General features: G+C 43.5%; 1 protein-coding gene across 1 annotated transcript; it reads left to right on the forward strand.

The window, feature by feature from the left end:
• Nucleotides 1-30092: 30092 nt before the first annotated feature.
• Nucleotides 30093-33776, forward strand: LOC119809482 (AF4/FMR2 family member 1-like). Its single transcript, XM_038322288.1, has 2 exons — nt 30093-31290; nt 31435-33776. The coding sequence occupies exons 1-2, from the start codon at nt 30093-30095 to the stop codon at nt 33774-33776; spliced, it is 3540 nt and encodes a 1179-aa protein (XP_038178216.1).
• Nucleotides 33777-72089: the final 38313 nt, after the last annotated feature.

Below are 72089 nucleotides of genomic sequence, written 5' to 3' on the forward strand. Positions count from 1 at the left end.
ATATGTTCACAGTCTATGCACTAGACTGGTAAGAGTGTGCTCTACAAAAATTTTTGCTCTACATTGTAACATGAAACACACATAGAAATGCATGGCACAGTGAATCCATAGCAGTTTAAAATATAAAGTAAATCTAATAGCCATTCATCCAGACAAACATAAATTAGAGTATACTCACACCATAACATTGTATTCCAGGATTCAGAAGTCTATGGCATGGAGGCCAAATCCAATCAACTGCCCATTTTATAAATAAAGTTTTATGTGAACTCAGTAACATCTACCCTTTTCTGGGGTACCCATGATGTTGCCACAGTAACATTTGTGATGAGCTTGGGACTGCAGAAAATGTCTCAGTGGTTAAGATCACGTACTGCTCTTTCAAAGTTCAGCTCCTCAGACTCCTGTGGGCCAGCTCACAACCACCTGTAGCTCCAGCTCCAGGGGATCTGATGACCTCTATGGCCTCCATGGTGCTGCACACATAAGCACATAGCCACACATAGATATACATAATTAAAATTAAAAATAAAACTTTTCAAAAGTAATATAATCACTTAATCCTAGGGGAAAGATGCACTAATGTAGTTCCAGAACATCCACAAACAAGGGTTAAAAAACAGGCAAAACTAAATACCATTCTGTTTAGAATGCATATTTTTAAAAATATAAAGGAAGCCAAGGGAGATACTAACTAAATATGGAAATAATTCAGTTAATTTAGGGGCAATGGAATGGAAGAGAAGCATGGAAGGCTAAAACAAGAACTTTGTGGGTTTAGTAATTACTTGTTTCTAAGTGAAACAGTGAGTTCAAGTGTGTCTATTTTACAATTTTTCTTCACATTATATTTATATTCACTCCGTTAATATTGTAGAGATCTCCTCCCTCTCTGACGGGGTTTGGAGCTGGAGGTGTGCATACTCTTCACCCTGCTCTGACTTTCCAGATGCAGTCTGCTCAGGCACAGCAGCTCCATCCCTGTATTTCCCCTGACCACCCCTCACTTGCCAGGCACTTAATGTAAAATAACCAGAGTCTAAATATCCAGCCCTGCCACTCACCAGCTTCGTGACTGTGGGAACATCATAGAGGCTCTGTGTCTCCCAGAAATGATTACCTAAGCCATTGATTTCTACGTAGGGACAATGTGTGTTACGTGGAAAAGTTGGAAGAGAGTCAAGCATGCAAGGGCTGCATATTTAATGATTCTATGTCACTGATATTGGGCTTCATCTTGTCAAAATCATTGATCACCCTTCTGATTCAGCCTTGCATCATCGGTTTGTACGTGGTTCCAGATTAAACACAGTATGGCATGAAGGTCAAATCCAATTCACTGTCTGCCTGGTGAATACAGTTTGGTAACGACACAACCACATCCATTCCTTTCCAGATGACCTGTGATTGTTGCCATAGCAGCAGGATTAAGGAACTGAGTCAGACTCACCACAAAGTCTATATGGCACTTTACAGAAGATGTTGCTGACTTCTGAAGAATATTACTGAGTTCTATTATAGCTCTAATCTCCCCTCTTCCCATGGCCTTCCTATTGCAGGCACAAATCTATACACCTGTAAGCCAGCCTTGGCTATAATGATTATTTTCTAGTTTCATTTTGTCCCTCTGCTCCTGAAATCCCATTTTCAGTCAGAAGTAGAGGGATCTAGTTGCACACAGGCTCACTGATTTCTTTGATTATATTCAGCTTGGCTTCTCTACTCTTCTACAGTTCAGGAAGCCCTACCTAAAGAATGGTGCTGCCCATGGTGAGCCGAGTCTTCCCAGTCCAGTAACTTTCTTAAAACAATTTCTCAGAGACATGTCCACAGGCCAACTCCATAAACACAACCCTTCACTGAGACGCTTAGGTAATCCTAAATTATGCCAGTCTGAGCATTAAAGCTAATCATCACAGTGACTGATGAAGTCAATATACTCTTATGCCCTTGAACTACAAGGAGCACAGAGTCAATGCATTGCCTGTGTTAGCACACTGAGTGTAACAGGGGGCCCATGCAGTGCTCAGACCATTACTGGCTGAAGAATGCATGTGATAGGGAAAAGATTCTGACTGTCTTGCAATCAAACTTTCTCACAGAAGACAGGAAATCGCTTCATTCTGGAATAGGTTATTAAAGCATCACGAACGTGCCAATTTATATATATATATACATACATATATATATATATATTTGTGTGTGTGTATATATATATATATATATATATATATATACACAAAATTCATGTAGAGACCAGTATTTCCAGTATCCTCTGGCCATAATATTTTTTAAGTCTTAAATATCACCTGCATCCTATCAGAAAAACAAAACAATAATTATGAAATCATGTTCTTGCAAATGAACCTTAAATGAAATATGCTGATGTGAAAAGAAAAAAAGCATGGCTTCCTGTCTAATCCCCATCCTGCTATTCATCCTCCCCACTTCACCTCCCTGAGACACCCTATCTACTTCATAGCATTGAAAAAGAGGGCCTCAAAGGAAGAGGACACACAAAGACTGGCGCTTACAAAAAGGAACTAAAAAAAAGACACAAGGCAAGGAGTTTTGGCAAAGCACCCACCCTGAGAAACGGAAGCATAAGATAGTTCTTTGTTGTGAGTTATTTTGGCTTTTGATTAATAACCTGCCACATGTGGCCAAATAGCATACAAAGTCAAGCTAGCATGGCATCTCTCTGCCCCTCTCTCTCTCTCTCTCTCTCTCTCTCTCTCTCTCTCTCTCCCCTCTCTCCCTCTCCCTCCCCCTCTCTCTCCCCTCTCTTTCCCTCTCCCTCCCCCCATCTCTCCTCCCCTCTGTCCCTATCTCTCCCCCTTCTCTCCCTCCCCCCTCTCTCCCTCTCCCTTCCCCCCCCCTCTCTCTCTGAAAGATGCCAGGGGGCATTGTATATATGTAGAGAACACATTCCTGCCACTTTTCAGCCTGAAATAATTCTGCTAAAAATCTTTTCCCTTCACACTCTCCCAAAGTGTGTGTGTGTGTGTGTGTGTGTGTGTGTATGTATGTGTGTGGTGTTCTCATTTCATTCAGCGACCTGCTAAAAAGGCTGTTATACTGCCTACGTAGCCACAGAAACAGATCTGGTAAGTGTTGAATGAGGAGGAGGTGCGATGAAAGGATAGGGCAATTAAATTGGGTAACTTAGAAAAGGATGAGATAATGAACACATCACCATGGAAACCAGGTCAGCAACTACAGTCTCATCCTGATTTGTCTCTAACATGCAATGTCCTGAGAACTGGGGGAATCTTTTCGTTTTTATTCATGAATATTATCTTCATAGAAATATTAAAAGTCTGGTCAGGGTACTTCAGTACCCCACCTAATAGAGAAGCAATATGTAAATGAGATTTTGAAGCTCCCTCTGGGGTAGAGGAACGCAAAACTCTTCATGAATTCTGAAAGGGCTCTGATTCCTTATTAAACTGACTGCCACATTTCACTTGGTTTCCCATCAACATCCTACCTTCCAAGCCACTCTTTAATAAAACACGCTCACAAGAGCACCCAGGAAATTGATGCCTACCCATAACATTTGGCTTACTAAGTGCATGAACTCAAACTGCCTGTTTCAAAGAGCCCTTCACTAGCCCTTCCCCTAAACGTCTCTGGCTGATTCCCTGGTATGGAGTTGTTTAAAGTAATTTAAAAGTGTCTATTAAAATGCTGAAATATAAAAACATTGTAGAAAGACACCAAAACCCTAAGTCTCGATGAAAGATGAGCATGAGAAAGAGAGGGCACAATACACAATGTGGTTGTCCCAAGCTGTTCTTGATGAATCAATCATTTGACTGGTGGCTTATGTAGTCAAAAAGGCGGGTACCTTAGGCACTGATTGTGTGGTTCACTGGGTCCTATTGGACATGCAATTATGGGTTCTTAAGTAATTCAGGCATGAAGTCAAGATGAACCCCAGACCAAAAAAAATGCCTCAGGCAGTGAGAAGGAAGAAGGGACAACATGGATCTACAGAGCGCTACAGTTTACCTGCTTGGTCCAAATTTGTGTTAGCTCTGGCCATCAGAACTCTCACATACTCCAACATACTGATTTCAATGCCCTGTGAAGAAAGATCTGGAAGACTTTGTGATTCCCTGACCCAGATCTATTCCAAGTGTGGTGATGGGGATGATGGTGATGGTGATGATGGTGATGGTGATGATGGTGATGGTGATGATGATGATGGTGATGGTGATGATGATTATGATGATGATGTTGATGGTGATGGTGATGATGATGATGGTGATGGTAATGATGGTGATGATGGTGATGGTGATGATGGTGATGATGGTGATGGTGATGATGGTGATGATGATGATGGTGATGATGATTATGATGATGATATTGATGGTGATGATGGTGATGGTGATGATGGTGATGATGATGATGGTGATGATGATTATGATGATGATATTGATGGTGATGATGGTGATGGTGATGATGGTGATGATGGTGATGGTGTTGATGATTATGATGATGATGATGATGGTGATGGTGGTGATGGTGATGATGAAGAAGTGGTGGTGGTAATGATTATGATGTTTGCAATGACAACAAGGACAGGCAATGCTTTAATGAAAATGGAAGGCAAGTTCAAGATTCTCCAAACAACTCCCAAGTGATAGAGCTATTGCCAAAGCAATAGAGCAAATTGCTCTTGTAATTTTCAGGCATTCATGGTCAACTGGGCCATCCCAGAGACTGGGATCCCCTTCACGCATTAGCTACATCAGATAGCATTCATGCTAGCAAAACCTTCATGGTTTCTCTACTTCTCACTTCCAATGCAGTTTAGACTTGGGCCAAATGAGTGTAAGCAAATATATAAAACAATCTGTTACAAAAATCCAAAGTCACCTATCAGTTTGCCTTTTCCCCCTTGCTCTGGAGACTGCAGTGGACATATGTTCCATCTGGAGTGGCTACATTCAGCTGTGATAGGAGCAAGACAGATATTTCTACTGTACTAAGTCACAGAGGTTTCAGAGCCTGCACCACCCAGACAAGTAAGAGTACCCTGTCAACAAATGGTTATCACCTCACTTTTTATAGTCATAATTTATTACTTTCATTGTGGCATTACAAATTTTATTGTAAATATTTTTATAAAACTATATACTTAGAGATTCATAATGTGGGTATATCTTTGTATGCTTTAACAAATATAATACACACAGAGAGAGAAAATGGAGGTCTTCTCTCCTGACTCCCTATACCTTCCTTCTTAATGTAGAAAGATACAAATATGATTAAAAAGATAAATGGTAAATGCCAGGGACAGATAATAGACAGGGAAACACAAATCTTTGGCATGCTTGTCAGAATTTCACATATACTTCCCCAGGTGGCATAAATGCCACTCCTGTTCATTTACAGACATTGGCATCAGACACTGACAGGCAGAATGACCTTAACCACGAGAAAGCAATAGAGGAGTTTTGTCTTGCTTTTTTTTTATCATGAATACTTCTGCCCAGAGCCTGTGCCCGAATCCATTCTCGACTGCTTTGACTTGTTTCTCATTCACTAGTCAATTTTACCCACAGTCAATATCACTTGAGCAGTGAGATGTTATCGCTTCTGTTCCCTGACAGCTCATTTCCTTCTCATCAACGGGATGGAGGACAGATGTCATGGAGCACAGTATAGACTACCTATTTTTTTCAAGGATATTTATTTAGGTTTGGAGAGATGGCCCAGTGGTTAAGAGCACTGCTGCTCTGGCAGGGGACCCAGGTTCCTTTCCCAGTTCCCACACAACAGCTCACAACCATCTGTTGTCAGAGACCTGACACCCTTTACTGGCCTCCTTAGGCACCAGTCACTCACATGGTTCACAGAAACACATGTGGGCAAAATACACACATGAAAAAAAAACAGATAGCCGGGCGGTGGTGGCACACGCCTTTAATCCCAGCACTCGGGAGGCAGAAGCAGGCGAATCTCTGAGTTCGAGGCCAGCCTGGTCTACAGAGTGAGTTTGAGGACAGGCTCCAAAGCTACAGAGAAACCCTGCCTCAAAAAACCAAAAAAAAAAAAGAAAAAAAAACAGATAAATTTTTAAGAGGACAGAATACCCTTTTAATGGTCTGTTATCAATCTTTGGAAATTAATCATTTTAATCATGTGCCTCCCATATTTGTTTGAAAACATTTTTTTAGTTTTTTTCTTTTAATTTATTTCATGCTGATTTTCCTGTTTTATTTCCTTCAACTTTTTTCTTAAGATTTTCAAGATGATTGCCAAATGCCATTGACTGGAAACCAAGGTGAATACACACTTACCCTTCTGTGTGTGCCAACCACTTATTTGGTTTTTCACCTGAAAAACCTATGTCTGCTTTAGAGTTCTGCTTATCTAAAGGCTGTTGTGTCCTCCTTAATTTTATTAAGTGCTTTTTTATTCCTAGTCAGCTTCCCAAGGGCATTAATAAGTGTCTACACTTTGCCTTGATTGAAGTGCACCTTTATCATACGTCAAATCAACTGCAGCTCAGAAAAGAGGGTACACAATCTCAACTAACGCTGAAAATGACTTCAGTGTTTGCATTTCAAGTAAAACTAAGTGGTCAGCCCTAGTTTTACTACATCCAGATACCGAGTTCTGTTTGTTTAAAGCAGAGGATGACCATGACCTTTCGATCATCCAGCCTCTACCTCTGGAGTGTTGGGACTGCAGATGTGTGCCACCAAGCCCACTTAATCTCCGTGACTCGAGAATTTCATGCTATGTAATGTTTGGAAAGAACTCCTTGAAATCCATTGGACCAGACATTTTTCCAAGGACTAATTTAAGTATGTCTTTTGTGATTTCTTTTATGTTGTGTCCCACTTTTTTCTATTTCCCCTGTAATCAATTTTTTAAACAATGACCCATTTTAAAAATCTATTTTTCACTTATATAATCTGAATTAGCATGTGTTCATTTAGGATGCTGCTTTATCTGATTGCTATATCTGTGTATAACTACATTGAACTGACTACATAGTTAATCTTAGTCATTATATAATTTACCTTGATAATTCCTTTTATCTCTGTGGTTACCTTTACAAGAAGTTTGTCTCTTTTATTGGCCTCAAATCTTTAAAGAGAGAAGGAGAGGGATTGGGGAGGTAGCTCAACAATTAAGACCACCTGCTGCCCTTCCAGAGGATGAGAGTCCAGTTCCAACCCACATCTGGCACCACACAGTCACCTGTAACTCCAGATCCAGAAGATCTAATGCCCTCTTCTGGCTTCTGATGGCACAGCATGCACACACACATATACACACACACACACACACTCACATGCTCACACAAGTCATACATACACATTAAAATAAATAATAAAATAAATCTTTAAAATACACACACATACATACACAAAGGAAAGAGAGAACATAGAAGAGAGAGAGAATCAAATTCTACTGCATTGTGTTTACTGCTCCAAGATTGTTAAAGCCTGCCTATATTTTGTGGCATTTATTCCTTGGCTATCACCATTAAATGCAATCCATCAAATTCTATCACTGATTTGTTTTTATTCTGTTATCTAAGTCATATTTTAAATAATACTTCTTACTATTTCCTTTACTTTGGAATTTCTTTTTTTTTTACTTTGTATATTCCTGAATAATTCACTTGCAATTTACAATTGCTCCATCTATATTTGGATTTTCTTTTTTTTACCATTGCCTGCTGTATACCATTGTGCTGGGTACTTTTATGTCAACTTGACACAAGCTAAAATACTTTCTAAAAGAGTGAACCTCAATTGAGAAAATGCCTCCATCAGAGGCCAGTGGACAAAGCTGTTATGCATTTTCTTGATTGATGATTGATATGGAATGACACAGTTCACTGTAGGTTGTGTTACCCCTGGGCAGATGTCCTGGGTTCCAGAAGAAAACAGGATAAGCCAGCAACGAGGAGCAAGTCAGTAAGCAGCACTCCTCCATGGCCTCTGCAACAGCTCCTGCCTCCAGGTTCCTGCCTTGTGTTCCTAACCTAACTTCCCTTGGTTATGGACTGTAAACTAAGCTGAAATAAACAGTTTCTTTCCCAAGTTGCTTTTAGTAATGGTGATTCTCACAGCAATTGAAATCCTAGCTGAAATGACTGTCCTTTGGATACATTTTATAACATTTACTTTTGCTGATGTCCACTCTTTTGCTTAAAATTGCATGGAAAATTGTGTTTCCTTTGGTTAAAACTTCATGTTAAAAATAAGTCCATCCCATCAAATTTTGGATTTCTTCTTCCATTTTTCAGTACCTACTGAAAACTCATATGACTGGATGTCATATATTCTAGGAGTTTTCACAATTACATTTGACAGATAGGTTTCATGGCCTCTAAGCATCTTATTTCCATAGAAGCCTGCAAGATAGGTTTTAAGCGTGGGAAACAGCAACTAAGATCAAAGTGGAAATGCACTCTCCAGTGCCTGTGCACACATTTATAAGCCCAACAAGAATTTTAATATACTCATATATGTGTGTACACACATATGTTCGTGGATACACACATGTGGATAAAGTCTGCAGTCAAAGATAACTGTGTTTCAAAGATGGCCAGACTAATAAGAGTTAGAGGAATAAAAGAAAAACAAACACCTCCTGGACATCTTTATTGATTCTTCAAGTACATGCTGCCTACTAGCAGAGAAACTGACGATGGTCCCATAAAGCACAGTGAGTTCCTTTTCCTAAGTGGGCAGAGCATAGAGGCAGCTTGGGGGTGACTAGCTCTGGAGAGTCCGAAGGATGGGTGAGAGAGTGTTTTAAATGAATACAAGACTGCAAAAGAGATTGAGAGGGTAGTTTGCAATAAACATGATCCTCACAGCCTCAAAACAGTTGAGTGTGGGGGTTCACATTTGTAGCCATAACTTTGAAAAGGCAGAGACAGGAAGATCTCTTGAAATCACTAAACAATTAGCAATTACACCTACACACACACACACACACACACACACACGCCCACCTACATACACACACATGACTGTAATCAAGACCTAATGACAGGATTATGCTTCAGCCAATGCAGAATTCTCTTTTACACCTTTGTCCCTTTAGGTGTCGAGTGGTCATAGCTGAATAAACAGTTACAGTTTGCTGTGTCTTTAAACAATCCAATTTGTAGCCACACCCTATGGTGTCTTTCAATTTCATTCTTGACCTCACATTCACAGGCCCAGGCCAGCCCAGCTGAGCTCCCTAATTCTTCTGAGGTGAGGCTCAGAAAGACTGCCAGCCACACAGGGTCGCTGTCATCTGCCAGACCCTCCCTGTGACTGAACTGAATTTACCTTCCATTTGCAGGAAGCATGGCTCACACCCATGGCTTGCCAAAAAGATGAGGTGAAATCTGGGCTTCCTGAATGCGTTTGGGGAACACTTTGTGTTGGAATTCAGTGCTGGGCAGACAAATGCTCTCTCCCTTCATTCCGCAGAGCAAGATCTGTGATAGCAGAGACCAACCTGCTCCCCGTTCATTTACACAGATGCAAAACAGCTCCAGAAGAACTATCAGATTTCTTTTCTACACAACTGTACAAAATTGAGTCTTGTTTTTCTTTAAGGAGAAAGCACCCAGACATGGTGATGTATTTATAACCTCAACACTCAGGATGCCAACATGGGAGGCTCATGAATTTGAGGTCACCCTGGGTTCTCTAGTAACCCTGAAACCAACCTGGTTGCACAGAAATAGCCTGTCTCAAAGAACCTTTTTAAAATACAGGAAGACATATTGCAGCATAGACCTGGATGTTATCACAGGTGCTTGAAAGTGGGTTCAGTCTGCTGCCTTCAGAAAGAAGTACTTCTCTTTCCTGTGTGCTGTTTCCCCCCGTTTTATGGTCCTCAAGTGGCTCTTACCTGCTCCATCAGCTAGCAGAGGTATTGGGGAAATCGTGCCTAGATGGGTCGTGTGTGTATAGGGCCAACAATAGAAGGAGTGCATGATGGGTAAAAAGCCATCCTCGTGCACCTGCTTCCTCCTGAGAGCAACTGTGCCCACAAGATGTACTGTGACTGATGACATGTGTCATGGAAGCCTAGGGGAGTGTCTCCAAGGGTACGGGCTCAACTCATTGGCAGCCTGCTGTTGGCAGCTTGACGACCTAATGTCCTACCACGGATGGCCCTGTTCCAAGAGGCTCCTGGATACTCCGTCAACATTGACTTTCCACACTAGTCTCTCCTTAATCGCTTTTTTAGACATATGGTGTTGTAAACATGAAAAGTAACAAATACGATAAAGAGTGAATGAGACACAGGTGTCTAAGCACAATTAAACCAACCCATTAAAGAGACTGAAATGAGCAACTTTCTCCTTCAGCAGATTTTTATCTCTCGCTTACACCCATTCTCAGAAGTCAGATGTGTGTTCCTATGAGATGCCAAGCTAGCAGGTCCTAGCTGCAAGAGAGATGTGTTGTTCCAGGGAGGAATCCAGACAGACCGCTTGTGTGACACTCTTCTTGGGGACAGAAACATCTACTAACCCCAGACATGGAAGTGACCACCAAACTCCAGCCTGTAAAGCAATGAGTATTATTGGGGTTACCTACGGGAGTACTGGCGAGAACTGACTGACACAAAAACAGGAGCATCATTCAAAAGCCTGCCAATACAGATAATGGCTCGCGAAAGCTGTAGCGTTGGCTCTGTAACATGCAGCAGACCTGACACACTGACAGTCTTTCTCCTCAGCCATCCTTTCTGCTTATGGAATTTTAAAGATGGGGGAACCTTGTGAATCTGATACGTTTCAGGAGCTCCAGGGCACTTCTAAGTCATTTACTTCCTAGTCCCCAGGTTGCCAAGGCCTTCACTCCAGGATGGGTGTTTTGAGTCAGAGTTCACTGCTACCCAACATTTCTCTCTCCGAAGAGCTTAGGAAAGCCACACCATGTCCAAGTGCAGAGAGGGTGGGGGTGTCATCTCAGGGAAGCCTAATTGCTGCCTGGCTTTCTCTTTCTAAGCTCTCTTCCAACGGAGGCGCCCATTCATAACTATAAAGAGTAAAGAGAAACAGCTTCCTTTCTTAAACATTACTCTTCCCTGGTCCCCTGAATCTCAGCCAGTGGACAACCCTGACACATCACTTAACCCAACTCTGAGACACTGAGCGGAGTTTGCAAGACCCTTGAGTGGCATGTGGACATTGTCAGATAAGGTGTGACCTGGATATGCAGGATGTGAGACTGTTTCCAGGGTCCATACTACCAAATGTAGCTGGTCAGTGTCAGGTAAGAGGTCAAGTCAAGTCTTCCCATAGTTCTGCTTCTAAGGGGTTTCGGGAGCAAAGGGTAGTTTATGGCTCTGAAGAGTCAAAGGGAGCCTCACATGGGTCATTAAGACAGATGCTGTCAGAAGGACATCCTCACGTGATGTAGAGAACACAAATCCTGAGATGCTACTGATCCACACACCTACAATGAACACATCAATCCTTCCGTGACGTTCCTTACTCCATCTTGCCTAAGAGGCTAAGAGAAGAGGAAAATGAGTAAATGAAGTCAAAGCATAATTAACAGCTAAGTAAGGAAAATGATTGATGGGCTATTTTATCTCGTCTCTGATCTTTGATTATAAAAACATCTCATACACGATAAAAAAAGATCAACTGCATTTCTAGGATGGATTTGCCTCTTCCTTGATGCCAGCATTCAGAGCAGCCTCTCAAAGCAGCCCTCCATAAATAGAGCCTTTGCCACTGAGCACGCTAAAACTGCTCGCTGAGGCACAAGTTCCACGGTAAAAACTTTTCCACGGGGAAAGAGACAAAGACCAAAAACTTGCTAGATTCTTCTTTGTTGTTACTATGGTTACCAGCAGAGGTACCAAAAATGACTGTGCTCTGAAAACATCAAACACGAATACAAAAAGTATAAATAGCCACTGCTATTTTGAGCCTAGGAATAAGCAAGCCATCACTGCTATCATTCCCTGACATGAGGCTCCAGGGCTCCAGCTGCCTCACAGCATGGCTGGCTGGCTCCTGAGAGGCAGAAAATAGAAGGCAATCATCAGCCTGGCCTTTCTAACCTCAAGCAGGGTCTCTCCACAGTTTGGTGTGGTTTTCACAGCTCTTCCTGTAACAAGGAGGCAGGAAGTGACAGTTCGCACAGCCCTGTCACACCTCAGTATTCAGGAAATCATGGTGCTAACAGTTATCAAAGGCGGCTGGTTGGGAGAAATGTTTGCTACAGTGTCATGGTTAACTTTTTTTTAAAAAATTAGATTTATTTATTTTATTTTATGTGTATGACTGTTTTTCCAGCATGAAGGCATACCATGAGCATGCCCTGGTGTCCACAGATGGGAGAAGAGGGCACTGGATCCCCTGAGAATGGAGTAACAGATGGTTGTGAGCCACCATGTGGGTGTTGGGAACCAAACCTAGGTCCTCTGCAAGACGAACGAGTGCTCTAAACCACCGCACCATCTCTTTGGCCCTGTGATGGTCAGTATTGTCAACTGGACACAATCTAAAAATCACCTGAGCACAGAGTAAGGGGTTGTGCACATTGGGCTGGGTTATGTGCATGTTTGTGAGGGATCATCTTGAGTACATTAATCTATGTGGAAGACACAGCCCAGTGGGGGTAGCACCGTTCTCTAGGTGAAGGATCTTTACCTCTATAGGAGCAGAAAAATCAAGCCAAGCACAAACAAGCATGCATGTGCTCATTCCTCTCTGCTGTGGACACATGTGACCAGCTGACTTAAGCCCCTGCTGATGTGACTTGACTTGTGTGGTTACAAACTGTAACCTGGTATTTTGAGTTGAAATAAAGCCCTTTGTCCTCCACATTTTGTCAGGGTATTTTATCCCAACAAGATAAGTGAAGATAGTACTTACAGTGTGGGCTGAAGACTAAACATTCCCAATACACACTCTATACTGACCAACACGGTTATTACAGCACATTTCGCTAAACAAAAGCAGTGCCATTAAAGTCCATTTAACAGCACCGAGGGAGTGGTGTTGTTAGAATGACAAAACAAAATGGCAATGCTCCATCTAGCCACATTGTTACTCGCCATCTTGTTGACTAATGTTTCTGCCCAGTCCTACAGTTTTTCAGTTCTAAAGAAATACACAGAGGCCTACATAAATTATAAACTCTTTGGCCTATTAGCTCAGGCTTCTTATTAACTCTTTCTTACATCTTAAATTAGCCCATAATCCTTGTCTGTGTTAGCCATGTGGCTTGGTACCTTTCATTAGCGAGTCATTCTCATCTTGCTTCCTCTGCATCTGGGTCACGACTACAGACTGAGTCCTTCCTCCTCCCAGAATTCTCTTGTTCTGGGTGCCCTACCTACACTTCCTGCCTGGTCCACTCTGCCTATACCTCCTGCCTAGCTACTGGCCAATCAGTGTTTGATTAAAATACAAGTGACAAATCTTTACAAAGCACAAGACCATTGTCACACAGCATCATCTTCTACCATTTTGTCCCCACCAAAAAGCAAAAGAAGTCAGAAAGTTTGGGTTGATGTGTCCCAGGGAGTAAATTTGCACTGTGAATGTAACTAGGTAATTACCAAAAGCCAGGACTTTGAGAAAGCCATAAAAAGCAGTTAAGATATTTAGTACAAAGGGAAAATAAGCAATGTAGGAACTTGTTGGAAAACAGTTAAGATACAAATACTGCAAGACTAATAATGGTTCAAGATGCTGCAAATAAGCCATGAGCCCTGGACAGGACATTAACCATCTCCTTCCCTAAGGCTCTGGGAACATCAAGGAAGAGAGGAGGGAAAGAATGTAAGAACAGGAGGATAGAGAGGAGTGCTGTGACATGTTACCCACTGGACGTGACATGGCTATTACACCCTGAATTCACTGGATCCAGCCAGTTAAAATAACCAGTATGAATAAGAGAAACATTATCAAAAGTCTCACCTCTAGCTGAGGAGCACTGATTGGCAGCAGAGGGGAGAAAGACTCATTTTAACTGGAGAGTGTGGTCACTAATAAACTGTTCAAACTCCAGCTGCTGTCCCCAAGTTCAGGTACATAAGGACATCATTGACTGGACTCAGTGGGTTATAAATGGAAAAGAAAGAGACAGAGACAGAGAGACAGAGAGAAACAGAGAGAAAGAGAGAGAGAGAGGAAGGAAGGAAAAGACCAACTAGAGGGTTTGGCATAAGTTGAAGGGGAAGAGGAGGATAGATATGATCAAGATATGCCATATACATATATGAACTTTTTGAAAAATAAATAATATAGACAGAAGTTTCTGTCCCACCTGGTCCCACAGTCATTCAGTCCTAAAGAAACACACAGAAGCTTATACTAAATATAAACTGTTTGGCCTATTAGCTCAAGCTTATCATTAGCTAGCTCTTACAACTTAAATTAGCCCATAATTCTTATCTGTGTTTAGTCACATAACTTGGTATCTTTTCTCAGTGCAGCATTTTCATCTTGCTTCCTCTGCATCTGGGTGGCAACTACTGGCTGAGCCTTTCCTCTTTTCAGAATTCTCCTAGTCTGGTCGCCCTGCCTATACTTCCTACCTGGCTACTGGCCAATCAGCATTTTATTAAACCAGTACTAGTGACAAATCTTTACAGGGTATAAGGCATTATCCCACAGCAAAATAAAACTATTGTTGTTTTTTCAATGCAATCAGTCATGTAAGAAGAGGAGGTAAAGAAAACAGAAGTAAGCAGAAGTGGGAAAACATGCCCAAAGAAGTGACCTATCTGAGCTGCACCATGCTGCTTCTGGAAGTCAAGGTCAACTACAGCCACTAGTGTTCTCATGGTGAAAGCTACAAAGCAGAAGACAGGTCTGCGCTGCAGAAAGGCAAAGGGTGGATGGATAAGGCATGCACCATGCACAGAGAGCAAGCTGGGACCTTGCAGGTGCTCAGATTGAAGTGTGGTCCCTTACCCCTGCACCATTGTCTAGCCAAGCTACATGGAGGAACATGAAGGGTGCTGTAGAGAAGCTGACAGTGGACAGAGGTGAACTGAGATGGGTGAGTGTTCCATGCCCTGTAAGAGCCGCCATCCCAGAAGGTACTATGTAAGGAAAGAGTCAGCCCCCAAGCATCAAAGACAATGCAATGACTCTCAGGCAAGAAAGTACAAATCAGGGAATTCTGGTAGAGGATGGACTCCTCCTCAGAGGACACTGACTTTACTTGTTTCATTTACTGAGATTAGCAGTCTCTGGCCTGTGGAGACTGGCAGAGAAGGCAAGTCTATTGGGACGGGGAAGTCACATCATCCCAGAGAGAAAGAAACCCTGACAGAGGGTGTAAAACCTTATAGTTCATGTAACTGTTTATTTTGTTTTATTTTATTCATTTGATTTTGATTTTTTTAATTTCCTATTTTATTTTATATTTGATTACCATTGATAACTTTGTTCTTTGTTTTATTGTTATAGTTTGGTTTGAATCTTGCTGGGAAAAAAATCTGATGAACATGCTTGCTAGTGCTTTGTCAACTTGACACAAGCTACAACCTTCTGGGAAGAAGAACCCTCTGCTGAGGAAATGCCCCCATCAGATGTGCCAAGTCTGAGGGCATTGTCTTGATTAATGATTGATGTGAGCCAGCCCAGCCCACTGTGGGCAGTTTTACCATGGAGCAAGTGATCTTAGGTTATATAAGAAAGCAAGCTGAGTAAGCCATGAGAAGCAAGTCAGTAAGCAGTGTCCCTCCATGCCTTCAGGCTCCCGCCTCTAGTTCCTGCCTGGACCTCTGACCTCTCTCATTGATGAACTGTTGAAGCACAATTAATAAAAACTCAGAGAAAGAAATTGGTGTTCAAACTGAAGATCCATAAAGCAAAACAGCCAGCCACTGGCTCTTACCTCAACCTCAGTCTGAAATGGCGATCTTGCCTCCTGGAATCTCAGAATGAGATTGTGTGTCTGACAGCTATCTCCTCTTGTCCTATATTCCTCTCTAGGGCTGGGATTAAAGGTGTGTGTTATTGTGGGATTAAAGGTGTGTGTTACTATAACCTGGTCTGCAAGGCTGACCAGTGGAACTGTTTTACTCTCAGATCTTCAGGTAGTCTTTATTTATTAAAACACAATTGAAATGTGTGACTAGGAAGACTAGTCCCACTATAGACTGTGACTAGGAAGACTAGTCCCACCATAGACTGTGAGTAGGAAGACTAGTCCCACCATAGACTGTGAGTAGGAAGACTAGTCTCACCATAGGCTGTGAGTAGGAAGACTAGTCCCACCATAGACTGTGACTAGGAAGACTAGTCCCATCATAGACTGTGAGTAGGAAGACTAGTCCCACCATAGACTGTGACTAGGAAGACTAGTCCCACCATAGACTGTGACCTAGGAAGACTAGTCCCACCATAGACTGTGACCTGGGAAGACTAGTCCCACTATAGACTGTGACCTAGGAAGCCAAACAAACCTTCTCCTACCCAAGTTGCTTTTGGTCATGGTGTTTGGCACAACAGTCGCATGCAATGTCTGTTCTTTCTCCACACTGGCCATGGATATAAATTATAGGACAAAGCCAACTGAAGTTCAAGTAGGAATAAAAATAAGAATTGATCTTAGATTTATCCAAACTAGTAGTATCAAAGGCAGAAAGTAGCAGTCAGTTGGTTTTGTGAATTCCAAGGAACAAAAGCAGCATAAGAACACCTTCACACGCCGGGCGGTGGTGGCGCACGCCTTTAATCCCAGCACTCGGGAGGCAGAGGCAGGCAGATCTCTGTGAGTTCGAGGCCAGCCTGGTCTACAAGAGCTAGTTCCAGGACAGGCTCTAAAAAAGCTGCAGAGAAACCCTGTCTCAAAAAACCAAAAAAAAAAAAAAAAAAAAAAGAACACCTTCACACGTAAAATGTGGAGGGAGCAAGCAGTGACGATGACTGGAAAACTAAGAGCATGGGAGGCTTTTTCACAGAAAAAAACTAAAGGAGCCTAGCAAGATGGCTCAGTGGGCAAAAGTACCTGTCACCAAGCCCAGTAACCTGAGTTTGCTATCCAGGATCCACGTAGTGGAAGGAGAAAATGTAGTCTGTTTCTTTGTTTGTTTGTTTGTTTTTTCTCTGACCTCCACTCAAGCACCAGGCATATGAGACCCCCTCCAACACAATAACATTTAAATTTTTAAACTTTAAACCTAAAGGACTGAATTCCACTAGAGAGGAAATGCTTGAAAAAAAAAAAACACTATGGAAAGAAAGGTACTCCTGGCTTAATATCAAATTCTCTTAAGGGGCCAACAACATGGCTTTATGGGTAAAAGGGCTTCACATCAAGCCTAGTGAGCTGGGTTTGAGTTCCAAGTCTGCATGGTCGAAGAAGAGAATTGATTCCTCCAAGTTGTTCTCTGACCTTCACATATGCACCATGGTATACACGTATCCCTCAGCCCCAAATAAATAAACAAAATTTTAATTTTTTTTAATTCAAAACTAAAAAACATAGTCTGGGCTGTTGGACTCCACTAATATCACTGGAAATTTATGTTTCCTTTTAGAGGATTTTAACATGTTTTTAGTACATTAGCATTGTTTGATGATCCCAACATTCACACTGTCCCTTCCTGTCACTACCTCCTTATCTGCCCCCCGTCTATTCGCCCACTGAACTAATAAACAGGAGACATCTGGAATTAGATTTACAAACATAATTGGTACTTTGGATATTTTTTCTTACTTGCATGCCCCATTTGACTGCATTTTTATTAAAAATTAACATATATGTTTATGAAATACAGTAGTCATTATTCTTTCAAAAATAAAAAAACAGGAATAATGTAAACAAAAATACAGCCTGTACACAAAAGCCAGGGAGAAAATATGTTTCCCTTAGCAACACGGAAGCAGATATTTAAACACAATCAGCATTCCATGAACACATAATTTAGCAATCAACAAATAACTGACAGTCAGCTGGTAAATTATTCATATTTTAATTTTTCAACTGTTTACTCTTCTCAAATATTTATTTATCCCTTCAACCAAATACATTCATTCAGGAGCCTAAATTTAAAAAAAAGAAGAAGCAAACTTTGTATCAAGTTGAGTTTAAATGGCATGTTGGGAACTGTGGTCCAACAAGAATAGAAGAGACCGAAACCCCCAGGAAAAAACCACACCCATGTTAAACATTCTACAAGATAATTGGTTGGTTAAAACTGTGGAAATTTGGGATGTTGCAAATCCAGAATCAAATTAATTTGGTTATTATAAGTGTCCTCAGTAACCATTTATTTCTCTCCTCTGTTTGACTTAACATCTTTGTGACTACTAGGAAAATCTTTTGGGACTGTGCAATCAGACCCCCTGTGCCCTCCAGTCCAAAATCTAAGAATGTCACCAGATAACGTCTGAAGCCTCCAGCAGAGTTTCCCCTACTTTGCTATGTAACCTGCCTACCTGATGTTCCCACCAATGTATTTTTAAAGTGCCTTGATTTATGACTTTGTTCTGTTAGCATTACCATGAAACATTTACCATGCTGGAACAAGGTGTTAGGGTAACGTGGAGTCTCCAGGGCATGACTGCCCACACTTGACTCCAAAATGAGCTATCCTCTTCTCTTTGAGATAAGAGCTGTGTGTTCTCTTTCTACAGAGGAAATATCCACCTGGGGACAACAGCCCAAACTCTAAATGGTTCCAGGACTATGAGCTTTATTAAGCTCAATGTCTTTAAAACCCCATTTCTACTTTAAATACTATCTCAGATAAGAAATGCCTGCCACAAATATTCCCTTCTCTGTCATTCATGGGATCTGGTCACAGCTGCTTCCAATCTATCCTCTAAAAACTACCCAAACAGGTTCTCTGATGGCCCCATCCTCCACAGTCCTGATTAACTAGTGCCCAGATTGGTTCCCTATCCAGGCCATTCTACCCTCTTCTCCTTTGGGTTTGTTTGTGTGTGTATGTAAGAGAGAAAGACAGAGAGACAGGGAAAGATGGGGCAGTGAACAGGTACATATGTGGAAACGAGAGGACAGCTTCGTAATATTGTCCATTCCCTCCTTACACCTTTTCATGGGTTCTAGAGATCAAACCCAGGTCACCAAGCTCACACAGCAAGTGTCTTTGCCCTCTGAACCATCTCGCGAGCCCCTCCTCCTTCTATTCCATTTTTATCCTGTGCTGTATTTGTTATTTTCCTCATTGTTCTAACAAAATGCCCAACTAAAAATGTGAGAGTAGCAAAACTGAATAACACAGGTGGGAAGTTTCTTCCACTGCAAGCTGGTGGAAGAGCGACTTGTGGGTTCTTTTAAAAAAATGAAACTTGTGATAGACAACACAGCTTCTTTCCAAAGTACATGGTGTGGACAGGAGAGATGGTTTGGTAGTTAATAGTGCTTATTCCTGTAGGAGACCTGGGTTGGGTTCCCAGAACACATATTGTATAGCTCACAGGTGTCTGTTACTCCAGCTCCAAGAGATCTAATGCCCTCTTCTGGCCTCCATGAGCAACTGCAGTCATATGCACAAAGCCCCACATATGTACATACACATCAATTAAAATTTGTAAAAATAAATCTCAAAACAATCCAGTCTTTAACCATATTATCAAGAAATAAGCCAATAAGAAAATTAGATGAGATTGGAGACTTCGATCTTCCCTGTTCTCTACCAGACAAAGAAGATTTCTAATGATCAATTAATATTTAATTATATTAAAATCCTTAAATACTATAATTAACAATTAAAAATCTAAATGCACATTATTAATATATAAAAACATGACATTTCTGGTACGTATATAGTATAAAAAGAAGTATTATAGAAAAATTGACACAGTAATTTTAATTTTTATTAAATATATATATAATTTCTCAAATGAATTTTGAAACTCTATAGTCAAAAATAAGATGATTTTTCTTCAAGACTTGGGATTCAAAATAACCTTAATCAGAGTTCTTCTATGTCTGATGTTTTGTGATTATTATTTATTAAGCTTTAAAATTCTACAATAAAAATAATAGTTGTCAGAGAGCAAGAAAAGGAGAGTTCTGATTTATGGACATGTATCCTGAAATGAGTTTGATCATGGACGCTATTATATTTAGAACAAAATACAAATATACAATGCTAAGTTTCGCCAAAAAAGACTCTTGTTGATTTTTTTTGTAAATACAAAAACAACAACAACAACAAAAAGAAAAACAGCTTTCATCTCAAAGGAGAGTTAGTTTATTCTGGAGTCAAATAAGAGTGACTATGGTGAGTGACCAAAGTCAGCAATCACAGCCTGTGGAAACCATGTCATGGTCACAAAGGTTGTTTATTTGGTTGGTCGGTTGGTTGGTTGGTTGGTTGGTTGGTTGGTTGGTTCGTTGGTTGGTTGGTTGGTTGGTTGGTTGGTTGGTTGGTTGGTTGGTTCGTTGGTTGGTTGGTTGGTTGGTTGGTTGGTTGGTTGGTTGGTTGGTTTCTCATGACAGGGTTTCTCTGTTTAACAGCTCTAGCTGTCGTGGAACTTGCTTTGTAGCTCAGACTGTTCTCAGACTCAGTGATCCACCTGCCTCTGCCTCCCAAGTGCTGGGATTAAAGGTATGTGCTGCCACTGTCTCGAAGTAAGATTTTAACAGTAACAGAAAAAGGGGAAAAAAGTCATAAATCAAAGTACTTTAAAAATCCTTTGGCTGGGGGCAGCAGGAGCATGGATCTGTAGTGGAAGGGTACTGGCTGCTCTTCCAAAGGACCTGGATTTGTTTCCCAACACCTACATAATGCTTCACAGCTATCTAACTCCAGTTCCAGGGTATCCAACGACTTCTTCTGACCACGACCACCCCTCGTGGCTCAAAAGGTTTGTATATGGTACCGACAGAGTCATGCAGGTACACATAAGATAAAGTAAATACATCTAAAATAATACATAAGTGGGGACAATTGCAGAAAAGCAAGAAACATTCCAGTTCTCCACAACACCCAGAAGTTCCAATCAGTCAGCCTTGTAGAGTGGTTAACACAGCGGCAGACTTTCTCTCTACGGGGAATGTGCCTATTCACAAATCCAAACCAATCTGCAGAAGTTTAAGGCAGATCTGAAGTTTCTTTCAAAGAAGCACAGATGTACACCTTCCCCAAACAAGTAAAAGAACACTAAACAGGTCTAAAACCTGAAATATATAACTCTATTAAGATGTCCCAAAAAATGTTGAGAAAGCTAGCGTTTTTGTAATGAACCCTCACCTAGCTCTAGAGAGTGACGGATTAAGCACTAATTAATTTATCTTAAAAAACAAAGACTTTGAAGTCTGCAGAGCACTCGTAGACGCCTTGCCTCCAGTAAAGACACATGTGGTGATGTCCTCGTATCCGCTCAAGCATCTGTCTTAGCATGTTTGCCATGCTTTCCTCACATAGCTGCGATGTGCTGCGTATTGCAGCTGACTCGAAGGAAAAGACAAAAACCTCACATGACTGTGTTGTAGGAGGCTGCCTGTTTGTTCCCGGCTGCTCAGCCCCGAAACAATCATAAAGAAACCATATTATTTGCAGTGCTGTTCAGCCAATAGCTTAAGCGTATTTCTAGCTAATTCGTATGTCAAATTAACCTATCTCCATTAATCTGTGTATCACCATGAGATTGTGGCTTACCCGGTAAAGTTCAGCATCTGTCTCTGGCGGGGCTACATGGCTTCTCACTGACTCCACCTTCTTTTTCTCAGCATTCAGTTTAGTTTTCCCTGCCTAGTTCTACTCTGCCCTATCCACAGGCCAAGGCAGTTTCTTTTGAAAGACTCTGGGCCACCTCAGCAAAACTGCCCCCCCCCCCCCGGGAACCAGGAACCTGATAATCACCCACGCGTGCACTGGAGCTTTGGGTACTTTTCCCTGGAACTCTCCATCCCCTTTGTAGTTTTTCTTCAACAGACTCAGGCCCTGAAACTGGAGTAAAACGACCTGCAGATGACCTGCAGGTGTTTTTCCTTGTTCAACCAACCCAGCAATTGTCATAGCAATGACCCATAACAGTTAACTGACCATTAAAATGAGCTAGTCACAACAGCTGACAAATGACTTCTGTACTTCCCCTTTTGAGTCTGCACTCCCTTTTGGTTCTGCTGTTTTTAAAAGAAGCCTGTAGTAGCTTTTCAAGGTCCTTCTCCTCCCTAGGCTGGGGGACCTCTGTTGCAGCAGAAATAAAAATTCCTCTTGCTTTTGCATCAACTGTGATGTGAGAGTGGTCTCTTGGGGCGACTCCTCCTCAGTGGTTGGACTTTAAGGTCCAACACTTTATTCACCAATGGTATTCACAGCAAACAGAGGGAATCCCACATCATGACTGACTCTAACTGAGTTATAGATATTGTCACAAGTCCTGTGACAACCAGTGCTCTACTGTTGAGTGACCAATTCATTCATCCCTGTGCGGATGGTAGGAAAGAATCAGACATTAACTTCCAGAGTCAGACACCACAACAAAAATTACCAAAACCAATCGAGTGGTGGTGGTGCGTGCCTTTAATCCCAGCACTCAGGAGAGAGAGGCAGGCGGATCTCTGTAAATTCAAGGCCAGCCTGTCTACAAGAGCTAGTTCCAGAACAGCTAGGACTGTTACACAGAGAAACCCTGCCTCAAAAAAAATGAAAGAAAAAAAATACCAAAACCAAGATAAAGACAGGTACCCAGGACTGGAACTGGAGTTCCTAAATCTATCTGAGGATTTTCAGAATGGCATCACCAAAGAGATGGGGGCTGGTCTAAATTTTGAGAATGGTGAGCAAGCCAGGCAGGAAGACTTGACAAGTGACAGAGTCTGCTTTCTATTTCTGTGGTAAACATCATGACCAAAAGAAAATTAAGGAGGAGAGAGTTTGTTTGGCTCACATGTCCTAATCACAGTCCAGCTATGAGGAAAGTCAGGGAACTCAAACAGGAGCAGAGACAGGGACCATGAAAGAATGCTGCTTGCTGGTTTGTGCCCAATGGCTTGCTCCGAGTTTGCTTTCTTTTAGAACCCAGGACCACCTGCCCAGGGTAGCAACACCCACCCACATCAATAGTCAATCAAAAAAATACCCCCCCCCCAATTTTTACTTTAATTGTCTTTTGCTTATCTATTATGGCTTCCAATTTTGCGTTTTTATGGGGTATGTGTGTCTACATGTGTATGCGTTTCTCAGTGCTTTTTCTTCTTGTTTTTTCATTTGTCTGTTTGCTTTGTTGTTTGTTTGTTTGTTTGTTTGTTTATTGGCCTACTTGTTTTTTAAAGACAGAATGAAGGTCTGGAATTGGGTGGGTGGGGAGGTAGGAAGGGGCTGGGAGGAGATGAGGAGGACAGTCTGAGGCAATCCCATGGCTGAGGCCCTCTTCTTCCCAGGTGATTCTAGTTTGTGTTGACAATAAAACAAACAGTCAGCAGATTTTATTTGTTAGGAATTTATTTTTAATACTTTTAATATTCTCTTAAAACTTCAGGTATGTATATAATATATGTCAATTATATATTCTCAATCCTCCCATCTAACTCCTCCCCCCCCCCCGCTTTCCACCATACCTTTACCACGATTGAATCCAATTAGTGCTACCCACGAACAGATGCATGTCCATGAGTCATGGTCAACCTACCAGTAACCACAGTCCTAAACAAAAATGACTCTGAGCCCAACAGCCATCAACTGTCAGCTGGCAAATAATGCTTATAAATTTATGACATACAGCATTATATTTTGATATATGTGGCAAAATAATTGAATTGGGCCAATTCATGCATCTTGTGTCTGCTCTCCCACAACACCTTTTCTTTTCATACAAATTTTGGCATCCTCCTTTTTCTCTAGGCTCCAGCAATATTTACTTCACAGCTAGAAGGCTCTCAGATCTATTTTCTGCAAAGAGCTTCATTGTTCATTGTTTTATGTAACATTTATTTAAGTTTCATTTATGATGATCTCACCCCAGGAAAGTGAGGGAAAAAAAGAAACTATGTGTCAAATGGTATAGGACATTTTTCAATGGGTTATTATTGTGGTTTTCTCCTTAAGGAGAAATTAAAATAAAAATTATATAACCGTGTGTGTTAGATATTAAGTGTATTTCAGTTTGAACTGCAATAAATCAGTGGACCTGGCTAGGTATATATTTTTATTTTTATTGTAAGCGGAGGGCCCTGTAATCCTATTTTGTTCTTTCTCCAAGCACAATTATTAATGGCTCTCATTTCCACTCTCAGAAAACTCTTGTTTTGAAAAACAAATTATATGGTCATTCTAATCATTTAACTTTGTCCCTTTATAAAAGCAAAAAATTTAGAATAATTGGCCTGTATGCCTCAGAGGATGTAGGTCATTGAGAAGCGATTCCTCAGCCCCGATGTCACAACCTTGGGGAAAATGAACCAATGCAAATCTGGCTCTAATGTGTTGAACAAGAGCAGAGAGGGCTGTGTTATGAAAGAGGCAGTGTGAAACCAAATGGGACTGCTGCATTGGATGGCTACATCCATACTTCCTCAGCCTCTTTAGATGACCTTATCCATCCCCAGGGAATGGACCTGATTTCTGTGGCTTCCCCGGGGTCTTAGAAGCTTGTCTTCCATTAGTGTTGTCAACACCAACAGCTGGGACAGGCTTTCTTTTGGTAGACTTTGCAAAGACATGTGGAACATTAAGTACAGTGTTAATACTATATAAACTTATATAAACATACTTGCAAACCATGTCACTGATAAGGAGATTTTATGATTGAACTATAGCAAATCTCATGTGTTAGGAGCTTACTCCGCCAATTCCCACATTTATGGTATTTCAGGGTAGAACTTAATGGATTAATGATTATCTAGGGATCATCTTTTTAGATTTTATTTTATGGTTTTATATAAATGCGTCTGTATTGTATTTTTTCTGTTTTAATTCATAATCAAGGTGTTCATCAGAGACTGGCACCATGATCTTGGACTTTGAGGCCTTCAACATAGTATGCTAAGTAAGCTTTATCCTATAATCTATATGAGTTTGTCCAGAAACCAGACTTCAATAGCCTTCCTTAAGGATACTCCTCAACATTTTCCCCCATCATATCTAAGAACTTTTCCATTTATATGAACGAGAAACTTTCCAAGATTTTCTAAATTTGTTTTTTGTTTTTGCTTAATGTTGACATTTTGTGACCTTGATAAGTTACTCAGACGTAGCCTGATTTCTAAATTTCAGTACTGTTTTGATGAGAGTGAAGAGAGAAGTGGGAATCTATCATACACACACACACACACACACACACACACACACACACACACACCACAGCACACACACACATACACTACACACACACATACACCACACACACACATACACCACACACACACATACACCACACACACACATACACCACACACACACATACACACATATACACCACACACACATACACACACCACACACATACACACACATACACCACACACACACACAAATACACACACCACACACACACATATACCACACACACACATACACACACATACACCACACACACACACACACACACACACACACAGGGATTTTAGGTCTGCAATACTAGAAAAGGACCTTGGGCTTCTGTGTTCTTATTCAACACGAAGAGATCTAAATCTGCCCGATATGCGGATCTCTGTGCCTCTGAGCTCTCGCATTTACTAGTGTTTAAGTATTTAGGGAAAGATTAGGAGGAAAAGGAAATATTTTTCATTCACTAACAGTAGAATTTTTAATAATGTGGAAATATTTTGGTGCATGCAGGCAGAGTGGGCAATGTGCCGGTTAGTTTTACCAATTTGACTAAACGAGACACATCTGGGAAGACAGAGCCTCTGTTAAGGACTTGATTCTATCAGCATCACCTGTGGGTAGGTCTGTGGAGCATGTTCTTGACTGTTGATTGCTGTGGAGGGCCCAGTTTGATGTGGGTGGGGCTATCTCTGGTGCCTTAGTTTGAGTATTATTGTTGTGAAGAGACAATGTGTACATGTCAACTCTTGTAAGTGGAAACATTTAATGGGGGAATTCGCAATTTCAGAGGATCAGCCCAATATCATGGTGAAGAGCCTGGTAATGTACAGGCACCCACGATGCTGGAGCTGAGAGCCCTAGATCTCAACTTGTTGGACCCTAAAGCCCACTTACTGAGGAGAGAACACAACAAGAGACCACTCTTACACTGCAGGTGATGAAAAAGCAAGAGGAATGTAATTTAACTGGCGCATCAGGGTCCTCAGCATCGGGAGGAGAAGGATCCCAAAAAGCTACTACAGGCTTCTTTAAAAGAGAAAAACCACAGAACCAAAAGGGGGAGTGCAGAAGTCATTTATGAAGTATTGTGACTAGCTTGATAATGGTCAGCTAACTATGATGGGTCATTGCTATGGCGATTGCTGGGTTGGCTGAGAAAGGAGAAACACCTACAGGTCATCTGCAGGTCATTTTACCCCAGTTCCAGGACCTGGCTCTATTGAAGAAAAACTACAAAGGGGATGGAAAATTTCAAGGGAAAGTACCAAAGCTCTAGAGCACCTGTGGGTGATTATCAGGTTCCTGGTTCCCAGAGGAGGAGGGGCAGTAATGCTGAGGCCCAGGGTCTTTCAGACTCAAAGGCAACAGGAAGTCAACTGGCTGTCACACTGAGGGAAGTTTGAGAAAAAGCGACTTCAAAGCCCACCCCACAGTGACACACTTCCTCTAACAGGGCCAAACCTCCTAGTAGTGCCATTTTCTTTTAAACCATCACATCTGGGTAGGTAGTTCTAGGCTGTGTCAAAATGCATATTGAGAAATCCAAGGGGAATAAGCCAGTAAACAGCATTTCTGCTTCAGTTCATGCCTATTGAGTTCATGCCCTGACTTCTCTCAATAAGCAACTGTGATCTGGATGTGTAACCCAAACAGACCCTTTCCCCAAATTGGTTTTGGTTGTGGTATTTAATCAAAGAAATGGAAAGGAAACTATGGTAGACAATAATATTGTTGGGGGATAAATATTTTCTTCAACTCATGAATCTTCTACCCTTTCTCAAAATTTTCCATCTAATCAAACAGAAGAAGGCCTATATTATACAGGAACCCTAACCCCAAACATCTGAGGTCATTGGCGTCTCCCCATGTGAGAATTATTTCACACTGCACAGTTTGATAGAAAAACTAGCATTGACCACTCTGCCTTTTTCTCCCAGCCATGTGGGTACAAAGGATTATTAGAAACCTTTCTCCCTTGCAATCCCTGTTGATTCCAGTAAGAATTTGTAGAGCTTCTACTGGCTTTGTCAGCTCACCAGGACTCATTTCAAGCTCAAAGTGGATAGTTCTCTCTTGGGAGGGGAGAAAAATTTTCACTGGGCAGTGGTGGCTCACGCCTTTAATCCCAGCACTAGGGAGGCAGAGACAGGCGGATCTCTGTAAATTCAAGGACAGCCTGGACTATAGAGCAAATTCCAGGACAGGCCACAAACTACAGAGAAACCATGTTTCAAAACCTCCTCCCCCCAAAAAAGGTTTCAACCTTTAGCATTTCTATTTGTAGAATTTCTTACCGCAAATCCTTGAAGCTTGACGCCATTTGGCTGTCCTCAGCACCTATAGCCCTTTGTTAGATCATGTTCATGGAGAAGTGGAAAACTGGAGAATCGGGCTGGAGGTACCTAGATCTTTAACTGGGATTGGCTTCAGTGAGATTTCACTGGTATGTTCCAATGTGTTTAAACCAGCATCTAATCCATCCTAGCACAAGGACACTTCAGGAGATTCCAAGCATCCCATTGAGAATCCTTCAGTCAGATGTCAAGGTGAGGCAGTCATTAATCCCTCCGCAACCTAAGTGGTTTAGAAACACTGCCTCCATTTCAAAGCAACCCTAACATCAGCAGGGGTGAAATACCACATAGATGGGATGATTCTCTTCAGAAGGGGGCCCTGGGAAAACCTCATGACCTGTCTGGGGGGTCTCAGGAAAAGAAATCAGAAAGTCATGTGTTGGTTTTCCCACAAATTCTCCTGGGACCAGTTTAAGTAAATGTGCTTGGAAAATATAAGTCATGACAGAGAAAGAGGGCTTTCTGAAGTGAAAGGTCCATATGAAAAAGTGTTCATAAAGATAAGACTTGGTCAAGAAAACCTCCTCCTAGTGTCCGTCTAGAATTCAGCACGCAGCCAAAACACACTCAAAGAAGGAAGGCAGAATAAAGACCAATGAAAACTAAAGGAAGTCCTTAGTAATGGAATCTCAGCACACTTATGATCAACAAGGGCTCCTCTCCAGTACAGAGAAAATGATCCCATATGGGAGCTTGGAGACCAGGGAAAGAACAAAGAACAACGAAAACGTAAAATATATGAGTCAACTTAAAGGGTAGAAAACAAGACTAAGACGCAATAATTACGTTGCTTATGGTTTCAAGGATGGAGACAATTACAATCTGCAACACGTTTGACTGAAGCTTAAATGGAGGGAAACTTTACCAGTGCAAAAGAGAGCTGACAGTTCTTAGTAACAGACTTACGCAAGTCAAAACTACACATGGTAATCTCTAGAGAAATCACAGAAATCATACGTAATATATATGAGAAAGAGTAAAATAGGTATTACAACAGAAAGAGAACGTTACATATAGTTCTGTGTGTATGTATGTATGTGTGAGCATACACATACAGTTCGATGGTGGAGGCATGTATATACAGTTCTGCGTGTGTGTGTGTCTGTGTGTGTGTTTGTGTGGAGGAAGGCTGATGCAAGGCCAATAACATGACAACATGAGAAAGTCAAGCCACAAGAGGACATGGAGATATGTGTTGATATTTTGTTGGTAATCTAAGAAATAAAGCTTGCCTGGAGGTTAGAGTGCACGGCTACCGCAAATTAGCCATAGAGGGCAGACAGTAGTGGCACACACCTCTCATCCCAGCAATCAGGAGACAGGCAGACAGATCTCTGGGAGTTCAAGGTTAATCCGGCCTACTTGAAATTGATTGGAGAAATAGAGCCAGTCCTAGTGTTTGGGATTCACACACCTTTAATCCCAAAGGAGGCGGAGTCAAGAAGAGATGGGCGGGGCAGAGAGAGCTATATAAGGCAGGGAAAGTCAGGACCTCGAAAGCTACCTGAGCACACAGTATGAGATTTGGTGGAGACACAGTTCAGTCTAGGAAGTCTGCGGATCACCCATCTTGGTCTGAGCTTGGATAGAGGTAAGCATTCTCTTGGGGCTTACTGGTCTGCTTCTCTGATCTTCAGCTTTAACCCCTGCTTCTGACACTCGGGACTGATTATAAAGAACAATTCGAATTCGTGCTACAGAGATGGGCAGCTACACTCATGAAGGAACAAAACTTGGTGTGGGAAGACAAGGAAAACCTATGCCTTAGAGCTTTCTAAGCACAAAACTTAGAAACAATATACAGATAGCAATATACAGATAGAGTGTGAGTAGGAGCTAGAGACAGATGTCAAGTGTCTTCCTAAATCCCACCTTATTTTTTTAAGACAGGGTCTCTCAGTGAACTGGTAGCTTGTTTTTAGGGCTAGACTGGTTGGCCGTTGAGCTTCTGGAATCTGCTTGGCAATGTTCCACAACACTTGGGTTACAGATACATGTATCTATGCTCGGCTTTTGAACGGGTGCTAAGGACAATCTGAGGTCCTCAAGTTTTCACACCAACTCTTTTTATCCACTGAGCAATCTCTCCTGCTCCTCACTAATCTTTAAGGAATGAATGTGAACCGAAGCAGGAGAGATGGAGAGAGTACAGCATCTAAAAATGCCTCTGTAGCAACTAACCCTTCTTGCAAACACCCCCCGGAAATTCAAAAGCTGCACATACTTGAGTCATAAAATTGGGCATTTGGGGCCGGGTGGGGGTGGGGTGAAGCTATGGACATAGCTTGGCACGGAGGGCGTGGCCTGGGCCTGGGGCATTCTGGGTGGCCAATGCCAGAAGCTGCCAAACCAGTTTCTGGCAGAGCCCAGTGCACTCGGCCCGCAGCCTGCACACGCCAAAGTGCAGCCTGCACCCTAGGCTCCCACAATTCTAAACTCAAACTCTCATCCCTGCATCTCAACAGGTCAAGGAAGGTGACACAGACACCCCAGAAGTAACTATAGGACCAGAAAGCCTGGAAAATGAGCACCTTCCAGCGAGAGACATTAATGGAAAATAGAAACCTTCTTCGGATTCGAGAGAAGGAGAGACGCAACCAAGAAGCTCACCCAGAGAAACAGGCGTTTGCTGAAAAGAAGCCCCTGTTTGGAGAGCCCTACAAGACTACCAAAAGCGATGAGTTGTCACGTAAGATACAGAAGATACTAGGAGACTACGACGATGTCAAGGCGCACTTGAGCCATATGTCTTGGCCTCATTGTCCAGATGGTTCCGAAGACAGCTGGGGGGAGCCAAAATATCCTTTATTTCATGACAGGGAGAGCCTTGCATCCAACAACTTCTGCATGAACATCTCCCACGAGCCTATTCGTACTTCTTCTGACCCTGGATCAACTTTTGTTGGTAACATTGGCCACAGTTCAAACGTGGCACCACCAAAGATGGAGCCATTGCCAAGACTCCAGGCCAAAAACTATGGTTCACCGGACAAACAGCATCTGACTCAAGATCGCCTCAGTCAGGAGGGGCACTCCTCCAACAACAGAAAGTGTGACCACAGAGCTGATGGTGAATCAGCCCCGGGGAAAACACTCTCACCCTTAATCTCCCCTGTGTCCTATTTGTCACCTGTACATTCCAGACCGCAAGGAACCAGCAAGGTTTACAGCAGCAGTAGCCCCAGCGACAAAAGCTACTGTGCAGACAAGTCTTCCAAGGACCTGAAGGTCAAGGTTCAAGATAACGAGACTCCGCTTGACAGTTTAGTGGTAGGTACCAGACTTGGGGTGGCCTCTTCTCAAACGTTTCCACCCCCTCCTCTCCCCTCAGAAAGTGTTGCTATGCAGCAGAAGCCCGTGACATATATCTGGCCCACTGATGGTCAGAATCAGGCTCCCAGTGAGTCCTCGGAGCAGAAGCAGCCACTGGAATTCAATGGTCAGCAGAGCTTCGAAAAACTGGATGTAAAAGTGCCAGCCAAAGCCAAACTCACCAGACTGAAGATACCTTCACAGTCGGTGGAGCAGTTGTTCTTCAATGAAGTTCGCTGCATTGAAGAGATTCTGAAGGAAATGACCAATTCGTGGCTTCCTCCTCTGACAGCCAGGCACACCCCCAGTAAGAACAACGCATCCAGATCTCCTTTCCCCACTAAGGAGCCTCTGCCCAATAGTTCTGCAACCCAAAGCCAAAATCAATACGATCCGCATTCCAAAACCCAACCCATTTCCCAGCAAGGAAGATCCATACTCTGGGAGGACCTGCAGGTCAGCGACAGTGAAGACAGCGACACTGAACAAGGTGCAGAGAAGCTGCCATCCCTATCTGCACCTCCAAGCGCTCCCCAGAATCTCCCCGAGCCGGATCCCAATTCCCAGAAAGGAACATCCATACTCTGGGAGGACCTGCAGCTCAGCGACAGTGAAGACAGCGACACTGAACAAGGTGCAGAGAAGCTGCCATCCCTATCTGCACCTCCAAGTGCTCCCCAGAATCTCCGGGAGCCAGTGGTGTCAGCACATTCCAGTACTGCAGAAACTGAGAGCAGCAGCAGCAGCAGCAGCAGCAGCAGCAGCGGGTCAGACTCAGACTCCAAGACAGACTCTGAGAGTAAGAGCACCTCACGCGATAGCAAGAAGAGTGAGCCCCTAGAAATCCCCGCTCCAGAGCCCGAGCCTAGCACAACAAACTCCTTAACCAAAGTGAAGCTACCACCAGTGCCCCTCGAGGCTCGGGGGAGCACTGAGTCTCCAAGCGGGCCCCAAGAAAATAAGGGTGAAACCCGCAACACTCACCAGCTACACCCTGAGTGCAAAGGCTCTCCCCCGAAGAGTTCCAGCAAAGCCATCCAAGATCCCACTGAAGGGCCCCTACCTGAGGAGAGGAGCTGCCAGAAATCCCCTGCCCAACAGGAGCCCCCACCTCGGCAAACTATTGGAACCAAACAACCCAGAAAACCTGCCAAGGGCTCTGGCCAGGCAGAGCCCCAGGCCTGCTTGCAGGTGGAAAGTAAACCAGGACCCCCTCCTTCTGACTCCAGAGAACAGACTTCCAAAGACAAACCCAAGGTGAAGGCAAAAGGCAGGGAGCCTAAGCCTGAAGCTCCCATGCCCAAGCATCAGGCAGCTGAGCCTGCCCCTAAGGAGAAAAGGAAGCACAAGGGTCCCCAGGCTCCCTCCAAGGTGCCCTCAGGCCCTCAGCCTCCAAAGGACAAAGCTGGGAACAGGAACTCCTTCACTCCACCCCACAGTGGTAGGGGCTGCAGTGGCAGCAGCAGTGGCAGGTCTAGTGACTGCCAACAGACTGCAAATGTCCAGGGGGAAGGCCAAAAGAGAGACACCGAATTGCTCTCACCAGGCAGAGACTCTATACCCCCAATGAGTTTGGTAGTGAAGATAAACACAGATCATCTCACTCGGATTCCCCAGCCCCTGGGGAAGGGTGGCAGCCCTAGGAAAGCAGAAGACAAGCAGCCTCCAACAGATAAGAAGCAGGACTCTGAGAACGGAGACTGCAACAGCTCCAGCAGGCTGAGCAAGAAGAGAAAGGGCAGCGACTCAGAAAAAGACCATGCCAGAAAGAAAATCAAAAGGGAGAATGATGTCCAGACACACTGTACCTCTTCTTCCTCTTCCCATATGGAATCTTCCAAAACAAAGACTTCCAAACCCTCCTCAGAGTCCTCAAGAACAGAAATGCCTTCTCTGCCACCCGTGTCAACCTCTTACTCTTCCCAGAAGTCAACCAAAGCTGCACACAAGAGGCCAAAGCCAGACGTAGACACCTGTGGTCAGGACCCTCCCCAAAGTGACAGCCGTGCCAAAGACAGTGACAATGACTCTTCTGTCCCCACGCACAGGAAAGTGCCGAAAGTGCAGGCCAAGGGCTCGGAATACAAAGGGTCTTCTAGAGAAGCCACAGACGCCTTCCTAGTGCCTTCTTTGCCAAACGGGAACTGTAAACCAGGGAAGCCACAAGTGACATCTTACAGGCAGCAAGCTGACTTTCACATGAAGGAAGCCATAAGGTTAAGGTATAAAGCAGGGGCAATGACCAACAAGATCAGAAAGGCCTTCAAGTATTTGGAAGCCGTCCTGTCTTTAATTGAGTGTGGGATGGCCACGGAGTCAGAAAGCTCAGCAAATTCAGCGTACACTGTCTACTCAGAAACTGCAGACCTCATTAAGTTCACGATGTCATTAAAATCCTTCTCGGATGCCACGGTGCCAGCACAAGAAAAGATATTTGCTGTTTTATGTTTACGTTGCGAGTCACTGGTGAACATGGCGATGTTTCGCTGTAAAAAGGACATAGTAACGAAGTACTCTCACTCCCTTAGTGACCACTTCAAAAATTCTTCCAGTGTAACCCAGGAATGCACAGCTATTCCGTCCACTCTCTCCCCAGTGCCTTCTCCTGCCAGATATGTCGGGACCCAGTCAAGTGCTGGTGGGATGACGGCCACCGTCAGTGTCCCAGTCACCATCCAGAACATGACCTCTGCCTATTTCACCATCACAAGCCACATCCTTCAAGCCTTTGAACTCTGGGAACAGTCAGAGGCCCTTACAAAGAAGAATAAAGAATTCTTTGCTCAGCTCAGCACAAAGGTGCAAATCTTGACCCTCAACAGCAGCCTGGTGGACCTGGTGCACTACACAAGACAAGGTCTGCAGCAGCTGAGACAAACACTCCAAACTCCCTAAAACAGACTGGGATTACTTGACACTTAGAGGCGTCTTGGGAAACCTTGACCTAGTGTAGACCACTGTCTAATGGGGACAGCACACTCAAGAAGTGAAGCACCAGGAGATGGTCAGAATTTTTGCCCACTTAAACTCACAAGAGCTGTGTGGCTATCCGTTGGACACTGGTTAGCAGAGCTGACGGTGGTAAATGATCTGCCTTTCCTACGGAAGAACAGAAGTGCAATGGAGCCTAGCTGGTCTAGTGACCTTTCTGGTTGTTACCTGGTTGTTTGAACAATAGGATACAGTTTGCCAACGAATGGACAAGAAGCAGTTTCTAGTATCACAGCAGATACCTGTCATCTCAGTAGCCACAGGAGTTTACTTCCAGAAGGAACTTTAGTTTTTCTGAATAATAATTTTTGGTGTAGGGTTTTCTGGATATATTTCTCTTTTTGAGTTTTTAAAGTAAACATTGTTTAATAAATTCTAATGACTTTTAATAAAATAAATAAATGAATGTATAAAAACATTGACATTTGCTGTGGGACAATGGTCTTTTATCCTGTCACTTGTATTATTTTTAATAAAATGCTGATTGGCCAGTAGCCAGGCAGAATGTATAAGGAGGTGACCAGGCAGGAAGTAGAGGCAGGGCAATGAGAACAAGAGAATTCTGGGAAGAGGCAGTCTGAGTCATCATCCAGACACAGAGGAAGTAAGATATGACTGGGTCACCAAAAAAGGTACCAAGGCACGTGGCTAACACCAACAAGAATAATGGGCTAAGAAAAGCTATAAGAATTAATAAGAAGCCTGAGCTAATAGGCTAACCAGTTTATAATTAATGTAGGCCTCTGTGTATTTATTTGGGACTAAACAGATATGGGACCTGGTGGGACAGAAACCTCAGTCAAGTCAACAGGCATTTCACACTAGTAACTTTCACTGTAACTTTTATTCCTGCTGACTAGTTTTCATAATGCCAAAAGGTGCTGGGCATGCTAACACAGAAAAGGAGAAAAGTAGTCATCAAAGTTGCCCAGTTCTGAACCCTACGAGCTGCTCTGACGCAATACTTGCATGGTTATTGTGAAATAACCAACCATTTTCTGATTGAATTTAAGTCCTGCTCAACAAGATGAAATCCATATCCGGCACTAGTGTCACACCGAGAACCTGTGTTTAGACAGGTCATAGACAGAGAATAAGGGATCATGAGATACTTAGCTCTAAATGGCACATCTCATACCACAACTCCTCCTCCCAAGGCTCAGGAATCCTTTTTAAAGTGGGGGTAGATGAATAAAAAGAAATAGTGTCTTTCTGATACAGACCAGTAGTTGCACCTATAAACCACAGCAATTATAGCAGCACAAGCTCTGTGAAAGAGTCCTGTAATTGGCTACCGAGTACCAGGAGTCATCCCTGAAAACATTAAATACACACAACACTGAGTGGACCCAGCAGCTGTGTTTATATGCTTGGATATGCAATATGCATTAATGTGTAACAAGAATAATTAGAGAAAAGGAGGTCATGAATTTAAGAAGGAGTACTGAAGGGACACTCGGGGGGGGGGGGAGATTGAAGTAAGAGAAGGAAAGGAAGATTTTATGATTATATTTTAATTTAAGAAATAAGAATTAAAAGTGAAAAGAGTGTTGCCCCTAGTAGGTTGACCCCTAGTAAGTTGACTACCATTCAGTGGAAGGTCACACATGCATGCATATATGAGGAGGACAAATTGGACCTGGTAGGTAAAGTAAAAGAGGATACAAAGTTGCACCTGTAGGGAAAGGAGGGTGGATCTGGGAGGAGTGGGTTGGGCAGTGAATATGATCAAAACACACTGTCCAAATTCTCAAAGAACTAACTTAAAAAAAGAAACACAAAGTTTCAAAGGCTCCTAAAGAGCTTTTTTAAAAACTGTTTCTGTAATTTCATGTGTCTTCAAGACACACATATACACAAACCTCCAAAGCAAGCTTCCTGAACAAGATCAGTGTAGAAGTTAGAGGGGTTGATCATTGATAGTCATGTGTTATGCCCTTCTATGACAGGAGCTGAGATATTCCACACTGATGATGGCTATGTCTCCATCATATGTACCAAAGTGGTGGGTTAGCTCTCCTGGTCTTTTCCCAGTACTAAAGACCAATGTATTTACAGTCTCTGGATACTGTCTGATGATGGTTGGATATGTCTTTATATCTATAACAACTCATATGTTATTTGCTTTAAAGTAACCAAAGCAAGGAAAAAGCCAAGCTAAAACATAGCAAATCCAGCATGTTAGCCATGGTGCCCTCAGAAAGTCCCCGTGGCTGAGACAGCAGCATTCTGTGGAATGAGTATGTTCAGAAGATACAAGAGTGAGACTTGTCACAAACGTGATCTTGAAAAACCCCTTCAAGTTCCAGACTTCTGCCTCCTTCTTCACTGAGTATGTCTGAATGCAGAACGCAGTTCAAATCTCTCCTGTGACCCACTGCTTGCCTGGCAAGGGTAGATTTTATACAGATGACCCAGTTCAGCTGCACAAAATTAAAATAAAATAATAAAATAAAATTCTAACCCCAAATTGTTTCTAAAAACAGAATTTAAAACAGTCCCACTGCTTGTCAGTGCAGGCATAGATAAACAGTATTTGCATATGAAATAGACCCACATATCCTAATTAGAGAGATCTTGAGAAGATTGGAAAACAAAAGATGCAGTTTGGAATTTCCAGCTCAACAGCACTTAGGTAAATAGGCATTCAAAGTAGAGGAGAATGTGAATGAGTAGGCAAAGAAAATATGAACGAAAGAACAGGTAAGGTACTTCTGCTGCCAGATTGCTTGCCTAGAGTGTATATAGTCCTGGGTCTGATCCCAGCCCTGTCTCCACCAGGCACGATGGCTCAGGCCTATAACCTCAGAGGAGGTAGAAGGAGGAGGCTCAGGAAATCGTGGTCCCCTCCATCTATACAGCAAGTCTGAGGCTAGCCTGGGCTACATTTTATATAAACTATTAAATATGAAAGCACCTTATACAAACTTATAAAACAAACCATGTAGGCAGAGGCTGGTGGATCTCTGTGAGTTCAAGACCAACCTGGTCTACAAGAGCTAGTTCCAGGACAGGCTCCAAAGCTACAGAGAAACCCTGTCTCGAAAAGCAAACAAAGAAACAAAAAAAATGTATAAATTAATAACTGTGGGATCAGCAATAAAGGACAGAGAAAAAGAGACATTTCTAGGTAGACAAGGTTTCATTTCAAGAGAAAGTAAAAAAAAACTCAAGGTTCCCAGTATCTTTAAATGCAGTTTCCGATTTCAACTAGGTCACAGAGTATCTATACCAAGAGGCCAAGCCCCCATGGTGCTGAGGTAGCACACGCTGTGCACTGTAAATGATAGATCATCACAGATCTGGTGAAGCATTGGCAGTCAAGGCAGCTTTTATTGGTGATACAGTGTTAATTGGGACCATGCTAACATTTAATTAATCTCAAGCACAATAGATCATTTGTCAACAAAGGGGGGTAAAATATTAATTGAAACATATGTGAATGGTTATTTGCTGGGTGTAGGAAATATCCTACAATTAAAGTTAATCACAGTGTGATTAATTGATTCTAATTGATTCAAGACTGGTTCCTGGGGGCATAACATAAGTCTGTCAATAAAACCTACAATTAAGCATCATTGCAGAAAGCAGAGTTGTTGCAAGTTGTGTGTGGCAAAGCTGCAGTACACTGCTTTCCTCCCATTGCAAAGGGGAGGAAGACCAGAGGTATGAGCAGGGAAGCAAGAGCTCGGAGGCCAATGTTTAATGAAGTTGTAAGACAGAAAGATAGAGTTGGGAAAGTCCTCTGCAAAGTGTGGACGTAAACTCAGGCCTGAGAGGCCGAGATGCATTTGTGGAAGCTGTGAAGACAATGAAGATGAGTAGGAAGCAGAGTGTATAAAGAAGCCAGACAGTGGGACAATTGAAAGGCTGCTACAACTCTCCACCATGGGTTTTGAGAAAGGGTCTCTCACTGAACGTAATACTTTCTAATTGTCTAGATTTTTGACCAGCTAGTTCTAAGGAGCTTGTCTCCAAATCCCTTACTTTAGGTTTAGGGTTACAGGTGCATTCTGCAATGCCCAACTTTTTACCTGGGAGCTCAAGCTCCAAACTCAGGTCTCATCAGGTTAGCAGGCACTATATGGACCCAGTCATCTCCCCAGGCCTGAGTCTTAATCAGGATTTCCAGGCTGTGTGTGATTTTAATGGTCACTGTGGGCAGCACATCCATTCTATTATCCTGTACTTTAGAAATCTAAGTGATGGTCACCTGTTTTCAATGCCACACATGCATCAGAGTGAGTCTCGGCAACCTCTATGAATGGAGGCTCAGTGTGCCTCTCCTCACCACAATCTTGACCTTAGCAAATTTTCCATTGGACTGTTCCTGGGCTGTGACCTTTATAATAAAAAATCTAATTGTAAGTATGACACCATCAGTAAGCTCCAAGAACAGTTCTGAGAATTGCCAAACACAAAAAGGGGCATCATGTGTCCCTTAAATTCATCAATAGCATGTCACCCTGTCAGCAGTTCTAGTGGCCTCTCCAGACTGCAACTGATATCGGACATGGAGGCAGTCTTGGGAAGGATTCAACTCATGGGGTCTGTGCTAATAGTAAGGACTCTTGGTTGGTAACAGAACACAAGAGCTTGAAGGAAAACAATGGATGCTGTTCTTAAGATACTACCACATGAGGCCAGGGTAGAGGGTGAGGAAAGCAAGAGAGAACAGGTAAACATGATAAACTACATGGTAAACTAACAACTCATTACCTCTGTAGGCTGTTGGAGAAGGAGCTAGAAAGGGTGCATCTCCAGAGGCAGGACAGCCAGGATACCCTCCCATCAAAATTCTCCCCACTTGGTTAAGAGTGACTCTAGGGAGAAAGACCATTAATTTCTCCACCATTCTGTTGTACCTGAGAAAAGCTAAATAATTCCCTTGTCTTCATAGAAATATCTACAGCATTAAATAATATTAAATTAAATTAAACAGTTATAAACTTGATGTGCCACACCATAGACATAAATTAATCGAGACAAGGGAGAGGATGTGACTTGGTGCATGACAAGCATTATCTGTACTCAGGAATCTCAATGTCCTCTGTGAAGTAGCCCCAGTTTCATTCTTAGACTGGAGCCATTTATAAGTCATTTGTTGGCCACTGTGGAACCTTAGGAATGCCCTTTTCCCCTCTCGGTTCTACCTATGGTCACTACAGAGGTCACAACTCTTAAGACGTATTGGAAACAAGTAACCATGATGCTCACACCAAGACACACGAGTCCTCTTGCAAGAGCTAGTAAAAGCAGAAATGATTTTAATGTACAAGCAAGTTATCTGTGGGTGAGCCAGTGGCCTGCATGAATAAAGATGGGGAAGGTAGGGCCAGAAATAGAGGACAATGGAATCCTGACAAGAAAGCAGCCCTGGTGTGACAAGGGGATGTTGTGATGACCCAAGGGAAGAGCTATTTTGAATAGAGCAAATGTTGGATTCTGGGATTATGATCCATTTTCCACAGTCACTCCTCATAAGGTCTTGCTCCTGGGACAAATGTTATAACAATGCCATCACAGAAGCGGGCCTAAATAAGTTTTTATTCTTGGCCAGCACAAGAATTCCCGAAATTGCTATGGGACAATTGTCTTCTACCCTATAAAGATTTTCCATTTGTATGGCTTTAATAAAATGCTGATTGGCCAGTAGCCAGGTAGGAAGGATAGGCAGGGTGACCAGGCAGGAAGTAGAGGTGGGGCAACCAGAACAGTTGAATTCTGGGAAGAGGAATGGCTCAGTCCACAGTCGTCACCCAGACACAGGGGAAACGAGATAAGACTGCCTTGCTGATAAAAAGAACCAAGCCATGTGGCTGACACAGATAAGAATTATGAGTTAATGTAGGATATAAGCATTAATAAGAAGCTTGAGCTTATAGGCCAACCAGTTTATGATTAATGTAGACCTCTGTGTGTTTCTTTGGGACTGAACAGTTGTGGGACCAGGTGGGACAGAAATCTCTATCAACAAATGGTGCCAACGTGGACAAGTAATCCACTTAAAACCCAAGAAAGCTTGAGAAGGAATTCTAGACACAAAAAGAACAGAGTTACGAATGGCTTCTTGGAAGTAGCATTTTCTCATGTTGGCTCTGTTTGCTAGAGGCAAGCATGTCTCATTTAAAAGAGGCTTCCTGACTCAGCTTTAGCTGCAAAAACCTTGCAGCTGTTTTAAAAGAACCCACCAGCAAACACTTAAATGGTGTTTATGAATAGCTGACAGCATGCTTCTTGGTAGTGACTTGGACCTTAAAACTCCATAGAGTTCTGGTAATAAACATGGCTCCTGCCAGTACCTCTTCCATGAAGCTAGATTCTCAGAAGGCTAAAAAATTGGGTAGATCCAGCCATCAAAATCACAGCTTTTTTCCTAGCCATATCGTTTAGTAAATTAAAGATTCATGTGGTCAGGAAAAGAAATATATACAGTAAAGATTGATTCAGATGGGAAAATAAACCTCTAAATGATTTACAGTGTGTTTAAAAATATATGTAGGCTTAGGAGAGAAAAGAAAAAGGATAAAGTCCTGAGAGAACAAAAGAAAGAAAGAAAGAAAGAAAGAAAGAAAGAAAGAAAGAAAGAAAGAAAGAAAGGAAGAGTAGTTGGGTGTGGTGGCACACACCTTTAATCCCAGCACTTGGGAGACAGAGGCATGAGGGTCTCTATGAGTTCAAGGACAGCCTCGCCTACAGAGTAAGTTCCAGGACAGCCAAAGATACATAGAGAAACTCTGTCTCATAAAAACAAATATAAAAAATAAAAATAAAAGAAATAGAGATTAAAATAAAGCCACGTAAAGATAGAAAATACACAGAGAATCTGTATACTGTGTGGTATTGTGTTGTCTTTGAATTGTTTGATGGCTGAGGAAGAAGCAAGAACTGCTAATAAGACATTTGATTATAAATGCTGCTGGATTAATCCAACATATATATTTTGAAAATGCCTTGACTTCAAAATTTAAGTCAAAATATATGTTACTTTAGGGAAAAGATTTTGCTTTTGTTTCCATAGGAAAAGAGAGGCTGTAAATTCATTCTGGGTTAAGAAAAATTAGGTTTGATCAGGAAATCTCTAGTAGGAACAGATGGCTCAGATGTCTGAGTTCTATATCCAGAATAGCCTCAAAGATTGCTGATGGAGATGACCAAGCCTCACAGGATACTCCAGTTAGTACATGACTATAATTCTAAATTTTCTTTAGGTTCCCCATAAGATTATCAACACTTCCCACAACCACCAGGAAGTAGCCTAGAAAACTATGCCCATATCCCCCCCAAAAAAATGGATTATGGATGTTTGTCTTTGTTTAGAGTGTTGGTTACAAGTTGTTATGAATAATGGTCAGGAAAAAGAAAGCTAAACAAAGAAGATTAAATTCAGAGTTTTTGGTTTTTAAAAGAGGGAGGGAGTGCTGTGGAACAATTATCTTCTACCCTGTAAAGACTTGTCACTTGTATTGCTTTAATAAAACACTTATTAGCCAGTAGCCAGGCAGAAATTATAGGCAGAACAACTAGAACAGGAGAATTCAGGGACGAGGAAAGGCTGAGTCCAAGGTCATAACCCAGACAAAGAGGAAACAAGATGAGACTGTCTTGCTGACAAAAGGTACCAAGCCATGTGGTTGACACAGTGAGTTAATGTATAATGTAAGAGTTCATAAGAAGCCTGAGCAACCAATTTATGATTAATATAGATCTCTATGTGTTTCTTTAAGAATGTACAGCTGCAGGACTGCATGGGACAAAAACTTCTGTCAACACAAAATGACAGGCAACTTCTGTGCCTTGTTCCTGTGATCAAATACCATGATAAAAACAACTGGGGAGGGGGAGAAAGGGCTTGTGTTAGCTCATGATCATGAGTTATGGTCCATCAGACTGAGGAAATCAAGCTAATAGGAATATGAAGCATTCAAGGGCAGAGAACAATAAATTAATAAATGTGTGCTATTTCTCAACTCACTGTCTACTCATACAGTCCTGTGTCCCTTGTTCAGAGAATGGTGCCACTCACAGTGGATGGTTCTTCCAGCCTCAATTAATGTAACCAAGACAACCCTCCATGAACTTGAGCACAGGCCAAACTCATCTAGTCAACTTGCTATTATAGCCATCATTGCTCCCATAGATGCACAGACTCAAACTGGCCATGACCACCGTCTACCTTGAAAGCTAGTATTCATCATCCACTGTCACCCTGGGCCAGTAACAATAGCAACAAACAGTATCTCAGAGCTACTTAAGGAGCCAGACTTCGAATAGAGAAAACATAGCTACAAAGAGTCCATCCAAGTAAGAATGGGATATGATGTGCAGGAACTTGTAGAAACAATGGGAGGATTGACTGGATGTATACTTTGGTCAGTTCTGAAGTGCATACATGTAATGAAGCCTAGGAGCTGACATCTAAAAGAAAATCCCTTCCTGAGACAAGTCACCATTTTCAATTTGCCTTTTAAGGCTAAATCAGTATCACCTGCTTGTAAAGGAGGCCATATTAGTAATAGGGGGAAACTGAATCATAATTCATAACTTTGTACAGCAGTTATTTTTGTTGTTGTTGTTGTTGTTGTTGTTGTTGTTGTTGTTGTTACTGTGATAAAAACACCATGGCTAAAAGCAACTCAAGGAAGAAAAATTTATTTGGGCTTAGGGTTCCCAAGAGCTGGAGTACATCATGGCAGGGAAGGCATGGGCCAGCAAGAGCAGAGAGCAGGCTGATCACATTTTATCTACACACAGCAAGCAGAGAGGGCAGGAATGGAGATAAGGCTATAAATCCTCAAAGCTCATACCCAGTTATGCACTTCTTCCCTCAAGGCTCCACCTCCTAAAGGCTCACTAACCTCCTCCAACAGCGCCACCAACTGGAGACCAAGTGTCCGACTACACAAGCCTGTGCATTTCCCACTCAAATCACCATATTTGGTTTTCTTCTACTCAGCAATTTTATTCTTTTATGTTGCATTCTTACTTTTACCATATAGTGGAACAAATGGAAGGAAAACTGTGTTTCTTCAACTTTGGAACCAACCACCATGGACAGAAGGAAATAATACAATTAGTTCAACCTGAAGCATTTGCCAGTCCTTGTCCGAAGACATGAGACAAAAGAAGTTGCTTAGGATGAAGAGAAAAGCAAAATTGTGCCCAAATTGAATACCCCAAATCATCTGTAACCCAAACGCCACTTCTCCATTTATTCCCCCAACAGTCCAGACCCTGCACTGAAGTACTGAGATTAGCAGAGCAAAACCAGCATACTCCTGAGCCTCATAGCTGCATAGCCAGGTAAATTTGTGGACAGGCAATCTAATCACCCAGCTCCAGTTCCTGCACCTGTAAAATAAAGATAATGGTATCTACCTCAGATTGCTGCAAGGAAAGTTAGTTTGGTTTTCAGGGCTCAGCACAGCAGTTTAATCTGTGCGGATGTGCCCGAGAGAAGCAGCAATGGTGGCCCCTTTACTTCGAAGTCTTCAGTGAGATTTGAGATACTATATTCTCTGGCTGCACAGCTTCTAGACATCGCTCCCTCCACCCCAGAGTCTTTAGCTGTGGCAGAGATTTTGCACACTAATACCCCCTAATAAATTGCCCTTCTGCTCAAACTAGTTTTGATTGTGTGCTACTAAAACATTAACTGATAAGGAATCTCCTTAATAAATGGTAACTATAGTTACTAATCCCTGAGCTTTTTTTGTCCCTTTATTATGAAAGGAATATCTGGAAGCCAGAAAAAGTAAGAACTTAAGGAAGCTATCCTAAGAATAAAATCTGTCCCAACACTGGCTGGGGCAGACGTGGAGAGCAGCTCCCAAGTCTGATGGACAGAGAAGGTGAGGAGGCCCCTCTCCTTTCGCAGAGACTAGGAGAAATAAAGAGGCCGTCTGCCTTCCACACATAGAAGTAAAATAATGATTTCTCTGAAGCAGCTTTCCTGCACCACACTGATTAAAAGTAATAAAGACGCCGCTCCTTCGACTCTGGATTTAATTTCAGACACTTAAATGTGTTATGGCTTTTCAATTGAGTGCTGTGTGTTCCATGGAGCAGGAAGGTGGGAAGCTAAAATTTCCCTTCACTTGGGAGACATTGAAGAGGAGCCACAGCCACATCCCTGACCTTCAGAGAGCAGATAAGAGACTCAGTTCTCCCACTGGCCACAACCTTGAGGTTAGCTGTCCCTCAGGAATCCAGGTGGGCCCCCCTCTGAGCACCTACTAGAGAGTAGAGAAATCCTGCCTTTCCAGGAACACACTAGCTGAAGTGAAGTAACAGGGCATTTACCTGATCTCCTTTCTTTTATCCCACCCTCACCGAATACTACCTTCCATCACCCTGTGATACTCTGAAGTCAGCTTTTCTCAGCCTCGGTTTCCTCCCCTTGAAAACAGAACCAGTGAAGCTGGGGAGATGGCTCCGCTGGTCAACTGTTGGACAAAACCATTCTTATTCTTATATTTAATATTTAATTCTCTTATGTATATAGTGTATATGTGTATATGTGTTTGTGCTGGGGGACACCCATGCATGTGTGTGGAGGCTCAAGGCTGACGTGGCCACCACAGTCACTTTTCACCCTACCTAATGTAACAGGGCCCTGTACACAAGCTTGAGTTCACTGATCCACTGGGCTGGTTGGGTGCCCCGGCGTCTTCCTGTCTCTGCTTGCCCAGTGCTGGGTTACAGGTATGTGCTGCAACTCCTAGCTCTTGTATGTGGGTCCTGGGAATCAAACTCTGATCCTCACGTTTGCTCACGGTGACTTGGCTATGATTCCATGTTCTAGTTCTTAGATTCAACATCCTCAGAAAGAGAGATGAAAGAAAATCAGAAACAATGGTTACATTGATACAGCCCACAGTTCCGAGCACAGTTTGCCAAGAGAGGGGTAGACTCCTTACCCTGGCCTAGACCCAGAGAATGGTACCCACTTGAAAGCCTCTTTGAGTTCTCAGTGGCTGGCTCCCTCACGCTTCTCATTAGCATGGTGAGCTGCAGCCTTCTCACATCCTCTCAGTAATCCAGCTACTAAAGATCAGAAAACACATAGAAAGAAGCCTGGATACCCTGAGTGGCGAACTCATTTGGTGGCTAGTGTGGAGTTGACTAAAATTTAAACTGACATATGCCTAACCATAGATTTTTGATTTCTCTTATCTTATAGGCTACACCTTAGAAGACTTGCTAATATAAATTCTTTCTTATCCTCTTTACAGTGTAAATAATCCCTGGGTACTGGCTTGCCAATGTAATAATTCATAAATATCTTTCCCAAGAACCTGGAAGCCAACCCTTTAACATGATTACTATACCACTAGGGATACTATTTCCTCATCTCTGTGGTACATTAAGAAACTGACTACTAAGCACCAAGTAGCAAATGCTAATGGTAACTGACTTTTCAACTACCCCGTCAATACCCTCCAGTACCCTTCCCCTGGATCAGCCTAGGCTTCAAACTCTCTCCCCTTTCATCTCAGAAGAGTCTGCTTCATCCTACCGAAATGGTCTTGGATGAAGTGTTCCTCACCTATTTAGTTTGATTTTCTGTTTCATTTGGCATGGGAGTTTAATAGAACAACCTGGAAACTTCTGTAATAATCCATCAAGACAAAAGGAAACCAAAGGGTACGGTTAGAAAGTATGGTTTGGATGTGAGAGAAGGGAGCTGTGTTTGTCAGCTGTCATCAGGACCAAACACCTGAGATGCACTTTAAAAGGAGGACAGGTTTGTTTGCCTTATGGTTCCAGTCCATGATCATCTAGGCCTGCTGCTTTGGGCTCGAGGCCAAACAGAGCATCATGGTGAGGAGCAGGTGGTAGAGAAAAAGCCTCTTGTCTCATGGTATCCAAGAGGAAAGGGAGACACAAAAGGGAAGGAGCAATGCCCCAACCTCTTCCCACCAGGACCTGCGATCCCCTTAGGAGTCAATGACCCCTTTCACAGGGGTCACCTAAGACCATCTGAAAGCACAGTATTTACATTATAATTCAGAACAGTAGCAAAAATTACAGTTATTAAGTAACAACAAAAATAATTTTATGGTTGGGGGGCAACAAAACATGAGGGGTATGAAAGAGTCACAGAATTAAGAAGGTTGAGAACCACTGTCCTAAAGGGTCCACCAGTTCTGTTCCCAGGAGTGCCACAGGCTAGAGCCTGTGCCTTAACATATGGGTCTTTCAGGAACAACTAATTGATTCCTGACTGTGGAAACTAATCCTGGTTGTCAACTCAACACACCTGGGAAGAGAGAAATCCACTGAGCAACTGCCTCCCTCAGATTGCTCATGTCTGGGGTGTTTTCTTGATTGCTAACTGATGTAGTTGAGCCCAGTCCCTTGTAAGGAGTACCATCTCTGGACAGATGGGAGCAAGAGAAAGGTAGCTGAGAGAGTCAGGGGGAGCAAACCAGTAAGCAGTGTTCCTCTATGGTCTCTGCTTCAGTTCCTGCTTCTAGGTTTCTGCTTGAATTCCTGCCCTAGCTTCTTCCCTCAGTGATGGGCTGTGGCACGGAAGCATGAGCCAAATAAATTCTTTCCTGACCCCTGAGCTGTTTGTGGCCATGGTGTTGGCATAGCAACAGTGAAGAAAACCAGGAGAGCAACCACACCAGAAGGAAAAGAAAGTTGGTCACTTGAATATTTATCTGTGTGGTTCCTGGACACCAATCCCGATACATTATACCTGCAACTGGAGCTCTTGAGCCCCTCCTGGGGGAATAGGAATTAGTAAATCAACTTTAGAAACAGGGTTTCTGAAGCTGGATATCTGCCAGGCTTGGGGGTGTCAGTTCCTCTCACAAGCAGCAAAGCAGCAGAAAAGGATTGTGTGTACCAAAAAGCGTGTAAAAGTGTTTTAATCACAGCAAAATTTGTCATCAGCTCAAGTTGAAAATAATCCAAATTTCCATCAAGAGAATGAATAAAATAAGATACATGCATTATATAGAGAGAGAAATGGAGAGTGAGAGAGGGCAGTGACAATGAGCAGACTAGAGAGACATGAACCAACAGAACGAAGCTTTACAAATGCTTCAGTGAAAGAGAGCAGCCAGATGGACAACAGTGCACACTGGACAATTCCATAAAGACAATGTTCTGGAACAGTCACCATCTACAGCTTCTGAGTCAGTAACATGGAAATAACGGAAGAACACTTAGAGATTTGGGAGGGCTGGTCATGTTCTGTTGTTGATCAGCCCATCTCTTTGCTCTGCGGCAGCTCTCTTTGCTGAAGGCACCTGAACTGTGCCCTCTATGTACGTCCTACACATGAGACAACGTTAACATGTAACTGAACAGGAGAGGACTCCTATCGCCTGGATTCAAGTTGTCTAGGAGGGAAACAGATGTATACATTCACCCTGGACTCCAAATTAACTATATGACTACACGCAAAAGCCAAAGTCTGGGGGCTGGGCTTATGGCTCAGTTGGCAGAGTGGTTGACTTGATGTTCATGAGCCCTGGGTTCAATTCCCAGCACTGCATACACTAAGCAAGGTGGTACACCCTGTAATCCTAGTTTTCAGTGTTCAGGAGGTAAAGACAGGAGGAGCAGGGGTTCAAGGTCATCCTTAGACATAAAACAAGCTTAGCTTCATCTTCCAATACATGAGACCTCATCACAGAAAAGAAAAAGGCAGAGGCTGAAAAGAAAGGTGTTTGCATGACAGATTTACTGAGAGAGGAGCAGGAGTACCAGCAGCCAGGGGGACAGATACTGGCACTGGCTGCATACTAGGCTGGCAAGGAGATGCAAGACAATGGCTTGCAAGCCCTAACACTTGTATTTTACAATTCTTATAGAAAATATGATCCAATCAAAAATGTCTAGATGAGATAACCCTGACAAGAGTCTAGTTGCTCTCTAGACGGTTTGTGTTGGAACTTCATTCTGAAAGCAATCCGGGCTTCTCGTGAGATGTGTGTGTCAGAGCAGAGAGAGAAGTTCAGATTTCTTAGGCTGAAAAGCAAGCCCTCGGATACCCCTCTCCCCTGACATTGCTCCTCTCTCATCCCTGGAGCAGCCACTCCAGTCTAAGACCATCAGAACTTTATATTCCTGCCTCGCGTTTGGATGTCCACATCCCTCCTCCTGGTTTTGACAGGATGTTCTGGTGGGAGGTCCTGGTTTAGATGGAATTGGAGAGGAGCCAGCATGCTCCATCACAGTTTGGCTGGGATGACACTAAGTTATGCCCATAGCAAATGGGAATCAGCTGTGGGGACCTCAGAAAGGTCTCAGACTTGCCTGGCTGTTGCGGGCGCCCAGGAGCTGCCTCTTTCCCCTGTGCAGTTAGAAATGCTTACAGGCAGAGGGCAGGGTAGGAAGAACCACCATGTCTTCCCAAGCCCTCGTGACTTTGGAATAGCAGAAGAATAACCCACTCTCCAAAGCGTAAAGAGGGAGATTTCACAGAGTCAATATATGTGGTGACCAACATGATCAACAACAGAGCAAAGAAATAGGGGGCTGGGGAAATAGCTTATTTACTAGTGAGCTTGCTGTTCAGTCATGAGAGCCTGAGTTTATTTCTTCAGAACCCACTTAACAAAGCTAATTGTTGTGGTACATGCTTGTAATCCCAGCACTGGGGAGGCTGAGACAGGAGGGCCCTAGGGGCTTGCCAACCTAGCCTAATCAGTGAGTCCCAAGTAAAGGTGGGACATCCTGTCTCAAGAAACAAGATGGATACCTACTGACAAAGGGCAGTCACAAATGATCTCTCGCCTTCACATTCACGAGAACCTGCAGTGTGCATCCATACGAATAAATATCCATCCTGCCACACACCCAAGATGAAGGCTTCTTTTCAGCACATGGGGACTACCTGGCCCTGCTTGAGCCCATGCGTGCAGAAGGATGCATCTGTTAGCCTATGACATTCCCGTGTCTGGGTCAAAAGACTCCAGACTATGGGATCTCAAGAGGTGGCCTCCTGGCCTGCCATGTTAACACCACACAACACTGCTTATAATTGCACAGTCCTGCACCCACACTTCCAGACCTTCAGAACCAGATAAGCAGACTGCAGCCCAAAAGACAACATTTGAGGCAAGCACTCATTAGTCTGATGCAAATTTGAGGTTCAAAAAAAAAAAAAAAACACCACACACACAACGAAACAACACTTCTGTTACTCCAACAGAGTACTGAAGACGTAGACATAGATTCCTTGCCTTCTCTTCTAATGAGTTTGTTCTAAAAAAGAACAAGTTGGGCTCTTAGACCCCAGCTGGAAAGACTGGGGGATGGCAGTAGAATTCATCTCTGACAGCCTTTCCCCACTCTTATCTATCTGCCTGAATTCAAAGCTCTCTAGTTTCACAGCTTGGGCAGAGCTAGCAAGAGTTCATTTGTTCCTCAACCCAGGTGTTGATGATACTGCTCCAGGGAGCTAAGTCAACGTCAGAGCAATTGTTGTATGGAAGAAAAGAAACAGTCCGTCTTGATACCCAATGGAGACCAGAGGCCACCCCGCCCCGTACACAACCCTTGGTCCTTCTGAACTTGGCATGTGGCATATGGATGCCCCATCATCATGGATACAGGAGAGTACCCTTGTTGCACAGATATGAGGCTACAGGCTTCCAGAGTTCTATATCTCTATTACTGCAGCAGTTTCTCCCTTCCTGCCCTCTAGACCTGCTCCATAAAGCTAGCCCATTTAAAACAAACCTGCTGCAGAGAGGTCTGCTCTAGAGAGATTTGCTCTAAATTTCTCCCAGACTGAAAACTGCACACATCCAAGGTTTAAAAGCTTATGTTGGGAGAAATTGAACATTATCTTGGGCTAATGTTTTCTTACCATACTTAAATTTCCAGAGGCGTTTACAAAAATTAAACATCAGTGGAAGCTGGGTCCTTTATTTATGAAGCCAGAAATAGACATTGATCCTGTGATAACGTTATTATTTTCCTTATTGCTCTTGTCAGTGTGTATTTCATTGTCACTGGGTGGGATGCGTGTAGGGTGGCATGGGAATAGAGTGTGTATTGACTTGCAGTTTCTTGATATTTAAAAAAAAAGGTGTGGGCTTCTGTCTTAAGATCTTTGAAAAATTAGTTAGGCACAAAAGAGATGAAAATGTAGCTCTAATTGATGTTTTTAAAAATAATTCTTCAGAACTGGAGATGCAGCTCAGTTGGCAGAGTATTTGCTGGCATGCAGGAAAACCTGAGTTCAATGTTCAGCATCACATAAACTGGCTGTGGTCACTCATGTCTGCAATTCCAGGACTCCAGAGGCAGAGGCAAGGGATCAGAAGTCTAAAGGTCATTCCTGGCTACATGGTAAGTTTGATGGCCACTTGGGGGACATGAAACCCCATCTCAAAACAGAAGTAATAAGGATGATGTTGACAATGACCCTAGAACTTTTTAAAAATATGCATAATGGTCACTGCCAATTTTATTGATGCCTAAAAATGTGTAATTAGCCATCTTGAAGTTCTAGTAAGTGCAGTTGGGACACAGCACAGGGGAGGACGATGGGCGGCTTAGGTATCTCTACGAGTTGGGTGAATGCACAGAGTAGCTTGATTTGTAAGAGAAGTCATGCTGGGGGCTGGAGAGACAGTCGACAGTGTGAGGACCTGAGTTGAGACTCCAGAATAGACACAAAGGCTGGACAGAGCAGTGGACACCATGGTGGTCTCCGTGGGGAGACAGGAGGCAGGAGGAGATACCCCAGCAGCTTGTGGAGCAGCTAACTCAGCATAAACAGTGACAATGAGACCTGGTCTCAAAACACCAACACCAGAGGTTGTTCTCTGACCCATATACAAGCACCATGGTACAGGTGCATCTGCACTAACACACATGAACATACACATGTGCGCGCGCACACACACTACTCTTAAAAACCTTGACCAAGGGCACTAGACAGAGTCTAGAGTAGTCAAGATCATGAAAGACCATCATGTTCCCTGAAATTAATTGCAGGTTCATCCAGTTGAGTCCCTCAGGGAATCAGAGAGAATAGACTCTGAGCCAGCATGACAAAGGCCTGGAAGATCAAGAAAGAATAGATGCTTGAAATGATCAAGTATCTAGGGATCTGAGGCATGAATTGAAATGATCAAGTGTCTAGGGATCTGGGGTATGAATTAAAATGATCAAGTGTCTAGGGATCTGGGGCATGAATTGAAATGATCAAGTGTGTAGGGATCTGGGGCATGAATGTCACAGCTGGCCAGATGCTATGGACCAAGAGGGTCTCAGCACAGAGGAATGTGCTAAGCAGTAGGATTTGGGGTATGCACATGCCCTTCCCCTGTTGCACACACTCGCCACTCCAGTCACCAAGAACTCAGGTCTAAAGAAAAACTTGTGGTGGATTAAGGAAGAGACAGGGACCACCCATCAGCTTGGTAAATAAGAGTGTGGTCTTTGAAGCCTTGCATACCCTTGAGGTGACATTTGAGAAGTGTCCTTCCTCTTGGGTCCTGGGTCCCTTCCCTAGTGTCCTCCTAATGTCAGACCATCTCTCTGCTACCTAGTCAAGTTTTCCTTTCCACCACATCCCTCAAAAACAGACTCAAGCGTTCCCTGCTTTTAAAATATCTTCCCACCCCCCCCCCACATTTCCTGCAGTTACAGCTCTCTCTTTCTCCTCCTCAGACCCAAACTTCCCAGACAATTATCGGCCTACATTCCCCATATGCCTCCCTCCTACACACACCCCAGTGCACACCACATTGTCTTCTGCTCCCTCCATGGGCTGGAAGAACACACGGTGATCTCCAGGTGGCCATGCCACTACTGAAGTACTGGACACTCTCAGTCCCTATCTTACTGGAACCTCAAGTACAGGTGAAGATCACTGTCTTCCTCTGGGGTCCATCTTGGACTCCCAGGACCTGGGGATCTCCTGGTATTCCTACTGCCTGGGATGCTGTGTGGTTCCCTTCCCAGACTCCTCCTCACCCTCTAGAGGTTATTCTTGATGAAGGGACCTCTCCCCTTACATTCTCAACCAAACATCAGCACATCTTATCATTCTGGACCACTTGACATCTCTCTCTCTCTCTCTCTCTCTCTCTCTCTCTCTCTCTCTCTCTCATGGTATGTGTGTATGAATGCATGAGCATATCTGTGTGAGGAGGTCAGAGGTCAACATTGAGTGTCATCCCTCAGGTGCCATCTAACTTTGTTAAGCAGGCCAAGCTAACCAGCTAGCCCCAGGGAGCCTCCTTTGCCTCCTCAGGCCTGAAATCACAAGTATACACTGCCATGCCTGTTTTTTTTTTTTTTTTTTTTTTTTTTTTTTTTTTTTTTTTTTTTTTTTTTTTTTTTTTTTTTGAGTGCTGAGGTATTGAACTCAGGCCCTTGTGACTATATGTCAAGCACTTAATGACTGAGCCATCTCCCTGGGCTGGCATCTGTTTTCTTTGATCCACTTTTGTCTCCTTCCCTCTTGCCCCCATCAGGACTGCAGTGACCTCCCGCGGAACAGAGAGACTTGCCTGAAATCACAGTTACTCGCGCTGACTTATGGTGACTAGAGGAAGAAGTCCAGTATGGAGTTATTTCCTCTCTACTGATTCAATCATGCAGTACACAGAGAAGTAGGACATTAATAAGGTATGTGTCATTCATCACCAGTGAGAGATGGGCTAAGATGTGTGAAGTTACTCTAAGCAATTTTCTTTCCATTGGCAGGATTGGGAAAACAGAAATGAGATCCCGTGAGTGACCCCAGAACGCCTTAAGGACACAGTCTCAGGAATTTATAAAAACAAGGAGCTTCTAGCTCCTTCCACCTCATCTGAGTAACAAAGGGAGGTGGTGACAACTGAGAATGGAGAGAGACCAGGAAAGATGAAATATCAAAGGCTGGGCTTCAACTGTCAGCAGGAAGTGAAAATGCAGACAAGACAGGCATACTCCCTAAAATCAGCCCACAAGGAACTGTCGCATGAAATGCAAACCTGCTCTAGGAGGTGAAGGGGACCTCAAGGGAAGTTACCGATAGATGCATTTCAGCCCAATGAGCAAGCAAAAAGCACTGTGGGAACTGTCCAGGGTGCTGGGAGCAGGACAGGGCCAGGAGGGACAAGTGCGTGTCACCTTTCTATGGGTGCTGTCAGAGAGTGAGAAAACACGAGATGGGGTTTTGAAGCCACACTTTATGGCTGAGCCAGCACTCTCTGGTTTGACCTCAACAGCACACTGAAATAGCAGCACATAAGTGTATTCCCTGCTGATGGCCGCGAAGGAAGCTGAGCTCACTGAGAGTTACAAGAATGACTCTGTCCCAAGAAAAGGCTTCATCACACACCCGGCACCATTTGATGGGTCATAACTGTGTTGTGTGTCCTGTGATGTGAAAGGTAGATGGGGGCTGAAAAGTGGGACGTCTCTCCGGATGGCTTCAGACTCCAGTGCTCCCTAAGTCACCCACTGAAGTCATAGTCTCCGTGGATCATGCCTCTGCTTTTCCTCAGCCTCATCAGACGTGTCTCTGTCTTCACTTCTGTGTCTAAGAATCTCACCTATCCAATGAGAAAGGGACACTGGGCTGAGGTAGGCATATGGCCAAGGCACAAATGTGAGAGAGCAGAGGGTGACAGAGAACAGCAGAGGACTTGGAGGAGACAGACTATGGTGCATCTTGGGAACTTGGGAGTGTGTAGCGAGGATGCAGGTCTGCTCTGGCATCTGGCTCAGCTACAGTTCATCATTCCACGCCACCTCTGATGCTCCACATGCCTGCTTCACATACGTTCCAGAGCCTATCTAGGCGATGACATGCGTTTACTGAGGCAGGAGTTACAAATGTCTTGGTCTGTTCAGTAGCATTTATACAATGCAAGAGAAAAAAGAAAAAGACAGGCCCCTGGAATTTGCTAATTTACAGACCACAAATTTCACCTGAGGAAGAGCATATTACCTCAGTAAGCTATTTCCATCCCCCCCCCCCCCCGCCTTGCCTTGCTCTTCTCCCCTTCCTGTCATTTTCATTGGCTCTGTTTGCTTCTGTCCTCCTTCCTGGCCTCAACTCATAAGGTCTCGCCTGGGGTCTCTCTTAGCACTCGTTTTCAATTCTAAAACTTTCCAAAGCCAATAAAGCTCTTTAGTCAGAAAGCCTGGCTGCCAAGGAAAGAATGCTAATTGGAGGCTTTCCTTTCTCAAGGCCCCTGGGAGTTTGGATATGGATATTTTTCTTTCGTCTGGTATGTCATTAACATAGTATAGACGCAGAAGGGGCAGAACACAAAACAGCCCCAAATATGAGAAATGAATCCAAGAAATGCCAGCTCCTATGCCAAGAAGAAACTTCTGCACTACAAATACTAAAGATAATGGCCCAGCTGGCAGCCATGGAACCTGGTTCTATTCCATTAGAAAAGACAAGGATGTGGGGAAGAACACAGGAGAAAAAAACAAAAACAAGAAACTGCCTTGGTCCTTTGATAGGGCAGAAAATTAAAAAAAAAAAAAAAAAAACAAAAGCAAAAAGCAAAAAAAAAAAAAAAAAAAAACCAGGTATCCAGACAAGTTTCATAGATTAGATCAGGTACCCAACTTAGACCATTCTTGCATTACCACTTGGGTTCAAAGTAAGATCTTAACCTCCCATAGTCACATAGTGTGAAGGCTTTTTTAAGTACAACTCAGAATCATCTAAGGACAGAGCTCAGTTGAGAAATTGCCTAAAAAAGGTCACCTGTGGGTGTGTCTGGTAGGGAGGGTGTGGTGATTGTTAATTGATGTAGGAAGACCCAGTCCTTTGTGGGCAGCACCATTCCCTAGACAGAGGATCTTGAACTACATAAGACAGAAGAAAGCTAAATGAAGCCACGGCAGACCATGGCATGGATTTAAATCCACAGCATGAGTCATTTCTCTCTGGTCTTAACTGTGGATATGATGTAATGAGCTACTTGAGTTCTTGGCTTGACTCCCCCTCAAGGATGGGATTGTACCCTGAAATTATAAGCCAAGGAAACACCCTTTGTCCCCTCCATTGCTTTTTGCTCAGGGTCTTTTATCACAGCAAAAGAAATGAAACTATAGCACAGAGGTTATTATATATGTGTCAGGCCCCTTAGTAGTCCCTAGAGCCAGACAGAAACAAGATTTGAGCCTTGTTCTCAGAGCCTAGAAGGGAAAACATAGAAGCAAACCAGAGTTTTACTTACAGGCAGTTCCGCAGTGTTAGCAGAGCGGAAGGAAGGAAAGTCAACCCCTAAGAAGGCGGGGAGGACTCTCTTCCTTTTCATGGTTGTGTAGTAAGGTTGTAATTTCTTGACATACACACTAGCTGCTGGAAACCAGAACACATGCTCACACCTTTCCACATTCCACGCCTTTCCTTTTTCTTTGATTTTCAGAAAAATGCAGACTGGCCAAGTGAAGATAACAATTTGCTTGAACATTCTGTGATTGCTTGCAGAATACACATGGTTAAAGGACTGAGTTTAAATGGAGCTTGGCTCTGAGAAGCCCTGGGGACTGTGAGAGCAGGTATTAATGTCATCCTGTCAGAGTGCCGCTGAAGGATCAAGAGACTTCAACAGATTGCTTTTTATGTCTGAGGAAAAGAGCATCTTCCAGATGCCCTGGGGGCATAAGAACAACTGCCATGCCCTTTTCTACTCCACAGGAGAGGAGACTGATCCTGGAGGAAACGGGACACACCTTCTAGCACAAACAGAGACAGTTACCATCAAGATCACATGTGGGGCCCACCATTGACAGGAACCTGCCCAAGACCTCTTGCCAAGAACCGCTTTGTCTGTTTTCACAGGCAGTTATGGATCTACTGAACCACAGAACTTCCTAGTCCAAAGGTAGGAATTCTGTGCTTTGTTGGATCCAGTGACTCAGAGGATCTACGAGGAAGCCCAGGAATCAGTATCTCAAGAAGTACTCAAGCGGTTCTGGCAACAGCTCTGTGAAGCTGGACCACCTCCTGGTGGGGTCTGCCCTTACTCTGCATAGTGGCCATCGTTATGGGAGGCCACTTATAATTAAATCCATTATTAGCCAGACTTGAGGGAAACAGAGAACAAGGTTCCTCCCTGTAACTGCTTTGTCCTGATCATCACCTGAGTCTTTTGAAAATAACACAAAGATGAGACTGAGTATCCTCCATTGGCCTGGAAGATTTCTCGACATAACCAGCAGCTCTTGGAGCCCCCTGGTTTCAGAGAAGGCAGAGCTGATGTTGCTCCTACACCTAATAAATTCTGTCACAGACCTGAAACAGCCACTAAGCCACACTAGGTTCTCTGTGAGAGATGGAAGTGGGGGTGGGAGGATGTCTGAGCCAGTCTCCGAAATTCAACTAGAGAATGAGTTTATTGATTGAGTAACTTTTTGAAAGGACCCAGGGAAAGCAGAACAAAAAGACCATTTGGCCAGCACAGCCCTTGACATTAAAACAATATCGCAACCTGTCAAAGAAGGTCTTATGCATGGACGTGACAAGTTAATCAATAAAATGCTTGCCCTGCAAGCATGAGGACCTGGGTTCTATCCCTCAGAAACACATACGTTGGTTGTTTGTTTTTAAGGTAGACTACGCATGGTGGTAAGAAAACATAATCCCAGAACTCAGGAGGTTGAGATAGGGCAGTGAAGACCACGGGATTCCTGGGACTCACTGGCTAATCAGCCTTGCCCCCTTGCTTGTCTCAAAAATCAAGGTGAATAGTCCCTAAGGAATAATACCCAATGTTGATCTTACTCTATGAATACAAATAAACAATCAGGAAAACCCTTATGTTGGAAACTCTTGAAACAGACAAAGCTTGAATGCCAGTCTGCTCTATAGAGTGAGTTCCAGGACAGTCAGACAGTCAGGGCTACACAGAGAAGCCCTTCTCAAAAAAAAAAAAAAAAAAAAAAAAAAAAAAAAAAAAAAAAACCCTAAAAGAAATAAAGAAAAAAAGAAATCCAAAACCAATCAATGCTTGAGAATTTCTTATTCATCACTACACGGGTGTGGGGAGCTGGTAGCTAAGAGACAATTCTTCTCTTCGGTCCTCTTCTGACTTAAGCCACAGTGTCCTGAGGTTGAACAATACATCCAATTGATCTTTGCAAGACTGCAAATAAAGGAGGCTGCATCCTCAGGGGTGCTGTTAAAGTGAAGGTCTCTCAGCTCCTATTGTTAAAGAACATCCATTGCCAGGTTCTCAGAGAAAACACAGAGAAGAGGAGATAGAAGTTGGCAGTGTTCTCAGTAGTTCTTATGCAATTGTCTCCAGGGGCTAATTAGAGCTGCTTTTGTAATCTGCCAGCTATAAATTTCTTCCGATGCTCTCACAGCCCTGGAAGATTGGCCAGTCAGAGTCGGGGTTCTGTGCTGATATTGCAAATCTACCCAGTGACCCAGAGTTGGTGGCAGACTCTCAGATGGCCATCTTGGAATCTGTAGCACCCAGACATCTGGGGTAACTTTCCAATTTGCTTATTTTCCTGCTCTCTGCAGATTGGGTTAAAAAGACAACTTCCCACACTGTGTCGGGCAGCACCTGCCTTATTCTCAGCTAATTTATTTTAAATTGGTTTAGTACCGACTTTTTGCCCCATGATGTCTACAGAGCTATGAATTCATTTCCTCGTCTCCCCTCCCGAATTTGATCACGGGATGAGAACAGCTATACAGCTTTACAGCCAGTCTCTGGAAGCACAGTCAGAGAGAACCAAGCCAAGCTAGTCCCCAAACTGAAAACAAATATTTCAAAGGTCTTTGTGTCTGGGAGGCAGTGGCAGGGCGTGTAGTTAAACAAAATGTGACATCTGATTGTGCAGAAGAATGAGTTACCCTTAGTCACTAAGTTCATGTGAGACGCCTGGCCATTCCCACACATTTTCCTTTTTCCTGCAATCCTCCCTACAACATGGTGGGGATAAACATCTACTAATCTGAATTTCAAAAAAAAAATCCATTTTAAGACTTTAAATAAGTTGCCCAAGATGACATCACCAGTGAGATTTGAACCTAGGGCAGTCCAATTTCAAAGCTGCTGATTTTCCCCATCATCTGTATTCTGAAATCCCTCCGCTCTGAGCCACCAAGCAGCTAAACCAGGAGGTGATCTGGGGCATTAAAAAAAAGGATTCTTAACTCTCCAAAAGGATTCGCCACGGGGACCCTTGGAATAGCCAACTCCCCTATTGTGCTGGAAATATTCAAGCCACAGAAGTCTCTATTTATGAGAAGCCTTTCTGCACCACATCTGCTGTGTAAAGCAGGGCTGGCTCCTGATATGGCTTCCTGGGCTATGCTGATGAAGGGCCTGTGAGGTCGCAAGTAGCCTGAGAGGATGGAAATTCTGGGGTTGGCATAATGTGTGAGACACAATGAACCAATCTGGCAGGAGTGATATTATTCTTTAGACAGCTCACAATCCAGTCTAAGTGATGGCTAGGATGGCCACAGAGTCCTTCAATCAAGGCATACAACGAGGGGTGCAAAGAGGGCTAAATGGACAGAGTACTTGCTTTGCAGTCATGGGGACCTGAGTTCTAGGCCCAGTACCTATGTTTTAAAAAAAGTAATAACAATAGTAAGACCAGACATGATGACATGTTTATAATCACAGTGTTGGGGAGTTAGAGACAGGGGAATCCCTGGGGCTCATTGAGCAACCAACTTATTGTACTGTGTGAGTTCTATGCCAGTGAGAGACCACATATAGATAGACAGACAGACAGGTAGGTAGGTAGACAGATGATAGATGATAGATAGATAGATAGATAGATAGATAGATAGATAGATAGATAGATAGATAGATAGACCAAAGAACAATAGAGATTGAGTCCTGATATCACAAACACATATACACATGCTCATGAGTGTGCACACACACACACACACACACACAGAGAGAGAGAGAGAGAGAGAGAGAGAGAGAGAGAGAGAGAGAGAGAGAGAGAGAGAGAGGAAATATACTTCTTCAGTTTTGACTCCCAACATGTAGATGGAGTGGCGGAGCTACGTCACACCACCCGGCTAGCTTTATACCCGAAATAATTACATGGAAACTGTGTTCTTTTAAACACTGTCTGGCCCATTAGTTTTAGCCTTTTATTGGTTAATTTTTACATCTTTCTTTAACCCATAATTAGTAATCTGTGTAGCACCACGAGGTGGTCGCTTACCAGGAGAGATCTTAACCTGTGTCTGTCTTGGAGAGGAGAAGCATGGCGACTGCCTATGGTGACTGCCTCACTCCCAGCATCCTGTTCTGTCTCCACCCACCTATGTTCTGACCTATTGGGCCAAGCAGTTTCTTTATTAATTAACCAATGAAAGTCCTCCATCACCAACAGGTCACGTATTTTGCCTTAGCTAACTGAATATTAACAAATTTGATAGAATCAAAGGTTCAAAAAGAACCTATGCATTCTAACTTGCCTACCTTCTGAGCCTGGATCCCCAAGTCCACTTTATGTCTCAGTCAGAGCCAGCCTGCTTTGAGGGTATACAAGGCACCCAAGCAGCAAGCATCCAGACTCTGGCTGCTGACTGACAGCAACTGGACCTGCAAGGAGAGCCATTTTAGGTCTTCTGGCTAACACAGAAGTACCAGAGTCAGCTACAATCAGCAGAGGCAGCCTAAGCCAAGGCCGGGCAGTACATGGAGCTCTGAATGAAACAAAATGGCTTTGATCGGGGGCTGGAGAGATGGCTCAGTGGTTAAGAGCACCGCCTGCTCTTCCAAAGGTCCTGAGTTCAATTCCCGGCAACCACATGGTGGCTCACAACCATCTGTAATGGGGTCTGGTGCCCTCTTCTGGCCTGCAAGTATACATGCAGACAGAATATTGTATAAGAAAGAAAGAAAGGAAGGAAGGAAGGAAGGAAGGAAGGAAGGAAGGAAGGAAGGAAGGAAGGAAGGAAGAAAGAAAGATTTTTTTTTAAGGGGGGGCTGGAGAGATGGCTCAGAGGTTAAGAGCATTGCCTGCTCTTCCAAAGGTCCTGAGTTCAATTCCCGGCAACCACATGGTGGCTCACAACCATCTATAATAGGGTCTGGTGCCCTCTTCTGGCCAGCAGGTATACGCACAGACAGAATATTGTATACATAATAAAAAAAAAGATGCTATTAAAAAAATGGCTTTGATTTTCAGCCACAGAGTTAAAGGATGCTGTTTAATGTAACAAAACCTGACCAACACCAATCCTAAGACACTTGCTGTCTATTTTATACCTCGGCCTTCCAAATAGAAGATAAAAGCCACAGAACGGCAAGCAGGAAATGCCTCGCCGGGAGACAGAAGATGTGCGAAATGAGAGCAAAGTCCCTGAAAACTTTGGGGACTCAGAGTGTGGCAGTCGTCATTCACATGCAGCTCTCCTCTCGCCCAGTTCATTGATCTTTCCACTACACCAAAGTCTTTCTCTGAAAATTGTAGCCCAACTGGACCAATTCCATGGTCCCATTGTAGGCGCTAGCCCTGGGGGAGACAAGTCAATTGGAGATTTGAGTTAATAATAAATGAAGGATTTTTCCAGCATGCCCCCTCATTCCTCCTTCTCTCTCAGATCTCTCCTGCAGGTTACTGGAGTCAGCTAGCAAACTAGGCGGGAACATGGATGAAAGGACAGACAGAAGGTACAGTGATACTGTCTGGCTGGAGGCTGTTTTTCACCTTCAAAGTACATTGACCATAAATTACAGATGTCCTTCCACGGCTCACATTCCTGTGTAATGTCTACCTTTGAGGCCCTTGGTTGGGGAGAGTATGTTAGTTTAAAATAAAATGTAACCTGAGAATAATACGTTTTCCTCAGTGCTGAGAATGGAGCACTCAAGACATGACTTTTTTTTTTCTGGTTGGCATTAAAGATCAGTGTTCCACCCCTGCACTGAAGAGAGCAAAAAGTCTCCTCAGACAAAGGCTGAAAATGGCTACTTTTGTTTGTCTATAACACATCAGCTCTCAACCCGTGGGTCCCAACCCCTTTAGAAGTCAAAGGACCCTTTCACAGGGGTCACCTACGACCATGGGAAAACACGGGTGTTTACATTATGATTCACAACTGTGGCAAAATTACAGTTAGGAAGTAGCAATGAAAATAATGGGGGTCACCACACCACGAGGAAGGGTCACAACATTAGGAAGGGTGAGGACCACTATTGGAGCAAAATGCCTGACACAATCCCTCTAAAGGAGGAAATATTTATCAGGGCTCATGATTTCAGAAAATTCACATCATAGCAGGGAGGACATGTGAAGCAGTGCGGCTCAGATCACGTGGGCCAAGAAACAGAGAAAGGGGAACGGCACTTTGGGGCTGGCTTTCTCCTTTTTGCCCCTTTAGTACAACCAAGCCCTCATCCCACAGAATGAAGAAAAGCAGCCAAGTGACAGAGTACGAGCAAAAAGGCAAGCTATTCAAATGGTCTGGGAGGCTCCCAATCTGCTGGCGGCTGAGGCCATTGAGTCTTTAGCCTTTTTCCAGCTCTGGCCACTCAATACTTTTCTCTCTCAATAAAGCATCTCTTCAAGTACTCTCCAGGTGTCTTCATCCAATTCCTTGTTCTTAGAAGGAAAGAAATCTGGAATTTCCATCTGCTACCAAAGCTCTCCAGCTAGGCAACTTTTTAAAATTCATTGTGACCAACGTCACGCTTTCTATGTGTACTCTATTTCTGTGTACACTCTTAGCATAATGTCTCCAAGACTCGTTTATGCTGTCACAGGTAAGATTTCATCCTTTGTGTGTGTGTGTGTGTGTGTGTGTGTGTGTGTGTGTGTGTGTGTGATGTATGAGCATGTGCAGGGGCTTGTGTGCGACAGCCGAGGTATGGAGATTAGGAGGCAACCTGGGGTGTCAGTCTTTGCCTTCCATCTTCCCTGAAGCGTGGTCTCCTGTGGCTTACAGATGCAAGCATCAGGCTCTCTGGGTCATAGCTTCTGGGGACTATCCTGTCTCTGCCTCCCATTTGGCCATAGGAACACTAGGATGGCAGACACAATGGACCACACTGTCTTTACATGAGTTCTAGGGATCCAAACTCAAGCCCAGATGCTTGTGTGGCAAGAGCTTTACCCACTGAGCCTTCTTCCCAACCCCAAGAGTTCATCCTTTTTACAGCTATACAGTGTCCTGTTGGGTGTGTGCAATGCATTTCCCTTACCTAGCCACTAACTCATTCCATTCCTCCTTGGCTTTTGTGAACAGCACTGAGACAGACAGGAGAGTATGGATCTCTCTCCACCGTTCTGAATCGTTCCCTTTAGATACGTGCCCAATGGTGAAACTGCTATGTGGCATGGGTGTGTGCATTGGGCACCTCCAGGCTAATCTCCACAACTATTGTACTAATCTGCAGTCTTACCTACAGTTTATGAGTGCTCCTTTTCCACACCCTTGCCCGTTTGTAGTATGTTTTGTCCTGGTAATATTAGCCATTCAAATTGGAATGGCAGAGTACATTTTGTGGGTTTGATTTGCATTTCCTTAATGGTTAATATTTAATCATTGTTTTACATACCTGATAGCTGTTTGCAGGTCTTCCTTTAAGAAATATCTACCCAGACCATTAGACAACTTTTAATCTTTATTTTGTTTGCTTTGATTCAATTTGACTTGATAATTAAATTGTTACAATTCTATTTCACTTTGTTTAGTGACTTAATAATTTGTCCCTGATCTGAACGACTTTAAATGGGAGACAGAAGCTGCATAGACCAGTTGAGTGGGATCTGTTTGCACTCACCCTGAAGGAACACACAGCCAGCTTAACCTAAGTAGTGTTGGCAAAAGTTGGACCCAGGGGCCTAGACAGGCGCACAAATGAGTGTGAACACACCAGCTTTCTTTGGCAGTCCAATGGGAACAGCCATTCCTAGCATCACAGATGGTGTGACTGCTAATTTTCATTGTCAACTTAGCTGGATTCAGAATCACCATGGAAACAAACTTTTTGACCGCTCTGTGAGGAAGTTTCTGGACTGGGTTAATTGAGGTAGAAAGGTCCGCCCTGAATGGGGGCCGCATCATTCTGTGAGCTGAAGCTGGAATTGAACACAAAGAGCAAAGCTATTCATCTCTCCGCTTCTTGACAGCAGATGCTATGTGACCAGCTGTCTCCTGTTCCTGCTGTCATGCCTTCGTTTCCACAACAGACTGTACCAGAACTGTGAGCAGAAACAAGCCTTTCCTGCCTCGGTTGCCTTGCTGTGGCTACAATACGAGTCGCTAATACAAAGAGTCTGGGAGGGAACTCTGCCGAGGACATCACAAGTGGTCGCATAAGCTTCTCTGCCTACCTAGGTGGCCTCCTGGCAGAGCAGCCTTACGCTACCAGCCTGTAGCCCTGCATAGAACAAACCCTGAGAAACAGCCAAGCAGTAATCAAGGTTGACTATCTATCCATGTTCCCTATCACTCCCATTCAGCCTTTGTTCTTCCTCATAGAAAGCGCACCAATAATATCTATCGCCTCTCTGGTAATGGTGCCCATTCTCATAAGATTGGCCAGAGCAGGACACACAGTGAAATTACCGGCGCGACCAAGAACAGATCACGGGACACACAACAAAACCCACTTTAAGAGTTTATTATGAGAGAAAGATGGGCGCGCAGACCTGAGGAAATTGATGCAGCACTAGAGCATGGAGCAGGCATGTCCAGCTTTTTAAAGGTTATCTAGCGCATGCGCACAAGGGCTTTCGTAGCTGTGTCACATGTAAATCACATGACCAGGCTGTACATAGGTCACATAGTGCTTGAGGGCCCTGGATGGCTATGTAAATATTTTGGCTTTTTTTTTTTTTTTGGTTTTGTTTTGGTTTGGTGTTTGGTTTTTTGAAACAGGGTTTAATTTATTTTATTTTTTGGTGGGGGGGGGGGTTCTTTTTTGGGTTTTGTAGCCATCGATTTGCCTGAGCACTTGATGGCACCTGCACCGCCCTGGAACCCTGAAGTTCCAGCACTTAGGGTGGCTAGACATTTTGCCAACGCGCTGGGTAATGGAAACAATAATGCATAGTCATTTAGAGTTCTCTCCAGAGAAAGGCAAACATAAAAAAAAAAAAAACATCAGGATAAGCTCCCGTGGCTACGAGAGACCAACTTGCCACTCATTACTGCCCCTACTCTTGACTCCTCAACAGTCTGTTTGTCCCCTTGGATCCAGTCTCCCAAAGAAGCACTTGGCTTGATACAAAACTTAGATGTTCCCGCCCAACTACCTGAAAGGAAGAGAAGGGTGTGCACCTGTCAGAAGGAAGGTTTCCACTCTCCTCCATTGTTTGGATCAAGGTTTTATGTTCTTGGTGGCACAGTATCTAATCTGATATGAGGTCTCATTCCTGGTCTCCAGACAATCTGGAGTAGCCTCATCCCCACGAGGCATCACCTCCTGAACCCTTCCTTCATGGTTCCCATTTCTCTGTAATGTTGGAACTAAAAGCACTAAATTATTGTTATCAGTTTTGGGTAATTATTGGTATTAATATTACAGAAGTCTTTTCTATAGCTGGAAAACTTCAGGGAGATTTACATGAAAAAGGGGGCGATTAATAAACTCTATTTCCCTTGGAGAGTTTGTGAATGAGAATAATCAACTGAAGAGTCCAGTTTGGGATTGGAAAGTCAGGGTTCTTTATTCACAGAACTTTTTCAAAAAGGCAGAAATGGGACCTGCAGAGGTGGTTCAACAGTTAACAACACTGGCTACTCTTGATTCCCAGCACCCACATGGAGGTTCAGCTGTCTCTAACTCCAGTTCCAGAGGATCCGACACCCTTTCCTGATCTCCATGAGCACCGGGTATGTATAAGGATGCACAGACATACGTGCATGCAAAATATCCAGACACATAAAACAAAATAAAGATAAAACCTTAAAAAATAATAATAAGACATCCATTGCCCAGGCCTTCTCCTAGCCTCTGGGATGACATCAGGGAACGTTGGGACTGAAAGGAGATGAAAAACTTAGATGGCTTCCTGAAAAAGAAAAACAGAGTTATCTGGGCCTGGTAGTTGCAGGCTTGTAAACCTAGCTACTTGGTAGACTGAGGCAGAAGGACTGTAATTCAAGGCTTTCCTCGTCTACAGAACGAGTTCAAAGCCAGCCTAGGAAACTTAATGTGACCCTGTCTCAAAATAAAAAGGGAAAAGTCGGTTGGGAATATGATTCAATATTAAGAGTGCTTGCATAATATATGTGAGCCCCTACAGTCAATCCCCAGTAAATAGAGAGGCAGGGAGAAAGGGAGAGTGAGAAAGAGAGAGGTGGGAGGGAGGAAGAGGAAAAGAGAGGATCAGACTGGCTTATTTGAAAAGGCATTGGGTGGTTATGTTATAAATATTAAAGAACACCCACCAGGAATAGGTATAGATGTCTCTATATACAGAAGTAAAGAAGACTCAGTTTTCCTCAGTGTGGATGACATGCTAAGTTAAGAATGCCAAGAGGTATGACTAAAGAAAGGATAATTCATAGCATCTAACGTACCCACTGTCAAGGTTCCCAACTGCCGAATTCCTTCCCAACTCTACCATATTGCCAGCCTCTAGAAATAGGATGAGAGACATGCCATAAAGATAGCTCTCGTGGGCTGTTGCACGGCATCTGGGCATCCTTCCTGCTTCTGCCTTCCCTAGTCTTCAGGAATAAGAATGAAACAGACTCAGGGCAGAGGAAATGGCTGTCAGTCCTACGTGACGACCTGAGCTCCATCCTCAGAACCCATATAAAAAGTCAGCCATGGCGACCTGCACTCGTAATCCCAGTGCTGGAGGAGTAGAGATTGGAAGATCCTGGGGACTCACTTACCAACCAGCCTAGCCAAATCTGCAAGTTGCATGTAAAAAATGAGAGGCCCTGTCTTAAAAAAATAAAAAATAATAATAATAATAAATAAGAAAGGAAGAAAAGAAGAAAAGAGGAGAGGAGAGGAGAAAAGAGAAGAGAAAATTCAAAAACAGGCAAACAAATTAAAAGGTAGAGAGTATTCTAGGAATCAAGACCTGAGGTAAGCCTGTTTCCACATACAAGTGCACATGTGTTCACGTATCCATATGCATACACACAGAGAGAATGAAATGAAGGGGAAGGGAAACCTAGAAGACAAACGTCTAACCTAGTCCACAGACCCTAATGTCTATAGCAACTAGGCTGTTGGCCACTCCACACACTCCCCCCACCACCACTGCCACGGTCAGTGGTATTTTAATAAAGTAAGAACTGGCTTTATCCAGCAACAGTCATATTCTGGCTTGCCTGCACGTGGAAACTCACTCCCCGATCTTTCCAAAATTAGCCCCCCAATTCCCAAATTCAGAGTCCTCTCTAGATACACTGGTAGGGTGTGTGACCTTTCCCTCAACAGCACTGTGGTACTAAAACACGTTTTGCTGCCCGTACTTTCTGCAATGAACGTAAGGGACACTTCTGTTCTCTCCCCAGGCAGCCTTCACTCAGAGCAGCAGAGACTAACGAGGTTGATGAGCCCATCAAAGCAAAGCACACCAGTAGGCCACAGACTCTCTCCTCCATCTTCAGGACCAAATAGAAAGTGAGCTAAACACCAGCATCCATCTCTCTCTGCTTCCTGACTGTGGAAGCCATTTGGCCAGCTACTTCAAGTTCCTACCACCATGGCTTTGTCTCCACAATTGAGTGCACCCTTGAACTGCAAGCCAAAAGAAACCTTCCTTCTTAAGCTGCCTTTGTTGGGCCTTTTTGTCATAGCAAGGAGAGAAGTGACTCCTAAATCAGCATTAGCCCCTATGAAACCTAGTAGATGCTAGACTTCGTGATGATCCCAGGGGTGCAGGGAGGGCCAAGAAAAGGGCCCTTCTTTGGAATTTGACATGGTATGGTAGCAACTGCAAACTAGAGCAGGAAAAGGTAACAAAGAAACGTTTTCTAGGCCATTCCTCCACTGATAAACTCCCCTCTGCCCTGTCTGTGTCTGTGCCCTGACTGCTCTAGCCCGTGTTGTTCGGTGCTCACTCTGCTTCACAGCCCACCCTCAGCCCTTGCCTGTCATCTTCACTAGATTCATCATGGCGGGAAGGGAAAGCTCACCTGTGTTTCCTGATGTCTGCCATGAAGTCACCTTAGGGCAGGGTTGCATATTATTAATATCTTTGTCATCTTGCCCAGTATCTGGCACATAGTAAACCTAATGAATGAATGAATGAATAAATACATAAAGACATGGATGGATGGATGGATGGATGGATGGATGGATGGATGGATGGATGGATGGATGGATGGATAATGGTACCCTGAGGCTGTCCCAACAATACTCAGGTAGTTGTCATAAAAATATGTGTGTTCTCTGCAGCTCTAGAGACAGCTCATCAACCATGCTATTTCCAAACAAGTCTTTAAGGTCTGCCTTAGAAAGCTTTTAACCAAGGCTTCTGATAGCTTCCTCCAGGATATGATAGAGTTTAAGTTTAGTGGGCTGGATTGAGGAGAACCGGAAGGATCAAGAGACCATAGTTTCCTCTTCATTGGCACCGTTGAGGAAGAAAACTGTTTCAACAAACACACACACACACACACACACACACACACACGGAAGGAGTTAATATTTTTCCTTTTCACCCAACACTGGAATCCAGCAATTTCCTTACTTGCTTGAGGCAGCTTGTCATATAGCAGCTCTTTACACTGAGCTTCTCTGGTAGTAACTTTCTTCAGAGCCACGAGGCAATGGAAAAATATGCTCGATGAGGAAAAAGAGGAGCAGAGAGCTGGGCAGAAGAGCTGCTGGGTCTTGCTAACCCTCTACTTGAGTTTATATTTCACTAAGCACAATGTCATTTTCCAGACTTGGAAGATGCATACAGAGGCTACCTAATCACACAGTGAACCAGCAGTAAGCTAAACAATCACTCAGGGTAGAGGATAAATTTCACAGAGGTGACGTGATCTGAATAGCTGAGGGTCTTTTAAATTCACCTCAGGTTGCTCCTAGGCCTGGCTGGTACAAACAGGAGAATCACAAGTCAATGGTACTCCCTCCCACGTGAGATGGGCATCAATTTGCTGTGTGATTGCTGCTGTTCTTTGACATGCCGTGGGCATTCACAGGGCTTACATGCTGTTCACACTCCATTAAGGTCACTCCCGCATCCAGCCTGTTTGCACTCTGCAGTGACAAGAAGAAGTACGATGAGCCAAGGATCTTTGTCATTTCTTAACATGACTTGCATGCTTAGATGGACCTGGAAACTCCCATGTGGGAAAGGAAATGTCCTTCCCAAGAACAAGTGAGTGACTCCAATGTTTGCATATCACACAGGTGAGTACCAGAGGCCAGGTAGCTAAGATAGCCTCACCCGCTGGTTAATAAAAGTCAGCAAGAGCAGGTAAACTAAAAATTGTAGACTGAATAATTTGTCAATAAAGGAAATAAGGCAATGGGGTGGAAAAGAAAGTCATGCATACTTTGTTGAGAGCAAGCAGAGGAGGGACAACTGTTCTGCCGTAGGATACCATAGATGTTTAATAAGAAAAGCCATCTAGGAACTGGGGAAGCGGCTCTGTGGGTAAAGTGTTTGCTGTACAAGTGTGAAGATCTAAGTGTGAGTTCCCAGAACCCATGTACAGCCAGATGCTAAAGCACAAATGTGTGATCTCAATTCCTACAAGGAAGTAGGAGACAGAGACAAGCTTGTGCAGAAGAAAACAACAAAGACCCCCATCTCCAACAAGGTGGATAGTGAGGACTGACACCCAGGGCTGTCCTCTGACCTACACACACATGCACACTTACACACACACACATAGACACACGCACACACAAAACATCCTGCAGGAAATTCGCCAATATCTGTTCCCCCAGCTTCCAGCCTCCATTGCTCCATGTCTAACACCTAACCACACACCCTTAAATAAAGAAAAACAACAATCTACAGGCAAGGTTGATGGAGGCACTTCCTCAAGTGCAGCTCTCTTATTCTAAGAAGTCAACTTGGCAACAAAAATTAGCCAGCACAGTTGGTCTCTGAGGAGCCTGGGTTATATAGAGCACTTCGACTCTGGGTCCTAGCTCACTGAAAGTCAAACATGACCCAGAATTCCAACTGGAATTTTTCTCCTTAAAAGACTGCAGTAATTTAAACAGAGTAAGTCTGGGGAGAGAGAGAGAGACCAGCACAGGGGCTAGTGAATGCAGCTCAGGGGCTAGTGAATGCAGCACAGGAGTAAAGTTGGCCAGAAGAAGGCTGTAGGTGTCTATCTTACTACATAAAACTCTGCAATGCAATCCTCAGTTGCAAGAGAGTCTCTAGCTCTGACGTTTTCTTTCCTTTTAGTGCATAGGTATCAGTCAACAGCATTTTTATTTAGGAAAATCAAAAACCTCTGGTTCGATCCCCCTCTCGCAGGTTAGGGAAAGATCATAGCTTGTTCTAGATTATAAGAATCCCCTTGCAGCTTTTGTGCCTATTCTGTGAGTCCACGTTGGCCAGCCTGCAGCTCTCCTCCTGACTCGGTGCACTGTACTCCTTCCCTTGCTCCTAACCCAAGGCCACCATGCCCTAACATTTCCAGTGCAGCATCCCTAAACCCTGTGCATGGCACACTCCTACTGACTCCCTAGAGTGGGCAAAGGTGGTTATTACATTCCATCACAGCATAAACTAGCAGACAGATGTGATTTCAGTACCTGTTCTCACTGGGTGTCACAGTCCCTGCTACCTCTCCAAGCATCACACACCTGCCACAGAAGCTTTGGTCTTCAATTCTATTCAGATGTCCTTTGTCTTACCTGCTGTGGAGTAACCTTTTTATACACTGTGAAGATGTGCCTTTGCCAAGGTGTCTTCTGATTGGTTTAATAAAGAGCTGAATGGACAATAGCTAGGCAGGAGGTATAGGTGGGACTTCCAGGGACAGAGAGGACTCTGGGAAGAAGAGCGGCAAAAAAGCGAGCCTGATGTGGAACAAGTCTGACACAGAGAATAGGATAAAGCCATGTGGTAGAAGGTAGATTAATATGGGTTAATTTAAGTTATAAGAGCTTGTTAGGAACAAGCCTAAGTAATAAGAAGTCTCTGTGTCATTATTTGGGCTGGTTGGTGGGACAGAGAAGGACTTGTTATACGTACCAAATTCTTTTCAAAGTTATCCACTTATAGGGTTACTTCTGCCACAAAATCATTCTTTAACTTTGCTTTAATGAGCTATAAGTGATACACAAAAATGTAGATATCTAATGTGTGCACATTGATTATTTTGGATGTATGCACACACCCACAAAACCATCACTATACCCAAGTGTATTAGTCATTGTTCTGCTGCTGTGACAAAACTCTATGACCAAGAAAGAATTGATTTGGGGTTACGGTTGCAGAGGACACATCCATAATGGGGTGGGGTGGGGGCATGACAGCAGGAAGCCAGAGTGGGAAGCTAAGGAGAGATCACATCATCAACCACACCAGTGAACTGGAAGTGGACAAGTCTATGAACTCTCAAGTCCCACCCTAAGTGGTGAACTTCCCCCAGTAAGACTGCACCACATCCCCCAAACAGCCTGGGGACTTATTTGAGTCTATGGGGGACATTCTCATTCAAGTTACCACAGCCAACCCCTTCGAAAGGTTGCTGTGTATGTGTGTAAAGAATATTTAACATACAGTCTATAATGTTCTATGTATAATAAGATTCATGGTACAATTCTATTACCTAGACACTATGTTGCATGTACAATAACTCTCCAGAACTATCCATCATGTTGTGTTGAGACTTGTTGCATTCTTCTTCATTTATAGCACAGGAAAGTTATGTTATTCAAAGCTCTGCCCAAGTACTCCAGGGGGTTTATTCAGATATTACCTTCAATAGTTCCTAAAGTAATTTTTTCTAAGCTGTGTTTTCTCTAATTCCCAACAACCACCTTTGCTAAAATGCCTGTTACCCTGCACTGTAGTGGGATGCTCTCCCTCAGCCTCATTCCTTTTCCTTTACTACGACACTTACAGATACATCTTCTGAAAGCCTGTCTCCATACAGACCCACACTATTCTCCTCCCAGACACCCTCAGAAGCTCCTAGGTGCCACTCACATTTGCAAACACAATTTCAAAACTTGATTTAAAAAAAAAAAGTCTTGAAAGGCATGAAAAAGTGCCTCGAGGTATTGCTAAAAGGGAATAGATCATATAAAATTAAGCTATGATCAATGCACCATTAAACAGGGGTTATTAAGTGCACAGGGGTCAAGAAATTCAGATATATTTCCAGTGTAATAATAATTACCACAAGACATCTGTGGCACTTCTCGGGCTCAGAACACTTCATGGACATAAGCTAATTAATTACGCACATAAAAATATTACTTGTCTCTCTTTTGATATCAGTGGGTTCATTAACTTCACCATTTGGTTAACAAACTAATTTTCTGAACTTCTGGATTCTTGGGTAGGGTGGGAGGACAGGAAGGAAGTGAAACACCAACCGAGACCTAATGTTTTCCTTCTTCCTCTCTGCGACTCTGCAGGAAAACATGCAGGAGAGAGCCTCAGACATTCAGTGTTCTGGGGAAGGGAACTGGAGAAGGGCAGCCCAGTTTCAGCCAACCTCTGCTTCCCACCATTGTCACCATGGCACCGAAACCCTGAGTGTGGGCATACCTTGCCCCTGCCCAGTACACAATAAGAGACCTTCCATAGGGTAACAAATTCAGACTGTAAGGGATCTGTTAACAGGCTCTGATGGGTACATCATCCCCACATGTGAAAAAGCTAAGATCACCTGACACACCTGGCTCACATTCTGTCCCTCCACTCCTTTGCCCCCTGCTCACCTCCATTCACACAGACCTTCACCAGATGTAGTAAGTGTGGAGGAGCGTACCACACACACACATAGACTGTGCCATTAGCTGGTGATACAATCCCATGAATTCAGAAAGTCACTTGGTCAGTTGCCCTGGCTGTGACCATAACCAGGACTAAGATTATGCCACCTGCTGTCCTGCAACTGCATAGGCTCACGGGGATATGTGGTAAGGGCATCAAGAATTTATTTTACACCCACCCAACACAGAGGTAAAAGAAGATCTCTACAGGGTCTCCTAAGTGCCAAAAGCTCAAACCAGTGGGGAGAGCAACTCTATTAATTACTCAGATAACAACTCCTGAAGAGCTATCACAGCAGAAGCCAGCTGGAGAGCTTCACTATTCCCCCGCCAGGTCCCTGAGCATCGTGGAATAAGATGACACTGGACCTGAGCTCTTTGACAGCTG

The sequence above is a fragment of the Arvicola amphibius genome, chromosome 3 (genome assembly GCF_903992535.2).
Source record: "Arvicola amphibius chromosome 3, mArvAmp1.2, whole genome shotgun sequence".
Classification (NCBI taxonomy): domain Eukaryota; kingdom Metazoa; phylum Chordata; class Mammalia; order Rodentia; family Cricetidae; genus Arvicola; species Arvicola amphibius.

Bases quoted from the DNA above. Each gene is read 5' to 3' on its own strand.
- LOC119809482 (XM_038322288.1), top strand. From the start codon at position 30,093: ATGAGCACCTTCCAGCGAGAGACATTAATGGAAAATAGAAACCTTCTT. The intron at 31,291-31,434 runs AACCCATTTCCC...TCCCCGAGCCGG, and splicing joins CGATCCGCATTCCAAAACCC to ATCCCAATTCCCAGAAAGGA.